We start from the raw sequence: 72,089 nt of genomic DNA on the forward strand, positions 1-72,089 counted from the left end.
TGTGCCGTTCCTTCAGTTCCCGCAGGAGCTGAGTTTCTCCGCCTAATTTTCTCCACAGCAGCAGCAGTGCTGTTCCCTCTGCTCCCACAGGAGCTGAGTTTCTCCAGCTAATTTTCTCCACAGCAGCAGCAGTGCCGTTCCCTCTGCTCCCACAGGAGCTCTGTTTCTCCGGCTAATTTTCTCCACAGCAGCAGCAGTGCTGTTCCCTCTGCTCACACGGAGCTCAGTTACTCTGGCTAAACTTTCTCCACTGCCGCAGCAGTGCCGTTCCCTCTACTCCCACAGGAGCTCAGTTTCTCTGGCTAATTTTCTCCACTGCCGCAGCAGTGCTGTTTCCTCTGCTCCCGCAGGAGCTCAGTTTTTCTGGCTAATTTCACCACTGCCGCAGCAGTGCTGTTTCCTCTGCTCCCGCAGGAGCTCAGTTTCTCTGACTAATTTTCTCCACAGCAGTGCTGTTTCCTCTGCTCCCGCAGGAGCTCAGTTTCTCTGACTAATTTTCTCCACTGCCGCAGCAGTGCTGTTTCCTCTGCTCCCGCAGGAGCTCAGTTTCTCTGGCTAATTTCACCACTGCCGCAGCAGTGCTGTTTCCTCTGCTCCCGCAGGAGCTCAGTTTCTCTGGCTAATTTTCTCCACTGCCGCAGCAGTGCTGTTTCCTCTGCTCCCGCAAGAGCTCAGTTTCTCTGACTAATTTTCTCCACTGCCACAGCAGTGCTGTTTCCTCTGCTCCCGCAGGAGCTCAGTTTCTCTGACTAATTTTCACCACTTCCACAGCAGTGCTGTTCCCTCTGCTCCCACAGGAGCTCAGTTTCTCTGGCTAATTTTCTCCCTTATCCATCTGGCGAGGCTCCCCTATTGGAAGCAATGAGTCTTAATCTCCCATCGGATGCCGTCAGAGCCTCTCAGTCACTATCCATCTTTTCTTTTCCGTCCGGTGAAGCTTCCCTTTCCGATTGCAGTGAGCATTGATCTCCCGTCGAATGCAGTGAAAGCTCTCCTGGCGGGTGTTTCCCCATCTCTTTCTCCGTACCGTCGGCCGATAGTACCCACTCATCTGATGCCAGGAATCTGCTCCTGGCAGAAGCTGGGTGGGCCCCCTCGGTCAGTCTTTCTTTTTAATTTCGACGCCCCATTTATCAATTTGGTAGGGCTCACTCATCTGACGCTGTGATTCTAATCTCCCGTCAGATGCGGCTTGAGCCCCCGATCGACGGTTTTCAAACTTCGCGCATGTTGAATCTCGTTGCGCGCTCTTTCTCCGGACGGTAAGGTTTTTTCGTTTGTTGCAGTGAGTCGGGCCCCCCTCAGACATTGCAAGAGCTTTCCCGATTGGTCATCTTAATTTGAGGAAGCTCCTCATTTATCGGCCATTAGGGTTAGTTTCTCGTCTGTTGCAGTGAGCCCGGCCCCCCTCAGACGTTGCAAGAACCTTCCCGATCGGTCTTTCCAATTTGAGGATGCTCCTCATTTATTGGTCGGTGGGGTTTGTATCTCGTTGTGCGCTCTTTCTCCGGACGGTAAGGTTTTTTCGTTTGTTGCAGTGAGCCGGGCCCCCCTCAGACATTGCAAGAGCTTTCCCGATTGGTCATCTTAATTTGAGGAAGCTCCTCATTTATCGGCCATTAGGGATGGTTTCCCTTCCTAATCGGTCCTTCTGATTTGAGGATGCTCCTCATTATCAGCTGGTACAGCTTGTTTCTCGTCTGTTGCAGTGAGCCTGGCCCCCCTCAGACGTTGCAAGAGCCTTTCCGATCGGTAATTTTATTCAAGACCGCTCCTAATTTAATCGGCCGGTAGGGTTTTTTCCCATCTGTTGCAGTGAGCCTGGCCCCCTCAGACGCCGTAAGAAGCCTTCCCAATCTACCCCGCTGATTTTGAGGATGCTCCTCATTTATCAGCTGGAAGAGCTCATTTTACATCTGTTGCAGTGAGCCAGGCCCCCCTCAGACTTGGTAGAGAGCCTTCCCGATCGGTACGCCAAATTCTAGGCTGCTCCTCCTCTATCGTTCAGTAGGGTCTTCTTTTTAATCTGTTGCAGTGAGCCTGACCCCCCTCAGATGCTGTAAGAAGCCTTCCCAATCTGCCCCCCTGATTTTGAGGATGCTCCTCATTTATCAGCCGGAAGAGCTCGTCTTACGTCTGTTGCAGTGAGCCAGGCCCCCCTCAGACTCGATAAAGAGCCTTCCCGATCGGTACGCCAAATTCTAGGCCGCTCCTCATTTATCGTCCGGTAGGGTTTTTCTCGTCTGTTGCAGTGAGCCCGGCCCCCCTCAGATGTTGTAAGAGCCTTCCCATCGGCCTCTCTGATTTTGAGGATGTTCCTCATTTATCAGCCGGAAGAGCTCGCTTCTCGTCTGTTGCAGTGAGCCGGACCCCCCTCAGACGTTGCAAAGGGCCCTCCCGATCGGTAATTTTACAAAAATTCTCCTCATCCATCGTCCGGTAGGGTTCTTTCCCGTCTGTTGCAGTGAGCCTGGCCCCCCTCAGACGCGGCAAGAGCTTTCCCGATCGATCTTCCAACGCCCAGTTTCCTTTAGCCAGTAGAACCCGTCCGCCCGAAGCAGCGAGGCAACACGGGCTCTCCTGGTCTAGCAGCCAGGCCTCTCAAATTATCAGCCCACCAATTTTTCTGCGTATTTGGGGGTTTTTCTGGTGGCTGTCCTCCACTCCTTGCATTTTGGGGGATACTCTGGGTTCGGGCAAAAATCCGAGCCCGGAGCCCTCCCCTGGACAGCACGCCAAATACGCATAATCTTTACTCTATTTAATTTGATGTAAGTGGGAACTCGTGAAGTGAAGTTTTATTAACTAATTTCGGGAGGAGCACTTAAGATAATTAAACAACGGAGCCGTCAGCTAATCAAACCTAATTAACAAGGGGAGCACGTCAGATAATTAAACCTAATTAAACACAGGTGGAGCATGGTAAGCTAATCAATCTGATCAACGATAGGAGGTGTACTTATACTACAGATTTACCTCCTCTCGTTGACCATTTTCATTTTGGCATCCCTCCACCACCCCATCTCCTCACTTCAATTTAATAAACCCTCATTAGATGCTATCACAATCCATAAAACATTACAGTCTAGTTATAGAGTATCTTTACCAAAGGGGGGGGATACTCTGGGTTCGGGCAAAAATCCGAGCCCGGAGCCCTCCCCTGGACAGCACGCCAAATACGCATAATCTTTACTCTATTTAATTTGATGTAAGTGGGAACTCGTGAAATACATATTAGTACCTTAAAGGTACATATAAGTAGCCTGACAAGCCAGACCCACATCAAGATGTTTGGTCTGGAAACTCTCCATTGACAGCTCAATCCGAGGGGTGGATAAACGGTTGTCTTTCAAACTCCCTCTGCACGCGATAGGATAGCGCTACACCAACCAGAGCAACGAAGGTGAAGCAGAGCTCGTTGACAGATTAAACATTCGCCGTATCCGGTCGGCTAAACTCTGAACACATCTTCCCTTCTTAAGAATGACTTCAGTGCCGTTCTTTGTCCTTTTCTCAGAGAAAAGCTTAACTCCAAGTCTTCCAGAGTCGCGGTCAAAGCTGATTCGAAAGACCGCCGTTCGCCAGTTTCTTTGTTTACTAGAAGCACGCAAACGCAACTCGGCCGTCATTATGTTAAGCCCCGCACACCGACTCTATACACGATGTGATTGGTCCGGCAAGAGTTAGGGGAATACAGCTCAGAAGTGTATTGAGAGTTCCTAGACGACACTCGCGGGCAAATTAAATTTGCTGCCGCTAGGGGGCGTCTAGATTTCTAGGCTAACATATTAGTACCTTTTCAGTTTTGTACCTTAGGGTACCGTCCCAGTGACAGCACTGTACCTTTTTTCTGACAGTGAATTATGTAACTTTTTTTTGTTCAAAATTAAGTCAATAGATAATCAACCCTTCTTCCAAAATTAAAATTGGTTCAAGGCAGGTCGGACCAATTCGGGCCATTTTTGAGCATTTGCCAACTGTTTTCGCAATGTTGGTGCTTGTCGTCTTTTTTTTGTTTGTTTGGGGGGGATTCGACATGTGAGAAAGAAAACTCTGATTGGCTGTTCAGCTTTGCAAACGAGTCATCAAAAGTGATAAAGGCAAGCAAGTAAGTCAAAGCCGGACAATTTTTGCCATCTTACCTGAGCAACACTGCGCACATATTTTCAGAACAACATGAGAAGATTGGAATAAAGAAAGTGATCAGCATGATTGATGTTCAGAACGGTAAGCAAGCGCTGCTTTGTTTATGGCTTGTATACCTGCAGTCTTACTTTGGCTTACCCTTTTTGAATGACGAATATAGACAAATATATCTGCTTAAATACACAGTTATCTTCTTTACACGCAGGCGCAGGACACGCGTGCTAGTTGACAGTCACCTGCAGTCCTTTTGGTGTGTTCAGGCGCTGCATTAATTAGGTCCGCCTGATGTACTCGTTACATCATAAGAAGAACGGCATCTACACTAATGTTAGTCTCTCTGTTTATCCTGAGGTTTACTGCAGTCGGCCGGATCCGGGCCATGTCCGGATCGGATGGTGGCCCTCCGTCTGGAAATGACCAGCGCATCCCTGAAGGATCTGCAGAGAACCTCTCAATTAAACTCCCCTGTTAATGCTGCATCGGCACAACATTCATTAAATTCGTCTCGCCATGACGACTCCAATCTTTCGAATAATCTTACGAAATATCTACTGATCTAATATGACTTTTGACCTGTAAAGTTGCCAGAATTATAATCATACACTGTTTGTTTCTTTGGCCAGAAGAGAACTGGCACCCCGGCTGAGTCTGGTTTCTCTCAAGGTTTTTTTCTCCATCCTGGCCCTGAAGGAGATTTGGTTCCTAGTCACTGTCGCCTTTGGCTTTTGGCTTGCTCAGTTGGGGACACTAAAATTCAACTATATTACTGATCTGCCCGCATTGACACTATATGACAATTGAAATGAGCTGGTAACATTGCCGTTATCTCCATCCATCCATCCATCCATCCATCATCTTCCGCTTATCCGGGGCCGGGTCGCGGGGGCAACAGTCTAAGCAGAGACGCCCAGACTTCCTTCTCTCTGGCCACTTCCTCCAGCTCCTCCGGGGGTACCCCGAGGCGTTCCCAGGCCAGCCTGGAGACATAATCCCTCCAGCGTGTCCTGGGTCTTCCCCGGGGCCTCCTCCCGGTGGGATGTGCCCAGAACACCTCCCTGGGAAGGCGTCCAGGAGGCATCCGAAATAGATGCCCGAGCCACCTCAGCTGGCTCCTCTCGATGTGAAGGAGCAACGGCTCTACTCTGAGCTCCTCCCGAGTGACCGAGCTTCTCACCCTATCTCTAAGGGAGCGCCCAGCCACCCTGCGGAGAAAGCTCATTTCAGCCGCCTGTATCCGGGATCTTGTCCTTTCGGTCATGACCCACAGCTCATGACCATAGCCGTTATCTCCAAAACGAAATTATGTTGCTTTATTTTCCTGTTAACACTGTGAAGCTGCTTTGAAACAATCGGTTTTGTAAAACACGCTCTATAAATAAATGTGACTGGACTTGACTTTTTTTTTCCCGACACAGGTGACACAAGGCGGCAGCACAGTTGGCTTTCATCCATACTAGTTCTTTGGCATCAGTTTGTGTCCCTGATTCATTATGGTAAACCCGTCATAAGTGTTTATATTTTAGACCTGATGGGATGGTTTTGTGGGAAATTGCACAGATACTACGTCCCTCGCTCGTGTGTGTCTCATCATATCTACAAAGAAATAAAAGTCGCTCCCTCTGGGAGAAACAAAACGCAAACAGACAAAAGGAAAAAAAAGAGAACGCTACAGAGCTCGTAATAAAACAAGAATCAACATTGGCTTGGCTTTTCAGATAGTGAGAATTAAGGGATTTGAAATGTTGAAAATGTGACAAATAAATGGTGTTTTGACTCAACAGGTGATTAAGGTGTTTTATTAAACAGATCAATTGCCATATGTAGCTCTCTAACAGAGTTCATTGTAAAGCATTTTCTTTTGTGAAGGCTCAGTTGTTTTAGCCCTGTGCTGGAATTTATTGTGTCTATTAATGGGTAAAGCTACCAAAACAATGTTATTCTGCTAAATGGATGCCGTTTTGTTTATTAACGCTAGATGGCAGAAAGTTACAGTGTATCTTTAGATATCACTTTTAAGACTGTAAAAATTTTTTTCAAATGTTTCAGGTATATGATGACATTTTAATGGTGCCTGGATATTTTGTAGTTCATAAGTGTCACCATTAACAAATGATTTAAATATATATATATATATATATATATATATATATATATATATATATATATATATATATATATATATATATATATATATATATATATATTTATACAAATTGAATTAAGCTACTTAAAGCCACAAAATGTAATTTTTCGTCGCTAGAGTTCTCTCATTTAAAAAAAGGCGTAGCTTGATGAAGCCTTGATTACGCAGAGCTTTTATTATTCCACAGTCGCTGCTTCCGCTTCTTCCGCTCATGTGTGTGGTAACGCAGCACTGTTTTATCATATTACACACATTTGAGTGTGTTGAAAGTTGTTATAATGTTACTTCACTTGTTGCTACTATGAGACACTTGTTCGCACTGCATTGAGCTAGAGCGATATTAGCATGGTAAAAAATGGTACTCACGGTAAATCCAGAAAAGCAGATTTTTACAATAAGACTAATGATTGTTCTCCAGCTCAACACAGTTAGTTTACTGTCGATAAATGATCCAAACAGTTGCTCACATGTCTAATAAAACACATCATATATTAAAGCGTCTTTGGTGTTTCCATGGTTTCTACAAAATAATCCGCAAGTCGAGGGTAACGGGTGTTTTGTCACTGATAAGCGATGCACCGCGTCCTGTTAAATTCACTTATTTCTCTGGATCTTAACATTCTTGGAAACATTTTGGATAATGGAAGTACACAAGTCAACAAAATCTATAACATTTTTTCTAGTGTTTTTTGGATATTTTAATCCAAATATCTTACATATTGTGCCTTTAAATCTACCTTTTTTTCTGAATGTTATAATAATAATAATATAATTTAAATAATGTGGCAATTTATATTCACATGATGTTCTTTAAAATTGGCTTTTCCATGAACAATGGCAATCAGAATAACAGTGCAACATAAAAAGAACGCAATAAACATACAAAATATCATACAATGAAACATAAAACTCCCTCATGTGGGACAGAAATAAAAATAAGGATTTAAATGGTATGTGTCATGTAGGGATGTCTGAGATTATGAATTGCATTGTGTCTGATATTTAGATATGGCAGTAGTCAGGGTGATGTTCTGTCCACATTCGGCAGAGCTCAGTGTGCTTGACCAATTAAATGTTTATGACTATTTAAAGGATTATCAGGAACTTCCCAAAAGGAAGCGACCTGACTAGTGCCACAGTGAAACTCAGTACGAGAGTGACTCATAGTGCATTTCTGACATTGTAAAATTATCTGGTTATTAACTTAGCACATACAACTGAACTTATGTAATGTGTTTACGTTCTACACACCCTACAAATGACCATTCGCATGCAACAAATGCAGAGAACGTTGTCGAATCAGCAGACATTAAGAGTTGTAGAAGTATAAATCAATGGTTAGTCAAGTACAGTCAAACCAAAAATGATTCAGACAGCAGATATAATTGTTTTACCAGTCGGTTCAGGACACCATAGTTAATTTATGTAAGCGAGGATAGCAAAATAAAGTAAACTGTGACATATAATACCCAAAAATTCTTTCTACCAGAAAAATGTATAAACAAATTGGGACCAAAATTACTCAGACACTTGACCTAACCATGTTTTACTTGCATATTTTTTTCTTTAATAGCTACCTAATGTGACCTTTTACACCACAGACTGAACAAAATAAAGCTTTGCTTGGTCATTGGTTTACCTAAATTGGTATTGTCTACAACAAAAACTTTTAATATGATTTACTTTTTTTGGTTTTGGTGAAACATTTTTTACACTAAAAAATTGAGTACATTATAAAGCAGTGAAATCAATTACATACAGTTATAATTTACATAAGTTTAAATATAACTGTACATTTTAGACGAAATTAACTGTTGGATTTTTAGTCAATTATTTGGTATTTTCAACTCAAAACATCAAATAAATTATATTTAAAGATTTTATTAAGTTAATAAAGTTAATGTTTACTGTGATATTTACTAAGCCACTGAATTATTTTTAGAGTGTAATTGTGTACTTAAATCTAACAGCTGATTGGATGATTGTAATCCATTACATACCTTTCAAAGTTATCTGCGGCACCGTCCACAGAGAGACACGTTTAGCTGTATACGCAAAAAATCCACCGTTTTAGGAAACCGGTATTTTTTTGAAACCGGGTCCCAGAGTGGATCATTATGAAACAGACAGTCAATCCGTATATTTTGTGAAACGGTGATGTCATCACCCCACGTCCTTTTTTTAAATTATGCCATTCACCATAGACAGTAAAAGAAATGGACAGAGCGATCCCATTGACGTCAACGGCGAAAAAATGAAGTCAACCTAGGGGCACTCACTTCCTAATGGCTGAGCGAACTGCGCAGGCTCAGACTGAGCTTGACGATGTAGATGTGACGTGAGCAACCTGTCTAACAGCTGTAGGTCTTCTAGTAGTTGTGGAAAGTGAAATCTGAATCACGTTGTTTAAATATTTTCTCCCGTTGCTTTTGGCTCACTATGGGCTTCTCCCCATTCTCCCCCCTTGACTTTATCAGACTTTATGTCTCCACGTCCCACTGACTGTCTCATAGACAGTAAAAGATTGCTTCTGAGCGTCTCCTCCTGTCTATACGGTAATTTCTCAACTGTGCGACAGAGTCGCGTTGGTTATGACGCAATCGTTAGTCTATTTTTACAAAAGCAGCTTCTACGGGGTGATAGTGTAAGATACAAGGTAACGGAGCCTTTTATGCATTGTCGTGTTTCTTTAGAAATAAACAATGGACAAATGGAGTCTTTAAATGCCTCAGATGTAAAGTTATTCACTGTCAAAGTGACTCAAAAATGAATGGGAGTCAATGGGATGCTAACAGCAGGTGATGGCTTGGTTAGCAATGGCCGCCCCTATGGGTGGAACACTTTCCGAGCGCTAGATTACCCCCTTGCCATTCACTCGCTAACTTCCCTCCGTCTCGTTCACTCGGATGTGCACCATTGCTTACGTTGCATGAGTGCCCACTACTGGCCGAACCTTTGCAATGGACTGAACTGGAACACCCCAAGCCCTTGATGACTTGAAAACCACTATGGAGGTTATTTCTTACTTATTTTTTTCCTTTACAAAATTGTTTAATGCAGCGTTTTATAAGTATATAGGTGTGTTTGGGTTGTTTTAAATGTAAAAAAAAATATTAGAAAAATCATAGTTGTTTGTGGTGGGGTAAATTAAACATGATATGTGGTGACGTCACAATCGTATTGCATTGTGGTATATGAAGCTGCCTTAAGGTCCTTTCACACCAGACGCGTAGCGAAAAAGCGTAACGAATAAGCGAATATTTAGCATGCGAAACATTCCAAAACATTCACGGCGACCGCTGAGAAAACGCAGGCGCTTCATCATTCAGTGAAGACAAGCTTTTCATTTTATTTAAAGGACCGAGAAGAAGGTTTTGGGTGCAGCCAGTCTTATAGAACAGAGAGTCTGAAGGGGAGGATGCTAATCTTGTACAGGAGCTAAAACTTTATCGTGGCCGGTTCAGCACTTACTTTCTAAAGACAATTTGAGGATTTCCTCCAGAGACGGCAGCGCATCTGACGAGACAAACCGCGCACTTCAGGGAATCAATCGATCCGAGCAGATGTTTCCAGTCGAGTCACAATGTAAACATTTCAGTGCCACAGATGTAGCCTACTGATGGCAACACGTTCACTTTCCATAATCCCGGACACAATGTTTAGAAAAAAATCACCTATTTATAAAAGGTTATAAGTTATTGCTGTCTGTAGCATGCAGTAGCCACCATATACCACAATGCAAACACAGCTGCAGCTGTACAGCTTACAGCTGTAATCTCACGAGAAAATGCCATGCCTGGCAAAGGTTAAAGTTGATTGAATAGCTTGTGACATCAACTGGACATTTCGTCACCTTTGTTTCCTTTTATGTGATTGGTTGAAGCCGTTTTTGTCGCCGCTAGAATAAAAAAAAAAATCGACTTTGAAACGAAAAAAATAAATCTCGTTTTTTCGCCTCAGCACATTCGCGTTCGGTGTGGAAGCGCTCATTACACAAACAGCTGATCGAAAAAAAAAACATCGCGCGAATTATTCGCACGTCAAAATCGCGTCCAGTTAGAAAGGGCCTTTAAGTGTATGAAGTAGATGGTTATCCCAGCCGCCATTTTGAAGTGTAAGTTTATATGGACAGAGCCTTGCTCCCTCGATTTTGACCAATGGAGCAAGGGTCTGTCCATATAAACGTCCCTCGTCGGAATGTCGGACTTCAAAGTGGCGGCAGGATTCCCCCGAGGGAAAGGGCTTAGGGAAGTTTGCAAGTGCGTGTCTAAAAGTGGAACGCAGCATAGAAGGGATAAAGCTACGGCCACTGGGCATGTGCACGTCAATATTGCGTCCTTTAGTTGAATGTTTGAGTAGGATGAATGAGTAGGTAGGGTTGGGGTAGGTATTAAAAAAAACAGTAGCAAATTAGTTTATTGTTATTTTATCATGAGATTTTGCTTCACTTCCAACCATTGCTGTCCACCTTCTAGCCACAACTCCTCTTCTCTGTTTTTAGTGTATTTCTGTGGCAGAATCACAGCGCCACACACTGGCCTGGCATGTATAGCCTACTACATCGTCTTTCAGTGGTTTCATGTGGACGTGGATCATTCTTGAGACAAGGGGGGGAAAAAGATCGGATAGGGAAAGCTCTGGCTTCGTGTGGAAGTGGTCTGACATTATCAAGATGAATATATTAAGTTCTTGTCATATTTTTTTTAACTATTTTCTGAACTATAACGAATAAGCTGTGATAATGTGAGTGTCTGAATAAATTTTGGTTTGACTGTATAGAACATCAAAAGATGAGGCCTTGTAAATGGTATGTCAGCAAAAGTATATCATTTGTTTTCAACATTAAAATAATCATTGAATCATCATATTAGAGTAATTTCTGAAGGATCATGTGAAGTTGAAGACTACAATGCTGAAAATTCAGCTTTCATCACAGGAAAAAATTACATTTTAATAAAAAAGTTATTTTAAATGGTAATATTTCACTGTTTTACTGTGTTTTTGTTTCAATTAATGCAGCGTCGGTGAGCATAAAATACCTTTAATAATCCGTATTGACCCCAAATGTTTGAATTATCCAATGAAAATAAGATGATATCTATACAATAATGGGCCCCACTTTATATTAGGTGGCCTTAACTACTATGTACTTACATCAAAAAGTAAGTACAATGTACTTATAGTGTTCATACTATATTGCAAAGCACTTTTGCTGATTTTGAGGTGGGATATGGGCAGAGTTAGGTACGGGTGTGGTGGTATGGGTCAGTTTAAGGTTAGGGTTAGGTGGAAGGGAAGTGCCAACTGTGTAATTACAAATGTAACTACAGAAATGTATTACAGATGTATTTACATGCAGGTAATTTTGAAAATGTAAGTACAATGTAAAAACATGTATGTACACAATAAGTGCATTGTATCAAATGATTAATTACAATGTTAGTACATAGTAGTTAAGGACACCTAATATAAAGTGGGTCCCAATAATGCTTTTTTGCTGCGTGATACCATAAATATTCTCAAAAAGGCAAAAAATATTGTCAATATTGACTCAACTGTGTCCCACATGCTGACAGGTAAACACACTATTACAAAAAAGGTACAGAAGGATGTGGGCTGAATGTGTGATTATTATGATAAAATTATTAAAAATAATTTGTAAGAAATACCCTCTGCTAGAAATGTACACTGAAACCAGCACTGCTATCTTGCAAGGCACATTCATTTTATATAAATACAATATTTTAAACATTTGTATTTACCAACTACATGGACACAAATGATGAAAAGACAGCAAAATTTTGCATATTTGTACTTTTACTTCTATTCCAGAATGCATATATGGGATATTTTTCCACAGACAGTGAAATAAATTAAGTGCATGTTTAGCCAGGGAGTGCTTGTGAATCGCTCATGCTTTGAGGAGAGCCACAGGGAACATTCTTGACAGTGATTAAAGCTCAGGGAAGCATGTGGTCCGCTATTGAACTGGATATGCAGATCCATTAGAGAACAGACAGTACATACTGACGTAACAGGACAGCTCAGGTTCCACTAAATCTGTGCACACTCAAGTGATCATCTTAGGTGAGCAGATTAAGCGTTAATCCCATGTTTGGTTTACATACTTGACGTTCTTCCAAGCATTTGGCAGTGTTCAAGAGTTAAGAAGAGATGTTTATGGGTTTAAGACACGATGACATGATATCTCGTGGAATGTGTCGTCTTGTTTAAGAATGAGAATCGGAACGGGTTTCCTTCTCGCCTGTTTCCTTCTTGAAGACATTGACATGCAATTACTCACACCTACTTCTACAGATGCTCACAATGGGGAATGTACTGTATCTATAGAGTAAGTTGTGGTTGATCTATTGAGTGTGTGACAGCGCCCCAGCACCTTGACCATATCCGAAGCCTTTCGGTCCAAAGCTTTTGGCATAGCAACCTGTGTGGAGCACAAGATGAGAAGTTTAATATGACACCATTATGGAGAAAACGTGGTGTTGGTCATGCAAATCTCACTACCATGATTCTAGGTGCTTCAATTATCATCTTTATGGACAATAAATGGCTTTCCTGAGGTAAACGTAACATTACGCAACACTTGTTTACATGCGGTTTTATATTAATAATCCACGTTTGAAACACTGACTGAGCGATTACATGAGACATTATACATTTCGGTAGGTTGTACTTATCACTCAACATACCGGTCGGATGTCGGATGGTTGTTTTTTTTGTGCTGAAACTAGTGCTGAAGAGAAAGAGATGATCAATTTAAATGCGTGCTGCAGTTTGGCCTGAACTGAGGCGGCTACAGCAACATTCAACATGCCAAAAGAGCATCTAATTATGTGATAAAAATGACTTTGGCTGTGTCCAAAATCGCTGCCTACACCCTTAAATAGGGCATTATTTGAAGGGACAGCAATTTGTAGTGTTGTCCAAACCCATAGTAGACGTTATTGAGTGCACTCACTCAATCTCACAATGCACCGACGAGTTTACAACTAAAGTCCCTTTAAGACAAGTCCTTTCACTCGGCGGCCATCTTTGAAACGCCTCTCGAGACAAGTGCAGCTCCTTTCTCTTTGATTGTGGAAACATTAGATTGTCTAAAACTGTTGAATGAAAATTGTTAAATGCAATCGGACCAACTTTCTCATCAATTTTGTTTCTAAATGCTTGAATCCTGACAATAACACTGCATTTTTCTCTGCTGAAAATACCTCGCTGTGAGCGCTTGAGACTCTTTCCTTGCTATGAAGCAGAATATCCGCAGAAGTGTTACTAGTATCTCACTTCACAGACAGTTTGTTCCTTTATTGATTCTATTTAAAAATGGTGATACAATGTATATTATTTGCTCTGGCCCTTGTTTTAAATGATTTTCTTCCGTTATTATGCTGCTTGTTTTCATCTGTTGACGTTGTACAAGCAGAATGCGCCGGTTGGTCGGTGTTGTATTTGTCCCGCCCCTCCTCCACTGTGATTGGACGGCTGGGTAAAAACTGACAGTGATGAGCGCTGAGTTTTCCTTAAAGTTGAACATTCTTCAACTCTCGGTGACCGGTAAAAAACAAGTTCTCAGTGATTTTGTGTGAAATAAACACCCAGTGCCACGATACACTCATGGCGTTCTAAAAACATGACGCTTCAGCCACATTAAAAAACGCTTTGGTGGACACACGGCCTAAGTGCGCGTCTCAGAACGCTGCCTGTTTCTATAGCAACCGGAGCTTCTGGGAGCTGCAGTGACACGATGACTTTACTAATCAACGATTGGCTCTTTGATTAAGAGGGCGGGGCTTATTTGCCATATTGCACTCTCTCCCATTCATAAGTAATCAGTGCGCTCCGTCTTCCTTTATATAAAGTCTTTGGTAGAACTGATGTACGCTCAACAGCTAGAGAATAGTGCTGGTACAGTGTAATATCACACCAAGCCTGCAGTCTCCCTCTCATTTACTGAAGCTTTCGCACCTCGAGCGCCCCCCCGGTGACCGGTCCCAGTATAGCCGCCCCTCTGTGTTTTCTAATGGACTCGAGGCAAACTAAATAATAAAATTACACGTCAAATATTTTTTCCCCAAAGTTAGTTTATGTCACTGAAGGCAGTTATCATCACGATGATTTCATTTCAGGTGTTTGTTTTAAAAATAAGTTTAGTTTGAGTTAGTTATTTGATGCTATAAAAACGGGGGGGGGGGGGGGGGGGGGGGGGACGCCTTGATTGACAGCTGAGACTGACGTCTTCTCTGAGTGAAGTTGCCACTGAGGCACTAACTGACTTTTTTCGAAATTTAATTTCTACATTTCCATAACTGTTTATTTCACACCAACATTATTAATTGTTCTGCATCTGCGAGAGTGTGGACGGGCTTTTGATATCGCAGCTGTACTTCCTGCTCTACTTCCTGCGCTCTACTGCGCAACTCCGGTCCCGAAATCGCTACTGCGCAGACTCGCTCCCAAGATGTCAGCGCCGTGCAGGCCGCCTGAAAGCTTCAAAACTGCCAAGCGGAAACGGATGATGTCGAGTCGTCCATATTTTTTTACGGTCTATGTATCACACAGGTATTCATTTTTAATTGATTATTAAATTGTTTAAGGTTTACACATGCATTACACATGGCAAGAACCCCTCAAAAGAGAAAGGATAACATTGGATACTCTGCCTTTGCAGTAGATTTCTCCATCCTTGTCAGCTAAAGTTGTGGATTCCAGTCCCTTTCCGCACTTTGCACATCGGAAACAACCCCTGTGCCACGCCTGCAGAGGAAGGAAGAAGACAGCCGCTCGATGAAGACCATGTCCAAAGCTTACACAACCATACATGGTGGCTTATTTCATTTTGGTGTACCACCACTGCATTTCCTCTCGTGGTTTCTGCTTTCGACTTACATTTCCTGCCCCTATGACTTTTTCGGCCGCGTAGACGGCCTTGCTACACCGTGGACAAACATCAGAGCTGCCAAACTTTTGAGCAAACTTGGATGTGTTGGGGTTATTGGTTGGCCGATGCTCTTGAGGCCTGCAATAAAGAGACACGAGACAAGTGTCAGATGATGAACACAGTTTGGCTTCATGCAAACTCATCATCCTTTCATCCTGTACCTGTAACAAATTCTTCCCTCGCGGGTCAAAATAAACCGGATACCTATATTTTATTTATTTTGGGGTCCAGAAAGCTTATTTAATTTTAATAATAGTTTTTTTCAGATTTTTCAAAGGAATTTTTTTTTTTTACCTCTAAATACAAAATAACCTTATTATATGCAAAAACGTGTTAAAACCCCTCAAAAGTCTCACATTGGAGGTCTCTGCTGAACCTGTTATGGAAAAAATAAATAAATATAATAACGCGATATTTCATGACTCTTGCCACAAGATGGCCTGAGCTTAAAGAGCAAATGAACTGTTCCCCTGGGTCCTAAAGTTAGTTCTTTAGTTTTTTTCTTTTTTATTTATTTAAAAAATTTCTTTACTTATTTATCTAAGTTTTATTTTTATTTTTTTATTATTTCAAAAGTTGCAGATATTTTGTGTTGTAAATGTGTTCAAATCTAACCACTTCACATCTGGATGTATTTATGATTGATTTACATTTTTTTTATTTTTATGAAAACAATTTTTATTTTTTAAGAAAACAAACATTGTCCCAGTTATACAACCCGTTCTTTTTAATGGGAATTCCTAGGTGTGTGTGTGTGTGTGTGTGTGTGTGTGTGTGTGTGTGTGTGTGTGTGTGTGTGTGTGTGTGTGTGTGTGTGTGTGTACGCATGTGAATGTGATCTGCATTGGGGATGTTTTATAGTCTCATGCCTTTATTTGTGTGTGTCTGTTCTGGATTGTGCCTCTCATTCCATTCATTCCTATGGGGGTCAGGATTTGTTACTGTTTTCATTACAATCACCACTTGTACACTCAGTTTAAAAAAAAGAACAGAAAAAAAGTAAATGAGTTTCGGTATGAAAAAACCCAGGAGAGGATGAGTAGTTGCACACAAAAAAATAATTCTGTGATCTCTATAACACATTCCAAATCTGTCGGGCCTTTCTCATGTGGAACACAAATGAAGAAGTTTTGAACAATGTTCATGCTGCTCTTTTCCACACAATGAAAGTGGATGGGGACCAAAAGCTTTTGAGCTCTAAAAAGGGCATAAAGCCATGAAGATATTATGAGTGTAATATTGTGTCTTTCCAGCTTGTGTGCTACATTCTAAATGATTGAATGAGCAACTTGGATGCTATAAATGTAATGCATTTATAGCAGAACATCCAAAACATATTGGTTGCTTTGCTTTATATGTCAGTCAGACAATCAGTCAGACACTTCCATATACTGTAAATTGAGCGGTTCTTGGCCAGAATAAGATAAAGTGTACATTCTGAATAAAATATGGAGTGATATTTAAGAATCAAAATGTGAAGCAAGTGCATTCTTACTCCTCGGCTTTAATGCCCAGCGATTCTCCTTTGTCCATGCTCAGAGTCCCTGCACCAGCGCCGTAGCCGTAGCCTTTGGGTCCATATTTTTTGCCGTAACAGGCCTTGCAGTAGATCTCATTCTCATGGACGGCCACTGTAGTGCTGTCGAGATTTTTCCTGCACACCACTGAGATGAGACGGATGAGTGAATTTGACAAGACACACAGATAAAAGTGTTCTACAGTGACCTTCAGCTTCAAGAACAACAGCAACTCTCTGAAGTGTGTCAAGCAGGAGGACATCATAATGTATGATCGTTAGAAAGATGTACTGCATATTATTTAGTTGAGAAACTATGATCATATGTTTTATATTAGAAAATTATTGTGCTTTCTTCTGAAATATTGATATAAAATAGATATTACTGTCCTGGTTTTGTGAATTTTTCAATCCTAAAGCCTGGTCTCGTAGGAAAACCACAGTAGGGCTCCCATGTTTGAGTTTACTATTAAAGAGGCTTTGGTTTTCTTTTTCTGCAGACGGTCTGTCTGGAATGCAGAGGCCTTTGCGGGCCCAATGTAGGGTGATATTATAGATCATAAAGTGGTTTATCAAGACAAACAGAAGAGGGCGCCAGAGAACAGCCTTTACTTCCCATAGTAGTCTGAAACTGTTAGAAAAAGACTCTTACCACCTGCCTGATTGGACATTGTCCATCATAAACATTATCCAGAATTAAAAGTAGTTTCTCCCAAATCATAGAAAAGTACAATATATGCTTTAAATGTAAATAATAATGAACTGTGAAGTAATTAATTTAGCTAGATATTAGTTTGATAGTTCATCCAAAAATACAAATTCTGTCATTAATTCCTCACCCAAAAAGTTGAATAAAGTCGCTATTATTATTAATTTTACACAAAAACTATTCTCGTGGCTTCATTAAATGATTGTAGAGCCGCTGTAGTGAGATGGGCTTTGTAACGCCGTCTTTAGTGCCTTTATGGGTCTTGAGAGAGGAAATGACATTGGTGTCAATGAAAGCCTTTCTGAGTCATCGGATTTCAACCAAAATGTCTTAGTTTGTGTTCAGAAGATGAATGGAGGTCTTGTCACTAACCCTTTAATTACTCTCCCTCATGTTGTTCCAGATCAAACATGAACTTCCACTCATCTTCGGAACACAAATTATTATTTTTTTGTGGATGAAATTGAGAGATTTCAGTTCCTATTTCAGTTCCTCCATTGACCCAACTACCACTTTCACGATCTTTATTTGTGTTCTGAACATGAACAGAAGTTTTACTGGTTTGGAATGATATGATGGTTTCTAGAAACAGCTGTGTTGAGTAATTATATGAGTATAAATATGAGTAATTAATGACTGAATTTTTATTTTTGGGTGATCTAACCCTTTTATTCTTCATTCTACCGTGCAAAGATTAAAAGCAACAAGACATTGGCCCTCATTTATCAAAAGTGCGTACACCAAATTTCCAACACCACGGTGACTTTGAGATTTATCAATATGGACGTTGGCATACGGCATGCTCAAATCCTACGCCAGCTCAGGTGGTATACTATGTGGACGTATGGCTCAAGTTGTGACACTGGGCATAGGGAAAAAAGAGGAGGACTTACTGCACAGGAAGCAGGATCGGTGGAAGCTCCGTCCCTCACACTGCACTTCCTCTGCAAAGTACACTGTTTTCTGGCAGCAGCCACATTTGTTTCCACCCCCAAGAGGCATCCTGAAACACACACACACAGACACACACACACACACACACACACACACACACACACACACACACACACACACACACACACACACACACACACACACAGTTAGCTCACAGCTTGTCCTGAAATCACCTACTTCCTCATGGTTCCCACAGTAAAAACAACACAGAGTTGTAAATGCGTTTGGCATTGAGACTATCAAACATCCTGACAGCAATCAATAGTGTGTTGTCAAAAAAATAAAAATAAATTATATATTATAATTTTATATGTGCAAGTCTCAGGACCAAAACTTGTACAGCCTGCCTGCCAATGGAGGTCAATGTATTTTCATGCGCGCACCTGCTCGCGCAGACAGCGCGTCATCAGCGCGTGTGGCCTGACAGCCACCGAGCGCCAAAAAAAAACAAAAGCCGCCTTTCATAGTTCCTCCTGAACCTAAACGAGTTCCTGCTGCGTTTATGACAGCGTGAACGCCGCATGAACTCGTAAACGCAATCATGAGATGGCAACCCGTTCTACCCGGAGCTGTTCACGTCCTCTCAGACTCTTATCATATTTTCGCGTTTGCGTCAACACGATCAACGCGAAAAAATGTATCTTCGGCAGTCAGGTGGCACAACCAACCAACTTAGAGCTCTGTAAATTGTTTAGGTTTATTACTATTTGTAATGTTATGGGCTTAGATTGACGCATGATGTATGCTAATTTAAAGGCCCCCTGAAATCAAAATGTAAGTTTTTTTTTTTTTTTTTTTATCTTTTAGGCAAGGCAAGTCTATTTGTATAGCACATTTCATACCCAATGGCAATTCAAAGTGCTTTACATAGAAATTAATTAAAATAGTGGTAACATATGCATGAGAAAAAATAATACCATGTGGATGAATAAAAAAATAAAAACAAGCATTGTTAAAACAGTTGTAAAGATAATAACAATACAAAACAAATATAATAATAATAATAATAATAATAATAATAATAATAATAATAATAATAATAATAATAATAATAATAAAAGATAAGAACAAAGCTAAACTAAAACAATTATAAAAAGAATAAAGAGATAAGATAGGGTGCGATCAGTCGGACGTACAGTGCCCAGAGCTCATTCAGTAAATGCACAGATAAACAGATGTGTTTTGAGTCTGGATTTGAATGTGGCTACTGTTGGAGCACATCTGATCTGTTCAGGAAGCCGGTTCCAGCTGCGGCTGGCATAATAGCCAAAGGCAGACTCTCCTTGCTTTGAGTGAACTCTTGGTATTTCTAACTGACTTGATCCTGCTGATCTGAGTGATCTGTTGGGTTTGTATTTAATCAGCATATCTGCGATGTATTGAGGTCCTAGGTCATTGAGTGATTTATAAACAAGTAATAGTTCTTTAAAATCGATCCTAAATGTAACTGGAAGCCAGTGTAAAGACCTGAGGACTGGTGTGATATGGTCATATTTTCTGGTTTTGCTCAGAATCCTGGCAAATCTGTCGCAAGTGTTGTTTAGCAACTCTCAATACCCTTCTGAGCTGTAAAAGCCAAACTCTGGTCGGACCAATCACGTCGTGTATAGAGTCGGCGGGCGGGGCCATAATGACGACGGCCGAGTTGCGTTTGCGTGCTTCTAGTAAACACAGAAACTGGTGAACGGCGTTCTTTCGAATCAGCTTTGACCACGACTCTGCAAGACTTGGAGTTAAGCTTTTCTCTGAGAAAAGAACAAAGAACGGCACTGAAGTCATTCTTAAGAAGGGAAGATGTGTTCGCCGACGAAGACGAGTTTAGCCGACCGGATACAGCGAATGTTTAATCTTTCAACTAGCTCCGCTTCACGTTGCTCTGGTTGTTTGAACGAGTTTGAAAGACAACCGTTTATCCGCCCCTCGGATTTAGCTGTCGATGGAGAGTTTCCAGACCAAACATCTTGATGTGGGTCTGGCTTGTCAGGCTAGGAAAAAAAATGTAATACAGTGAAATATTATTCTGATGTAAATCAGCTGTTCTCTATTTGAATATAAAGTGCAATTTATTCCTGTGATCAAAGCTGCATTTATCATCATTACTCCAGTCTTCAGTGTCACATGATCCTCATTCTCATATGACGATTGGATGCTCAAGAAACATATATGATTATTATCATTGTTGAAAATACTAGTATAGCTGCTAATGGTGCTGCTTCATTTTTGCGGAAACCACCATACCATTCAAACATTTGTGGTAAAATTTAAAAAGAGAGAAATTAATACTTTTGTTGATCAGACATGCATTAAATTGATCACAAGTGATATTTTTAATATTACAAAAGATAATAATTTATTTAATAAATGCAAATAAATGCTGTCTATTGAAATTTCTATTAATCAAAGAATCCTGAAAAATAAAATGTATCATGGTTTCCACAACGTTTTTAAGCAGCACAACATGTTTTCAACACAGATAATAATCATAAATGTTTCTTGATTATAAAATCCTCATATGAGAATGATTAGTGAAGGATCATGTGACACTGGAGACTGGAGTAATGATAATAAATTTAGATTTGATCACAGGAATAAATTACACTTTATATTCACATAGAAAAAAGCTGTTTTAATTTGTAATGATATTTCACAATATTACCTTTTTAACTGTATTTTTTATTAAATAAATGCAGCCTTGGTGAGCAGAAGATACTAAACATTCTGTATTATTCATATATGATACAGGCCTACTTTATTGTCAGTAAATAGCCTACATTAAGATGGCTTGAAAAACACAAATGAAGCATATATTGGTCGCAATTGTATGATTGTCGTCGTCACGTTTCAGCTCATAACGATTGTTTTCCTCCAGCTGCAGCTCCAGCGTGACTACGAATCCACTTTTGGACTTTCTGTGAGAGCGCCCTCCTCATATTTAGATACGAATAAAATGACAGGTTTGCATAGATAATTTTTTGTCTCTGAATTTAAATCTTGATGTATTCACATTGGTTGTAAATACACTTGCCCGTGACCTCAAGAAGCGCGCTATCAATCGAGGTTAGAGAAAGCTGTTTTTAGCGTCCCAGTTAACTTGCCCGCCCCGTAACGCCGTCAGCTCATTTAGGACGTTAAATGTAATCTGACTCCTGCAGCGTTAGTGCTGTGACACTCGCGCGGTGACTCACTCATTACATTGAAAAGACACTTTCAGTAATTGATTGTAGTGTCTGTTCTCCAACTCAGTCACAGTAATCCAGTAGCGGTGGCTTTGGGAGTGGCCTCACAGGGCAGCGAAGCATTCTGGGAATTGTAGTCTTTAATCCCCATGAGACAAAAATACATTTTCTGTCTTTTCTCAGTCTAGAAGGCACCAAATTCAAAAATAATTTCACATTTCTACTACATTGATGACCCAGTTTAAATACAGATTCATATTCCCAGCGCTGAAGTACCCCTTTAAAGCTCCACTGTGTGATATTTTCCCCCATCTAGCGGTGTAAAGGTATATGACCATCCAGTGAATAATGGTTTCTGTTCCTCTCAATTCTGATTTCGTTTTAACTCCTACGGTGGCCGATTTAGTCCAAGATTAACATGGCAATCCCCCTCTTCACATTCGACACGGTGCCATTGAGTGTTAAAACGTGAAAGGCGAAGCTTGAATTAATGGGTATGTCCCTCTTTGGCTAATGTACTTTCAAGATGGAGGGGCAACATGGCGACCGGCATTCGAACCCCTCACCCGTATGTATTTTCAATGGCATATTATAAACTTACGAGAATACTTTATTACTCGAAAGAAGTAAATATACATTAATGAGCACATATATTTTTGAAAGAACTAATTGTTTTTAACTAAGAATAAACTAAAAGAGTTACACAGTGTAGCTTTAAAGGTCCCATTCTTTGCGATTCCATCTTTCAAACTTTAGTTAGTGTGTAATGTTGCTGTTGGAGCATAAATAATACCTGCAAAATTATAAAGCTCGAAGTTCAATGCCAAGCGAGATATTTTATTTAACAGAAGTTCCCTTTAAAAGCCTGCAGCGAACGGCCGGTTTGGACTACACTCCTGCACTTCCTGCTTTAATGACGTCACTAAAACCGTCTGTTGACGAACCCTCCGCCCACAAGAACACGCAAATTCGGGGGCGTTGTCCTTTTGCTCTCGCAGGTCGAGAATAGGAAGCGTTGTTTTTGTAGAGTGTGTTTGTCGCCATGCCATTGAAACGCTGTTATTTTCATCCCGGAGTCAAATCACCTTTGTTTGGCCTTCCCACGGACGATGTACGTAGAGATCAATGAATCTATCTGCAGCACATTTTGCTGAGGACTGCTTCCTCAATCTCAATCAGTTTAATGCCGGATTCGCAGAAAGATTATTCTTAAAAGATGACACAGTTCCCTCTTTGTCTGGAGAAGGCGTTGGTTATGGACCACAACCGGTAAGTGTATTTTATTATTTAAGTCGGTCCGTTTAACAGTTTATGTAACTCATGACACAAAGTGCAACGCTGTTTAGCTTTGTTAACTAACATTAGATGGTAATTGAAACTAATCTGAAAAACTTAGTATATAAAAGTGTAGTAATTCATTCAGACACCATCGATTGTTGGTGTTTGTTATGATCAGTTTAAACTCCTGAATAGACAGCTTACCATTCTGAAACATCCAGCAAAAGTCATTTCTGAGCAGGTTGTAATCGATCCTCTTCGGTTCTGATTCCGACTCAAATTGATAAGGCAATATAGACATTTTTGCAATAACATTGCGCGTATGGTATCTACACGTTATGATAAGAGGCGGGACCTTTCAGGGCAACGTGCTAAGCTGCTGTCCAATCACAGCGCAGGAAGCGCTGGCCTAATCAGAACTCGTTACGTATTTTTGAAGGAGGGACTTCATAGTACAAGGAAATCATCAGGCCGTTTTTAGGACAAAGGAAACAGCGGTATACAGATAAGTAAACTGTGTGAAAAATACTGTTTTTTTTTTACACGCGAAACATGAACTCATGTTATATTGCACACTGTAAACATAATCAAAGCTTCGAAAACACGTGAAGAACGGGACCTTTAAGCAACGGTGCAAAATAACTGCTGATGTGGTAAATTTTGAACTGGTTCATTGAAACGAATTGTTCGAAAGAACCTTTTGCAGACATTAAATGGACTTCCAATCATTATTAGTGAGCGAGAGACAAATGAATGATAAACGGAAGAACTAAAAAGCTCTTTAAGAAGAGTCGAGTCCCCTCGACGATCGACTCTCGGTTCTCAATACTTTGGAATCGAGGAATCGGTTCTTTTTGGGATCGATTCCCAGCCCTAGAGATGGCATTTATGACGTCACTAGAAGGGAATTCTTACATTCAAATAAAGCCATATGTGAACGCATATCACTGATTATTATCCTACCTTTCATTCACCTAGGTTAATTGTGTTTATTGCCACCGCATTTCGCACCAAAAAACTCCATAAGTTTAAATGGTAAAATGGTTATGTTGCCTACAACGGTATGTTTTGAGCGCTGCTTGGTCTACGATAACAGAGGCTGATGTGATGGTTCTTTCTAATATGCATCAGAAAACTTTAACTCGATTTTTCCCAAATTGACTGCTAACTCAGTCAATGAGTTCAGTCGTTTTGTGTTCGATTCAAACAAATCACACATCATGAAAATGACAATAACTAGTTTTTGAAAATGTGCTCACTGCGACTCATTTTGCCAGCATGGGTCACATGTATGTATTTATAGTTATATAGGTCTTTAGCATAGAAAAAATAATAACCTTGCATAAAAGTGGTCAAACCACAAGAGAAATGACACGGCCAAAAAGGCATTGAGATTAGTAAAGTATGCATATTTGAAATCTGAAACAGGGCGGTTCTGCTATAAAAGCACATTGTGAACTTTCAAAAGCACATACTTGTGACTCCAGAGTACAGCTTGAACTTCACTGCTTGGCAAGATTATGTGCTGCTTTTTCAAAGCATTTTCTAACTCAAAATCATAAATATTCATTTACTTCACATCTGCACCCACAACTGCCCACATAGCCTACATCTTTCATACATCAAGTAACTATAGAAATATGTTTGACCGCACTGGACACTGAGGAGTGCATTTAGGGTATCTTCTAGTAAAAAAGCAGATTGGTATCGATTTAAGTGTAAATACGCAGCAGTCGTAACTTTTGTTCAGAGTCTGCATTGAGACACAAAACGATACTTGTGTCATGCTGCCATATACTGTACCTATAATTTTGACAATGAGTCATGTTCGTCTGATCTGTTCGTCTGAAATGTCTCATTGACTTTGTCCATAAAAGGCCTTGTTGGTTGTATTCGAGACATTCCTGCATAGTTCTGATGTCTCCAGTCTAAACACTAACTCCGGCCTCCGACTCCAAACATGTCATGGATGTGAGGAAATGACACACAGTCACAAATGCAGATAACGTTCTCTAGTAATGGTACACATGGTGAGACCAAATGCTCTCTTATGCCCATTCCCTTCCTATTGCAAACGCATGCTCCTCTGGTGGTGCATCAGAAGGTCATTGAGAGTTTGATCGATAGGCTCATAGCCAGACTCGAGGACATACACTATTATGATAACACTGGGAAATTGTTTATAGGCAGGAGGCCTCAGTTGAATCGCATTAAATCTTCTTCACACTTCCTGTGATATCAGAATTCTCAGAGTTTTCCAGATGCCTACAATTTTATCCACTGTGCCACAGTTTAATTTCCATATGGGCAAAGCCAAGGTCATTATGTCTCCAAGCACGGCCACAAACCCAACAACCCAGACAGTCTAAACTCACTTTTCTTCCACAAACAGTAACCAAAGGAACAGAAGTATTTTACAAAAACACAACTATTGTAAGAATAGAGTCATAAGCGGAGGGTGAACTAATTCCAGGGTAAGGCTAAGGAGATGCACTTCCCCTTTAAAAACACATTAAAATAGATTTCCTTAAAATAGTTTCACTTATGTGTCACCGCAAAACCTACACATCCCAGCAAAAACGCTGCTGATAAGTTATTTGTTATTAAAGCGTCCATGTTCACAAACAAATTTTAACAGAGAAGCAAGCATGCTGTATTTGGGATTTGGCATGGTAGAAAGCATTTAAAGAGCGCTTCTTTTATAATAATCTCATCAAAAGTTCATCGCAATGAAGCTGACAGCACAATTCATCTCTTAATATTAGGCATCAAGTGAACATTTTGTCAAAGTTGACATGTTAGAAGCAGGAAAAATGGGCAAGCGTCAGGATTTGAGCGATTTGACAAGGGCCAAATTGTGATGGTTAGACGACTGGGTCAGAGCATCTCCAAAACTGCAGCTCTTGTGGGCTGTTCCCGGTCTGCAGTGGTCAGTCTCTATCAAAAGTGCTCCAAGGAAGGAACAGTGGAGAACCGGCCACAGGGTCATGGGCGGCCAAGGCTCATTGATGCACGTGAGGACGAAGGCTGGCCTGTGTTTTCCGATCAAACAGACGAGCTCCTGTAGCTCAAATTGCTCAAGACGATCCTAAACCAGCAGATATGGGCAGCTTTTTCCTCTAAAAACAATCAGAAGCAACTGCAGGCTGTGGTTAGAGTAAGAAAATGAAATGCTAGTCTAAAGTCCTCGGCCACAGGAAGCTAAGTCTTACCCAGCCTTATACATGCTCTGTCTATGACTAGGGCTGGAGGTCACCTGCTGTTTGTAACCAATTAAAAAATCTAAATCAGGTTAAATGTTGTTGTTCCCATGCATAAACCCTCACATTGTCTTCCAGTCATTTTAACCCAAAGAGGATTTTCCTTCTTCCAAAAACGCTAGTTAATGTTATCACATTGGACTAAAACTTGCTTACTTTGCTCACACAGGGCATAACAAGTTCCCCTCATGTTATAAATAATAATTTCTCACCTTGTTACACTCAAAAATGACTGCCCTAATTGGTTATCGTGTTGGATTCAATGTTTTTATTATCTACTTGGTTTCTTTCAGTTTGCACATGTTTTGTATTTCTTTTTTAAACTTTTTCAAGTTGCATAAGCTCAAATCAGTGAGGCCTACGATCAATGCGGTTACCAAATGATAACCTGTGCTAACTGAAAGAAAAAGTTTGACAAAAATATTGAATACCATATTTGGTGATACAATTGTATAATTTTCACGCAGTTTAAAAGAACCAAGTTTACCAAGAGCACCAAATTAGGTAGAGGTTTCAACAGCACAAGGGTTTTAGATGAAAGCTCAGTTAAAAGTCTAGGTCTTTTTTTTTGTGACTCTTCACAACATTCCTTCTCGGAAAGAATGATTTTTCGAGTACAGTTTTTCTAGAAAGCAAGACTAGACAAGTCACATTACTGATTCCAGATAAGAAAAGTTTGTTTGTAACTGTGAAAGAGAAGAATTTGACTTTTATAAAGTTGTTGCTTCAATGCCAAGAATTGTGTCAGCGCAACACAACCCAACACTCTTAATGTGTTGGAAAGAATTTAAAGAATTCCAGGAAACCAAAACCTCAAAAAGCCTCATGAGCTGCACACAAGTTTGCAGAGCAATTGCGCAAAAGAAGCGGAAAAAGCATGTAGGGGGGCAAAATGAGACACTGTGAAGAGCTTCTTACCTGAAGTGATCCTTGGTAGGTATGTGGATATGGACAGTAAGTCTACACTTAAAATCCAACAGACTGTGGGAATGAGAACAGCTTCTGTCCTAACACATGCAGCGGTGGAGGGTCTGTGTCAAACTTCAGCGCAGAAGCTCAGGGTGGGGCAGTGAGGGAAGTGAGTCTGAACTATGAGCTGTGGTGAGATGTTAAAGGAACAGCACTACCTCATGACCCTGCTTTGTGTTTGCTCTCTGACGCCCCCTCTGTGGCTCACAGATTATTCATCCAGACATATTCATCCATCCTGAACACGACCTCTTGCACACTGGTGCTCTGAGACTGGATGAAAATTTTTCATATGATGTCAAAAAAAAATATTTTATTTATGCATTTATTTTTTAATATACGTTTATTGTGGTTGCTCTTTCTGTCACAACTAGGTTGTAGAAAGCACAGGAAGAAGATCAGGTTCAGAAGTCTTTAATAATCCACACTAAAGATAATCCAATCTATGGGGGCAAAGCGAACTAAACACAACCGTAACATAGACGAGACCAGACAACTACAGAAAACAGTAACACAACAACATAAGAGACAGACAAGGTATCACACACAGCTGAGCAGAATGACATATCAAATTAACATCCAGGAAAACAAACTGAGCTAGGGGAGACAAACAAGTCCATGTGAGGAGTGTGTGTTTGTGTGTGACACTTTCATACCTCAGAAGACCTGAGACATTAAAGGGGACCTATTATTCTACTTTTTACAAGATTTCATATAGGGGAGAGTGGGGTAAAGTTTTTACAGTTTTTACTTCACGAGTTTGTGTGCCCATATAATCTTAGTGAAAGTGGTGAACAGATTTGGCTTGCTGTCTGCTATAGAGGGGCTCGGAGAGGATATTCTACCCGAGCTCCGATTGCCCCCCAATAACAGGCAAATTGAATGAATAAAATAATGAATGAATGAGTCATTTATATAGCGCTTTCATATGTACTACTGTACACCCAAAGCGCTTTACACTCGTGTCAGGGATCTCTCCTCAACCAACACCAATGTGGTGTACAAAAGGAGGAGCAGGGGAGGAGGAGGGATGCTTCAGGAACTAAAAAGGGGAAGAGGTAAGCTGCTGGTTTTATACCTTGGTATTAATTGAAAGATTAGATGGGCGTACTCCTCCCGAAATTACGTTTATTAACTTCACATTTGCTCTCCTCTAAGCGAGCTAAAATGATATATTAGTAAAATTGACACATTTCCCATTAATTCAGGATGTTTTCTAGCAATGGAAATTATCAGAATGTATTCAGGATGAAAGTCAGTGAAACTATAATAGTAAAAAAACAAAAAAAAAACAAAGTGGTCTTGTGTCTCACTTTACCCCAGCTTAGGGATAAATCGAGACAGACCAGAGAAGTAAAGGGGGTAAAGTGAACTAGCCTAGAAATCTAGATGCACCCTAGCGGCAGCAAATCTAATTTGCCGCGAGTGTCGTCTAGCAACTCTCAATACACTTCTGAGCTGTAAACGCCAAACTCTGGTCGGGCCAATCACATGGTGTATAGAGTCGATGGGCGGGGTTTAACATAATGGCTGAGTTGTGTTTGCGTGCTTCTAGTAAACACAGAAACTGGCGAACGGCGGTCTTTCGAATCAGCTCTGACCGCGACTCTGGTAGACTTGGAGTTAAGCTTTTCTCTGAGAAAAGAACAAAGAACGGCACTGAAGTCATTCTTAAAGGTCCTGTTCTTCACGATTTCATCTTTCAAACTTTAGTTAGTGTGTAATGTTGCTGTTAGAGCATAAATAATACCTGTAAAATTATAAAGCTCAAAGTTCAATGCCAAGCAAGATATTTTATTTAACAGAAGTTCCCTTTCAAAGCCTACAGCGAGCAGCCGGTTTGGACTAAACCGCTGAACTTCCTTCAGGAATGACGTCACTAGAACCGTTTGTTGACTAACCCTCCGCCCACAAGAACACGCAAAATATGGGGCGTGGTCTCGTCACTCTCCCACGTGGAGAAGAGCGCGCATTCAGCGCTTGCATCGCCTCTTTATGGTAAGAGGCGGGACTTTTCCGGGCAAAGTGCGCTAAGCTGCTGTCCAATCACAACACGGGAAGCGCTGGCCCAATCAGAACTTGTTACGTATTCCTGAAGGAGGGACTTCATAGTAAAAGGAAATCATCAGGCCGTTTTAGGACAAAGAAAACAGCGCTGTACAGATAAGTAAATTGTGTGAAAAATACTGTTTTTTTTACACGCGAAACATGAACTCATGTTATATTGCACACTGTAAACATAATCAAAGCTTCGAAAACACGCGAAGAACGGGACCTTTAAGAAGGGAAGATGTGTTATGAGTTTTGCCGACTGGATACGGCGAATTTTTAATCTATCAACGAGCTCTGCTTCACCTTCGTTGCTCTGGTTGGTTGTAGCTCGGCTCCAGTAGCTCAATCCAATTGCGTGCACGGCGGGCAGAGGGAGTTTGAAAGACAACCGTTTATCCGCCCCTCGGATTGAGCTGTCAATGATGAGTTTCCAGACCAAACATCTTGATGTGGGTCTGGCTTGTCAGGCTAAAAGTGAACCACTTATTTTATCCACTCTGAAACTACCATAACAACACATTTTTGTAACAGTTTGAATCCTGAGAGCTAGCTTGACAACCACACAACAGAATCATCGGGATTGGTCAATTAAGCAAAAAAATAAATAAAAATTAAACACTTGAAAGTAACTCTGAACAATAACAAAATCTACAACTAGCTACATCCTACTCTACATTCCAGCCCTGAAGGTTACAGAGAGAGATGAGGAGTTGCTCTCTCCATGTAGTTCCTCCAGGTCTTTTAGGTTGAGGCAGCCTCTTCACCACATCACTTATAGGAACATGTGCCCCAGGTTGTCTTCCTGGTGTATAGCCTTGGAATTATGGCTTTTCTACAATGGTTATGACATTAAAAATTAAACATATGTAATGTAATATTACATTAAAATATGTTTAAGACAAAACTTAACTTGTGCCTTATGTATTTTTGTGAAAAAACATGCTGACCACAACACTGTGAAGTCCACCCCTAGGGGAAATTGGAGGGGCTTAGAAACATAATGGTTATATGACCACAAATGTTAGTTAATGTGTTCATGAGCTCAAGGCTAGATTATTGTAATGCTCTACTGGGTGGTTGCCCTGCTCGCTTAATAAACAAACTCCAGCTGGTCCAAAACGCAGCAGCTCGAGATCTTACTAGAACCAGGAAGTACAATCGTATTAGTCCAGTTCTGTCCACACTGCACTGGCTCCCTATTAAACATCGCATACATTTTAAAATCTTGCTTATTACTTACAAAGCACTAAATGGTTTAGCTCCCCAGTACTTACGCGAGCTCTAAACACATTATACTCCATCACGTCTATTGCAGTCTCAAAACTCTGGCCAGTTGATAATACCTAGAATATCAAATTCAACTGCAGGCGGTCGATCCTTTTCCTATTTAGCACCTAAACTCTGGAACTTAACATTGTTAAGTTAACTATCTTCCTAACATTGTTCGGGAAGCCGACACACTTTGTCAGTTTAAATCTATACTAAAAACACATCTCTTTACTATGGCAAACACATAAAACATTATCAATTTATATTATTCAAATTAGTTAAATGATTGTTAGGCTGCATTAACTAGGTCAGCCGGAAACGGGAACACTTCCCGTAACACTGTGAAGCTGATTTGAAACAATTAGACTTGTGAAAAGTGTTATATAAATAAAGGTGATTTGATTTCATCAACTTTAAAGACAAAATGTTAATCTGCTGCCTAATATATCCCACTTACTAACAGGTGCTTTGATGAAGAGATAATCAGTGTTATTCACTTCACAAAAGTATATATTTGAGTTTATATTTGTATATAGGTCTTTTGGAAAGTGTGTGTGTGTGTGTGTGTGTGTGTGTGTGTGTGTGTGTGTGTGTGTGTGTGTGTGTGTGTGTGTGTGTGTGTGTGTGTGTGTGTGTGTGTGTGTGTGTGTGAGTGTGAGTGTGCAGTCAACATTTCTGCTGAGTGACCTTGCTGACAACTTACAGTCCATTATGTTATGGTCCATTTAAAACAACAGATGGAGTCCAGCTGCTGAAAGCAAACGAATCTGCTTTGACCTTCAGATTTTGATGCTTGGGTGGGTCTGGAAATGCCAAGACCACGTGGACAATGTACTACTGCTCCTCTTCAGAGTAATTAAATATCCCACCAGGCACTGCTTGCACACACCCTGCTGTCAGGGTATCTCTCTCAGTATCAGGATAATTACAATGTTAGAGTGGTCTACTGTAGTGAGTGGGACTCTGGTGCTGCTTTTGAAGGGGCTATTAGCTCCAGTGAAAGTAATGTACGTTTACAGATACTCAAAAGGAACTTTGTAACAGTCTTTTAATAACACATTCTGTAGCTTGCAGCAGACACCTGTGACACTGTAATTATGACCATAACGAATAACTTCCACCATGCGTGACATACCCACAACTTAAAATGTCAGCACAATGCAGATACTTTTTCTATAAATAAGGTACAGGTATTTTAAACATGTACTGTTACCATACTATATTTGGTAAAGGTGACAAGTACTGTTCAAATCAGAGCAAAAAATACTTTTCCAACATACAAGCAAAAATGTAAGCACAAAAGTCCAAAATTCCCTCCAACTGTGAAGGGCAAAATGGCTGGCTGACAATGATTTTTTTTTTTTTTTTTTTAAGATTCTTAGATCTGTAGGTAATGGATTTATGTTTCTATGGAGGTCATTTTTGAGTGTTACATGAACACTTAATAAAAAAAACATAAAAATTAGATTACATGAATTGCATCCTTTATATTATGCTTGAAACATCCTAGATGCAAAGAGGATGTGATTCCATTCAGTCAATCTTTTAAGACTCACTGGCTCCATCTTGTGACATCAAATGAGTTTGAGAAACGGACACAGAAGCTGTCACACTGTTTCTGTTTATCTTTATTGCCTCCGTATAAGATATACAAGCTAAACACATAAACCTTATATCAATTTGTGATTTAACCAATTGTCAAATTACCTATAAATGGGTTACTGGCCTATAAATGATCTCTCATCATAAAATGAATATCTTCACAGAATTGCCAAAACAGAGCGTCAAAAACTTTAGGAATTGTATTTACAGGTATTTGGGTACTGGGCAATTTATACTTTGGCTATATACCAATGGATCCTGCAACATTCAACATAAATTTGCTGGTATGTTCTGAAGAGATATAGGGCCACATCTCACAAAAAATAGCATGTTTAAGTGTCCTAAGACATTACATTAAATTTACACTTAAGTATTTTATTTTAAAGAATATTATTTATGTTGTTTTGTGAAGTCGGATTGCTTTGTGTGAATTATTGTTAAACATTTAAATGATTATGCAGAACTGTGCCTGCAAATATGCAAACATCTATTCATTACGGACTACACAGAAGAAGTGACCGCACTCCAAAAACTTAGGCAGCTGACGTATTGCCTCACTACATTTAAAAGCATTATCTTTGTAAGAAGCATTTGTGCACAAAGTTACTTCACAAATCTGATTTTGTGTGGACTTCTTTTGTTGATTTGTCGGTCAGTAAACACTATGGCAGGAAATGTTTATATATATATATATATATACACAGGTCCTTTTAAAAAAAAAAATAATTCGGCCGGGTCGGCTTTGACTGGGACTCGCTTTCTTTATTCAGTCTTTCAAAAGAAAATAAATAAACCCACACTCAGTGGCGTAACTCTTTTCCCCTCGATATGGATCGCTCATTTGTAAGTTCAGTCTCTTTGTACAACTCAGTTCTCTCCAGTGTGTGCACGCGAAGTCCCAGTCCAACTCTCTCTCCCGGCATCTGTGCTTGACCTACTTACCTGCCGCTCCGCTCTGAGCTCTCTCTCCCGCTGCAGACCTCGCAGAACCGCGCCCCCTCCGCCACATACCCCCACCGCCCGACTCAGGCCGGGGAGCCATACGGGAGAGGAAGTCGGCCGCAGCCATCTGAGCACCCGGCCTGTGGATCACCTTGAACTTAAAAGGCTGTAAAGCTAGATACCAACGGGTGATCCGCACGTTGGTATCCTTCATGCGGTGGAGCCACTGCAAGGGGGCGTGATCTGAACAGAGGGTGAACTCCCATCCCAGGAGATAATAGCGAAGGGTGAGGACGGCTCACCTGATGGCCAAACACTCCTTCTCTATGGTGCTGTACATTGTCTCTCTCTTAGAGAGCTTTCAACTGATGTACAGCACTAGCCGTTCCTTATCCTTCACCTCCTGGGACAGGACAGTGCCCAACCCCCTGTCCGAGGTGTCACTCTGCAGAGAAAAAGGGAGAGAAAGTTAGGAGCCTGTAGGAGCGGCCCACCACACAGAGCCGCCTTTAACTGAGTGAAAGCCTGCTGGCACTGCTCCGTCCACTGAACTGTATCTGGTCCTTCCATTTTAGTTAGATCAGTCAGTGGGCTGGCGAGGTCCGAATAATTAGGTACAAACCTCCTATAATAGCCCGCCAGCCCCAGGAACTGTCTAACCTCCTTTTTGGTCTTGGGTCTTGGGCAGTTTACCAACTGACATTCACGACAAGACACACACCACCGGCATACATTCTCGTGAATGCCCGGCCAAAAGAAGCGGGCCATGAGGCGGTTTAGTGTCGCTGTTTGCCCTAAATCCCCGGCCATCGGATTGTAATGAGCCGCCTGGAAAAGCATTTCCCGACGGCTTTTCGGAACTAACAACTGGGGTGTAGTCTGCTTTGTCTGGGCATCTTGGGTCACCCGATACAACCTGTCTTTTAACAGGGTAAAATAAGGAAAGGTAAGTGGTTGATCAGGACGGAGGAGATGGCCGTCGAAGGCAAAGACCTGATTAAATGCATTTTTGAGCGTTTCGTCCCCGAAAACACTGCCATTTCCGGAGCGCTCTGTTCCCCCGGATCAGTGCCCAGTGGTCTCGGCTCGACCTCCCCCGCCTGCGCGACCGCCAGGCATCCACACACAAACATCCCAATAATTTATTAAAATCTGGCCAATTGGTCCCCAAAATCAGTGGATGCCGGAGGTGCTGGTTAACAGCCACCTCAACTCTATGTTTTTGACCCCAGAATAGAATATCCACATGCACAAACGGGTATTCCACCACCTCCCCGTGCACACACCTCACCTTAACCATGCGGCACTTATCCCATGCCCCGGGCTGAATCAGGCTTTGGTGTATGGAGGTCTGGTTACAACCTGAATCCACCAAAGCTTAATAAGTACCACCCTTGATACTCACAGGTATTTGGTACGGGCCAGGCTGATCGGGGGCGGCGTGCGGCGCGTCGGGCACTCGGACCAGCGTCCCCACCTCCATCACCGGACACTGATCGATAAAGTGTCCGGGGTCCCCGCAGCGCCAGCATGCAGGCCCAGGTTTCCCTGTGGCTCTAGTGGCTGGCAGTAAGGCCGTGTATTGGCGCGGAGAGAGCGTGGGCCGGGAAGCCGGCAGACCGGGATCCTGAGCTCCCCCCCCTCTTCTCGCTGACTGCTGGTACCCGCTGGATGGTTCAGTCGAAGCTCCTGACCTCCACCGTGGAGCCGGCCGGGGCGTCAGCGCACTGCGCGACCTAGGCATAGGGACAGGCTTAGAGATATAAGAGGAGGGGGAAGAAGGAGAGGGAGGGAGAGAGAGAGAGAGAGAGAGAGAGAGAGAGAGAGAGAGAGAGAGAGAGAGAGAGAGAGAGAGAGAGAGGCCGATGGCAGGGGCTCGCCGACCCCTCGGCACACCACCATTTCGACCTCCGCCAGCTGGATGGCCTGGTCTAGCGACGTCGGGCGGTGGCACTGGACCCATTGAGCCGTTTTCTTCGGCAACCTTGCCACGAATTGCTCCAGTGCCACATGATCGATGATTCCCTCGACGTCACTCCCATCGGCCATCAACCACTTGTGACAGGAGTCCCAAAGCTGGTGCGCGAAAACGAGGGGTCGAACGAACTCATCCAGGGTCAGGGTCAGAAACCGCTGCCGATGTTGTTATGGGGTCCGGCCGACCCGTTGGAGGATGGCACGCTTCAGGTCGTCGTAGACCAGGAGATTCTGGACTGGCAGTTGTTGGGCGGCTACCTGTGCCTCTACAGACAATAGAGGCAGTAGCCGCATTGGCCAGTCCGCTTTGGGCCATTCCTGATACCCGGCAAAGGTCTGTCTCTGGGGAATGGCCCGAACAGCTCGCGGTCTTCATGCCGGGCCGTGAGGAGAGCTTCGAACCGTTTCTGCTGTTCCTCCCTCACGGCCAACAGGTCATGGTGGTGCTCTTAGTGAAGACCGGCGAGCGATTGTACGATGTCGGCAAGTGGTGTCTTCGGCGGAGTTTGCATGGCGGCGGCTCTCTTCTCCCTTCCTGGGTTTGGGCACCAGTGTAGTAATGTTCGTTACGGTCAGGAAGGAAGAAGACAGGGGTCGGCTTTGACTGGGACTCGCTTTCTTTATTCATTCTTTCAAAAGAAAATACATAAACCCACGCTCAGCGGCATAACTCTTTTCCCCTCGATATGGATCGCTCATTTGTAAGTTCTAAGTCTCTTTGTACAACTCAGTTCTCTCCAGTGTGTGCATGCGAAGTCCCAGTCCAACTCTCTCTCCCAACTCTCTCCCGGCCGCGGCTTAAATGCACTCTCTCCACGCCATTCACTGCAATCCGAAACAGCTGTTCATCATCTGTGCTTGACCTACTTACCTGCCGCTGCGCTCTGAGCTCTCTCTCCCGCTGCAGACCTCGCAGAACCACGCACCTTCCGCCACAATTAGCATATTGTGATAAAAGTTCATTATTTTCCATAATGTAATGATAAAAATTAAACTTTCGTATATTTTAGTTTCGTTGCACACCAACTGAAATATTTCAGTTTTTTATTGTTTCAATACTGATGATTTTGGCATACAGCTCATAAAAACCCAAAATTCCTGTCTCTAAAAATGTGCATATCATGAAAAGGTTCTCAAAACGAGCTATTAACCTAATCATCTGAATCAACTAATTAACTCTAAACACCTGCAAAAGATTCCTGAGAGCTTTGACAAATTGCCAGCCTGGTTCATTACTCAAAACCGCAATCATGGGCAAGACTGTCGACCTGACTGCTGTCCAGAAGGCCATCATTGACACCCTCAAGCGAGATGGTAAGACACAGAAAGCAGAAAGAAATTTCTGAAGGAATAGGTTGTTCCCAGAGTGCTGTATCAAGGTACCTCAGTGGGAAGTCTGTGGGAAGGAAAAAGTGTGGCAAAAACACTCCACAACGAGAAGAGGTGACCGGAACCTGAGGAAGATTGTGGAGAAGGACCGATTCCAGACCTTGGGGGACCTGCGGAAGCTGTGGACTGAGTCTGGATTAGAAACATCCAGAGCCACCGTTCACAGGCATGTGCAGGAAATGGGCTACAGGTGCCGCATTCACCAGGTCAAGCCACTTTTGGGCTACAGAGAAGCAGCACTGGACTGTTGCTCAGTGGTCCAAAGTACTTTTTTCAGATGAAAGCAAATTTTGCATGTTATTCGAAAATCAAGGTGCCAGAGTCTGGAGGAAGACTGGGAAGAAGGAAATGCCAAAATGCCTGAAGTCCAGTGTCAAGTACCCACAGTCAGTGATGGTCTGGGGTGCCATGTCAGCTGCTGGTGTTTGTCCACTCTATTTTATCAAGGGCAGGGTCAATGCAGCTAGCTATCAGGAGATTTTGGAGCACTTCATGCTTCCATCTGCTGAAAAGATTTATGGAGATGAAGATTTGGTTTTTCAGCACGACCTGGCACCTGCTCACAGTGCCAAAACAACTGGTAAATGGTTTACTGACCATGGTATTACTGATACGCTATCAGTTGCCATGGTTACTTCTACAATGAGACAGATAGAGCTGTTTGAGATTTGTTTGAATTTCTGCGATACAGTAGCCTGACAATCCAGACCCACATCAAGATGTTTGGTCTGGAAACTCACCGTTAGCAGGGCTCAATCCGAGGGGCGAATAAACGGTTGTCTTTCAAACTCCCTCTGCACGCAATTGGGTAGCGCTACAACCAGAGCAACGAAGGCAACGAACAACGATGAACCCTTTTTAAGAATGACTTCAGTGCTGTTATTTGTTCTTTTGTCAAAGAAATGCTTAACTTCAAGTCTTTCAGAGACGCAGTCAAAGCTGATCCGAAAGCCGTTCGTCAGCTTCTGTGTTTACTAGTAGCACGCAAGAGCAACTCTGCCGTCATCATGTTAAGCCCCGCCCACCGACTCTATACACAATGTGATTGGACTGACCAGAGTTTGGTTTTTACAGCTCAGAAGGTATTGAGAGTTGCTAGACGACATTTGCGGCAGATTAGATTTGCTGCCGCTAGGGTGCGTCTAGATTTCTAGGCAAGCGATGCAGCACAGTTTGAGGCGATGTAGAGGCGAAAGTGGCTCCATTGGGAAAGACTAAATAACACTGACTGGCAGGTCATACGAGTCTAAGTTTTTGATGTCAAGCAGTTTCTCTAAATAATGCTGTTTGGTGGTGTTATTTAGTCTCTCCCGATAGAGCACCGTTCCTTTTGCTTCCTCCTTCTCAATTTCTTATCGCAAGAAACTGTCTTATCGCTAAAATGCAAGCAAATCTCAAGCTGCTTTTTCCATCTCACTGTTAAAGTAGCCATGGCAACGGATAGCGTATCCTGCTAAGATGTGACGTAACTCCTCATTCCCTATAGTTACAGGACAGCATTGAGTGTCAAATTTAGTCTGGAGCTGCTGGTGACTAACAAAAAACGTGATTGTATATACTATTGTATACAATATGTTCATTTCCTTGTTGTTTGTTCGTTATCTTTGCTTTATTTTTCGCAAAGTATTATTACGGTAAAGCGACATCCACTCTTAGATTGTGGGTTTTGTGCATTTTGGAGGATGACCAATGAAAGGAGGGGTGTCTGTTTGGGTTGATTAAAATTATCAACAGTGTTCAACTAAAAATTGCTGACTGCACCTTTAATGCCACAGACATTTGAAGGAAACTCTATCGCCCCCCTTGTGGTTTTTACTGCCACAGCAGGTTTGTATAAGACGGGGACATTGTGTTTGTAATGTGTTGGACAAGTATTTATAACTGAATCTAGCTATTTGAATGCAAAAAACATCTGAGTGAGTCTCTACAAAGTGCTAGCTTAGCCGTATACATTTGTTATATGTAAGCATAAAGATGTTTTAATTAGTGAGAGTGCGTTCTGTATTTTGGTGGAGAGATTTATTAGTGTGCGAGTTTATTCCGAGTGCGCGCAGGACGACATGATGTGCATTACCGCAGATGTGACCTGCTTTCTCCTCAACCTGGCCTGCTCATCCACCGTTGCATAATAAATAGAGTGCAATTGTAATCCTGAGCATTAAAATCATTATTGATTCCTGTTGATGAGTATTGCACATGGTTGTGGCATATGTGAAAAAAAAATCTTTCAATTTATTTGAATTGCATTTTCAAAATATGAGTCAGTGTTTGTGTGAAATCCCCTTATGACAAAAATCCCATTTCATTTCCTTCAGTGGATCCTCGCCTTAATTGCATATCATTTGCATAATGCTGCCGAAACAATTGAAAGCTCTCAACAAAGATCCGTATAATCATCTCATACCAACTTTGCTTTGTATTGCCTCCTTAATCTGTCTGTCTCTCTCGTGTTATCTCCTCATTTGTGTCCGCTCAGAAAAGGCCCCCTGCACACAGATGGTCGTGTTCGCCTCGTCATTAGCGGGCTGTAAAGCGGAGCGGGGGCGCCTTACAAAGGCCCGGGGTGACACTGGCACAGGCGCACCATTGTGGCGGCGTCTGCCGGGCTTCCCCTAATAGTGCTGGCACAAAGCGTGCCTGGGGGCTACAAGTAGTTTGGCTTCGGCCGACTTTAGCCCCAACACACACACACACTGCGCCCCACCCACATTTCACTCTCATATGGGAATGTGCAATCTGTGCACAAGCCACTCTATAGGCCTTATGGTGCTACGCAACAGATATGTCAGCGTGTTCATTTGTGTTAGTGCGAGCGCGTCCTTCATTTGAAGAGCTTCTGCTTTCACACACACTCCAGAGGAGAGTGGAAACACACACAGGTTGAACAGCTCTGCAGTGAAAGGACTGTCTTCACAATGTGAGTAGCTGCTTATTGATTATTTATCAAATCTGCAGAGACAGTCGGATGAGTTTGTAGTTTGATAGCTTACTCTGAATATACCAGTTGCATTGCAACTGTTGTCTCTTTTTTATATTATCATGTATTTCCTTACAGCCGTTTCAGCTTGATCTGAAATTAGTCAGCTTAGCTACTGTATTTCTTTCATAGTACGTTCTCTTTTTATCCATTAGATATTTGTGATGGTTGAATGTGTGCTGTGCGTGATTACCGTGATTTTTTGGACATGGTACACTCGAAACAGAAAAAAAAAAAAAAAAGAAATCATGGTACCATATTCTTTGATGTTCACTACCATTAAAGAAACAAAACCAGTAAAAATACTAAGTGAATTATACAATTTCAAATAACTGTTTTATTTTGAACATTTAAGGGGGGGGGGGGGGGGGGGCACTGTTTCAGTCAATCTCATGTCAATCTTGAGTACCTATAGAGTAGCATTGCATCCTTCATATCTCCGAAAAGTCTTTAGTTTTATTATATTTATAAAATAAATATGGGCTGTACCGAGTCTTTCCGAAAAAACTGAGCGGCTGGAGGCGTATCGAGTGGGCGGAGCTAAAGAATTACAAGCGCGCAGCTACTGCACGAGACGAGAGCGTCTGAAAGCTGACATCCTCAAGCGTGGAGATGAAAACGTTACCCTAAATAAACCATGGCTATCAGATTCAGCTAATAGATATATGATCCAGAATCAGATCCAGAGGCTGAAATAAATTGAACAGGAGAAACAGCAACAGCAGGACGTCCGTCTCTGTGGTATGGACTGTATTTAGTGGACCGTCAACATTTGTGTGTGTTTACTCGCAGTTTATGAGGACATGATTCGGTTTATGGACTATTGTATGCGACTAAACCTTAGCAGTAGCAAGCAAAACGGTTTTGCACGTCAGACTAGTGTAACGTTATACATAGAACAACAATGGAGTAACCGTTAGCGCATTTGAATGACGAAGCACGCTTGGTTTATGTTTGGGTGGCTTTACACTAAACAAACTAACACCTATAGTGGTCAGCTAAACAAATGTATTTAAACACACACCATAGATCGCATGCTACATTGATAAATTAACTAACGTTATACACGATCGTGTTGTTTACAGATGTTTACTTAGGCGACGATAGCCAACAGCACATTTGAAGCAGTTTTACTCCCCGCCTGCTTCCAAAGCAGGACCTTGAACCTTTATTGTTGGGACTGCTCCGTCAAAAACACACTTCTTTGGTAAGTTAACTGTTGATTTTGTGAAGTCCTGACAGCAGAGACAGAGGAGATCCACTTTTGCGACCGAAGCGTAACTTATGTTGTGACGCTTCCCTTCATTTCTGCGTTCAAATCGGTTCAAATGCAGCGCTGCCTTCCCGGAATGCTGTGCTGAAGCGTTGAAGTCGCTCGACGTCACCCATAGGAATAAAGTGGAGCGCGGCGCGACATAAGTGTTCACGGACGACTGGATCTGCACCTGAGAGAGTATTTATGCGCGTGCATTTCCTCTCTCGCTCTAGTCACGCGCGCGCGCACCCTCCCGGGAGAAGAGCCCGTACGGCCCATACAAGACCCTTCCGTTCTATTAACATCAAGCCGAGCCATACTCGAAAAAAACTCTCTGAAACTTGTGAGAAACCGGAAGGAGTATTTTTAACACAGAAATACTCCATCAAACATCCAACGTTAGTTTTTGAAACTTGGTCTATGTTTAGGATGGGAATCCAAGTCTTTAACAGTGTAAAAAGCTCAGTATGGATGAAACAGCATTTTCATGCCCCCTTTAAAAATGTGCTGCTTCATGTTTTTGTGGAAATTTTAGTAAAACTTTAGAATAACAGTCAGTCATGAATAGGTAGGTATAATAGATCACATTTTTCCAGGATTATTAAAGTAAAAAAGGGCATTCATTTGAAATAAAATGTTGTTTTTAATTAATTACTGTATTTTTGATCAGTTTAACGAGACCTTGCTGAAATAAAAGTAAATTAAATATATGTAATTTAAATCTTACTCAGCACAAACTTTTGAATGGAATAGTGTAGGTATCACGTGTAGGTATCCTCATGAGTCATGTCAGTCATCAAAAGCGGTGGTTGATTGCCCCCTTTTACAAGATGTAAAATAAGTCTCTGATGTCTCCAAAAAAAAAAAAAAAAAAAAAAATATATATATATATATATATATATATATATATATATATATATATATATATATATATATATATATATATATATATATATATATATATATATATATATATATATATGTGTGTGTGTGAAGTTTTAGCTCAAAATAACCCACAGATCATTTTTATAGCTTGTTAAAATTGACGTTTTTTGACTGTGACTAAAAACAAGCCATTTTTGTGTATGTCCCTTTATATGCAAATGAGCTGCTGCTCATGGGGCGGAGCTTCAAAAACTCCAGTTAGCTTGCAGACACACAATGAAACTGTTCAGCCTTTAATGATCAAACCGGAGTTTGACAATGATGGAGAGACTCAAGAAGAAGTGACAGCATGTAGAATGAGACAGGACGTTCCTGAATGGTTAGTTGATGAATTTATGAAGCTGATGTGGAGTTAACTATCTTCAAGACATTGATAAACATATTCTGTCATGATTATCTCTCCCCCTTTGTTGCGTGTTCCCGGGGGCAGGACTTATGTAAATTTCAGGGTTAATGATGTCAGTAATCTGGGAGAAAGCTCATGTATTCCCTACCAGACGTTTGTTGTAGTTCTTAAAAAGTGATTTCTTTAAAAGAAATATCTCCCTTTGCTCTGAACTTTGAGCGTCGACAAATTTGCAGATGTTGTTTATGCTCAAACAGCAATATTACACACTAATTAAAGTCAAAAAAGTGAAATCATAATCAACCACCCCGTTAATCAACGCACACGGGTTGCCAGATTGAGGACACACAACAGGAACGAGCCCAATTGACAATGGAAAGTGACGAGCCTTACACTGTAAGTTGATCATTAGCTAATTTATCCGTTTTCAGTGTTGTTATTGCTGAAGGCAATGGTTTTTTAGGCCAGGTAGAGGTTTAGGTTTAAAGGTCTGTGATCTCTTCATTCACTGGCTTCCATGTCTGAAACACTATTGGGTGAATTAGCAGTGGGCGGGATCACACAGAGCGAAACAAAAACAGACAGTCCGACAAGGAACATACATTTCAAACTAAAATAACTGGCTGTAGCATTCATTTTCAAGTATGTGAACTTAGCATCTAGGCAAACATTTTTTTATGTTTTAGTACAGTCAACCTTTAAAAGGTGAAAATACATTCAATGCCCGGATGAAACCAATCCTCTAATGCTGTAATGGACTATTTAGTATCAGAGATGAGTTTCAGTCGATTGCAATGTGAGAGGACACTTTTCCCACAAGGAGAAATTAACTTTCTCCACGCTCTTCTCTGTTTAAAGGCACCCAATACTTCTGCTGTTGGTTGTATTGCTGCCGTTTAAATGTGTAGCTGATTTTCATCTGTCGCCTTGTGTTCTCCTGCTGTGCGTGTTCATTGTATGAAATTCATTATGGATTCATCACTGATGCCCACATGACGCCTCCCATGCCAGGAGGTGCCAGATTTGTAAGAGCTTCATGCCATGCGGTGAATTAATCACTGCCATTGCTTTTGATCAGCTTTGTTCCACTTTAATGGATTGCCTATTCTGAAAAAGGAAGCTGATTATGTTTAGCTAATGTCATATCTGTAAACTATTGATGAGTCAAAATGGGTTTACCACCAAAGATTAGAGTTGTTTATAGTTTTTTTTTCATGCTTAATAGGTTAGTCAAGCATACGATATTATTCACATATCAAATAAAATAGATAGAAGAACCTTAAGTATAAGTGTTTATTGCTTCATAATATTTTGTTTACTTAAAGCTAGGGTAACCAAACATTCTGTTTTCCCAGGACATAGACATTTTAGTTATAGATATTTTGTAATATAACAATTTTCTATCCATACAGAGGGGCCATACTTTAAAGGTATTGAAATGAATGGTTTTCGGTAATCAAAATATGGACACCCTACTTAAAGCTGCAGTCCATAGGTTTTGCCTCTTTGTCGCCATCTCTGTTTGAAACCTGCGATTCAGGTGTTTGCGGAGTTATCGTCTGTAGGTGAGTTGTGGAGACTCTACTTCACAATCACAGATTATACCTCTTGAAGAATAACCTAAATATAGTTCCCTTTTGGGGAACTCGAGCTGCGTCGAAACGCTGTGAGAACGCCTCTGCGTTAATGCGTCGTGAAGCGCGTGTAGAACCAATCCATCGGGAGATCGATCGTCGCCGAGGTAATGACGTCGCCGACGTGATGACGTCATCGACTGGAGACTATAAAACGTCCGCGAACACAAACAGGAACTAGCTTCTGTGCCTTCAGTAAGCGATCTGTGTGAACCTGTCTGTCTATTTGGTGTTTTTGTCTGTCCATTAGAGAGAATTTTCCACCTTTGTTAAATATATCTGATATATATTTTATAACATAAAGAGAAAAAGGAGATTATGGCGAGTGAACAGCATTTCACAGTGTGTTCATCCCTGCCCTCAAAAAATATATATATTGCGTGTGGGAAACACACTCATTGTGTATGGCTGTTTGGGAGCGCAGCACGCTCAGGCAGCCCTTGAGGGGGCTGCTTGCGAGCATTTTTTGAGCGGCTTCCGTTAAGAATGCTGCGCTCCCGCCGGGCACTCTTCGAGGAGGGTGCTTCGGCTCATGTTCCCCGCGGCTCAGTCCCGCTGCTGCCGAGGCAGAGCGGTGGCTTCAGTCGTGGGGTTCACACATGGACTTTACAGAGAGGTTTGAGACGGGCCCAGCCTTATCTCAGCCCTCACCTGTATCGTCCAGTGCCTCGTCTCGGGGTTTGGAAGCCCGCTCTGCGGTCTCTTCCTCCCCGGGCGGGGCACCGGTGCTCCAACTATCCAGCTCTGAGGAGGTGGACGTTGAGAGCATCGCGACTGAAGACTCGCCACTTCAGTCACCCGCTAGTGAGTTGAGGTCCTCACGAGAGCTGTGGCCAGGTTAAATATAAAAATAAAAAACGACTGACTGGCGGAAATATCTGAATCCCATAGAAATCAGAGAAAACGAAATTAGATGAGCGATTCCTGCCCTCTCGTGCAGAGCATCAACGTCCTGCCGTTCTTCCCCGACCTGCACACCGAGGTGTCTAGGTCATGGAGGAAACCGGTATCATATAGAGTGTTCAGCCCACATACATCTGCATATAGTAATATATTAGGGCTGTGCCCACAGGGGGCCGCGCTGCTAACCCCGCCGCAATGTCGGGGTGCAGAGGGTCTCCGCAGGCCACCTGAGGGTGGTCCGCCCCCTCCTCGGAGGGCATGCGAGCAGTCAGGTCAGGTGTTCCCTGCCGGTTCACCGTTTCAGGGCACTGCACTCGCTGCTCAAATTACACCAGAGGCTAGCCTCGAGAGGCTGGTTCCCTTAGTTTCCCCTCCGTGGGAAGACGGTGCTTACCTCAGCATACGGTACCCGTCTTCCTTCGGTACCCTCAAGGGGCCGCGCTGCCAACTCCGCCGCAATGTCGGGGCGCAGAGGGTCTCCGCGGGCCACCTGAGGGTGGTCCGCCCCCTCCTCGGAGGGCAGGGAAAACAAAAGGAAAACGCTGAGGGTAGTCCCCTCCGAAGGGAAACGGTGTTTACCTCTGCCTACGGTACCCGTTGTCCTGCAGCGCCCTCTGGGGGCCGCGCTGCCAACCCCGCCGCAATGCCGGGGCGCAGACGGTCCCCGCGGGCCACTCGAGGGTGGTCCGCTCCCCCTTCGGGGGGCTCCCGAGCAGTCAAGTCAGTCGTTCCCTGCTGGTCCGCCGCTTCAGGGCACTGTGCTTGCTGTTCAAAGTACACCAGAGGCCAGCCTCGAGAGGCTGGTTCCCTTAGTAGATTTTCTAGACGAATGGAAACGTCTATCAAATATATCTCGTTGGGTCCTGCAGATAATCGAAAGAGGGTTACGCCATTCAATTTAAAAGGCGGCCACCTCCTTTCAGCGGTGTCCTACCTACAGAGGTGGGCCCGGAGCAGGCTCTGGTGATGGCACAGGAAGTAGAGACACTCCTGCGAAAGGGGGCTATAGAGAGGGTTCCTCCTCCCGGCAGGGAGTCTGGGTTTTACAGCCGTCACTTCATCGTGCCAAAGAAGGATGGGGGTTTACGCCAGTTATTAGATCTCCATCTATTAAATCGCTCAGTGCCAAAGAGATGCGTATTTTCATGTCTCCATCCTTCAACATCACAGGAAGTTCCTGAGGTTTGCCTTCGGGGGAGAGGCATACCAATATCGGGTACTTCCCTTCGGTCTAGCACTGTCACCCCGCACATTCAGCTGGCGCCGCTGCGTCTGCAGGGCATCCGCATACTGAATTATATCGGATGGCGGTTCAGCATCGAGATGCCGTTCTCGCACAGATGTCGAAATTGGGGTGGAGGCTGAACGCCAAGAAGAGTGTGCTTTCTCCGGCTCAGAGAACCACTTTTCTAGGTGTGAGCTGGGACTCGGTAATTATGCGGGCGCAATTATCGCCAACACGCATAACATCGATGCTGGCAGCAGTCAAAGAATAGAAGCTAGACCGGGCCGTCACTGTGAAACAGTTCCAGAAACTGTTAGGTCTCATGGCAGCAGCGTCCAACGTAATACCTTTTGGCCTACTGAACATGAGGCCGCTACAGTGGTGGCTCAAAACAAAGGGATTCTCCCCGAGGGGAAATCCGCTCCGCACGATCAAAGTCACGCGGCGATGCCTTCGTGCTCTGGTCATGTGGAAAAACCCGGGGTTTCTATCCCTGGGTCCCGTATTGGGGGCTCATGTTCGTCGCGTAACGCTAACGACAGATGCCTCTCTTACGGGCTGGGGTGCGACCATGAGTGGCCGTTCATCCCAGGGTCTATGGCAGGAACATCAGCGGCACTGGCACATAAATCGGCTAGAGATGCTCGCAGTGTTTCTTGCATTGAAACGGTTTCTGCCCGACCTCAGGGGCCATCATGTGTTAGTCAGGACAGACAACACATCGGTGGTCGCCTATATAAATCACCAGGGGGGCCTGAGTCCCGTCCATTGGACAAATTGGCACGTCAGATCCTCCTGTGGGCCCAGGGGAAATTGCTGTCCATCAGAGCAGTATATATCCCAGGGGTTCTAAATCAGGAAGCGGACATCCTGTCGAGGCAGGGGCCGAGGCCCAGGGAGTGGAGACTCCACCCCGAGGTGGTGGAGCTCCTATGGAAGGAATATGGGAAAGCAGCCTATTTGCTTCGGCTGAGAATTCTCACTGTCCTCAGTGGTTCTCTCTGTACCATCCAGCCCCGCTGGGGTTGGATGCCATGGTACAGGAGTGGCCGAGGCTGCCCCTGTACGCCTTTCCCCCGATTGTCTTTCTTCCAGGAGTTCTGGAGAGGGTACGCCAGGACGGGGCCCAGGTACTTCTAGTGGCTCCGTACTGGCCGACCAGAATTTGGTTCTCGGACCTGATATCTCTCCTGGAAGGCTCTCCGATGGAGATTCCGACCAGGAGGGAACCACTCACTCAGGCGGGCGGGAGATTCCTGCACCCACGCCCAGAGTTGTGGAAACTGTGGGCCTGGCCTCTGAGGGGGCCAGTCTCATAGTGGAGGGTCTCTAGGCCGAGGTCGTTGAGACCATCCTTCACTCCAGAGCTCCGTCCACGAGGAAGCTGTACGCTTTGAAATGGAAACTTTTCTCAGCATGGTGCAGAGAACGCCAGTGGGACCCAGTTCACTGCCCGGTTGGTACAGTGCTGGTGTTTCTGCAGGCAAGGTTCTCGGCAGGGTTAACACCCTCCACAATAAAGGTGTACGTGGCGGCCTTGGGTGCCTTCCACGTCCCTTTGGGTGGAGTGTCTTTGGGAAGACACCCTCTTATTACACGTTTCCTCCGTGGTACCTTAAGGTTGAGGCCGGTTATGCACTCTAGGGTCCCGGCATGGGACTTGGCCATTGTTTTGCGGGGCTTATCTGAGCCTCCGTTTGAACCCTTAGAGGAGGTTTCAGAGAAGTTCCTCACCCTACAGACTATCTTCCTTTAGGCCATTTCATCTCTAAGGAGAATAGGAGATATTCAGTCCCTGTCGGTAGGGCCCTCATGCCTAGAGTTTGCGCCTGGTATGGTAAAGGCTTTTCTGCATCCCAGACAAGGTTATATCCCCAAGGTTCCTATGAGCCCATTACTCTACAAGCCTTCTGTCCTCCTCCTTTCATGACGTCAGACCAAGAAAAATTAAATCTGCTGTGCCCGGTCAGGGCGTTAGACGCAAATATCCACAGAGCTGCCCTGTGGAGAAAGACTGATCAACTTTTTGTCTGTTTCGGAGCCCAGGAAAAGGGGGCTCCAGTGTCTAAGCAGAGAATGAGCAAGTGGGTGGTCGAGGCCATCTCACTTGCTTATGAGGCGGTCGGGCAGCCGTCTCCACTGGCTGTCCGGGCGCACTCTACCAGGGGTATGGCTGCTTCTAAAGCACTTTTGTCGGGGGCTTCCCTCCAAGATATCTGTAATGCGGCAGGCTGGTCTTCGCCACTAACTTTCGTCAGATTCTACGACTTAGATTTGGCATCTACTGTTGGGGCGCAGGTACTCTCGTAATTGTGTACGCTTCGGCTTCACACATACGGGCACTTGGTCCCATGGCGATGTGGGTATAAGCGTTCTCACAGCGTCTCAACGCAGCTCGAATTCCCCGAAAGGGAACGTCTCGGTTACGTATGTAACCCTAGTTCCCTGAGGGAACGAGACGCTGCGTCGCCCTGCCATACTCCCGGCGTGCCCGTGATCACTTACTTCAGGCTTCATCAGAAGCTAGTTCCTGTTTGTGTTCGCGGACGTTTTATAGTCTCCAGTCGATGGCGTCATCACGTCGGCGACGATCGATCTCCCGATGGATTGGTTCTACACGCGCTTCACGACGCATTAACGCAGAGGCGTTCTCACAGCGTTTCGACGCAGCGTCTCGTTCCCTCAGGGAACTAGGGTTACATACGTAACCGAGACGTTTTCGTCGGAAAATGTCGTCTGAACAAGTAAAATATCTGCCACTTTTGGGAACAAAACATTACAATAAATCACAATACCAACAGTGATTAAATCTAATGACCGCACATACCGTATAACATCAAAACTCTGCAATTTATTATTAAGGTTATACTTTGTTCTCAAATGGTTAATGTCTCTCGCTCGTTCAATCGCGGTTTTTCCTCATCCGCGCTGCCCGAACTCCTCAGCACCGCGATCCACCTCAGCAGCGAGGGCTCTTCGACAGCGCGTCCCTCCTTCCTCCCGGGCTTCGGCACCAATGTAATAAAGTTCGTAGATGGGAAGGAAGGAGGCGGGATCCGGCGAACATTCAACAACTTTTATTAAATAAACAAACAAAACGAAAGTAAACCGCGGGCAGCCCCTCACGGACGACTGCCCGCACACACATAACAAAACATAAATAAAACTCAATGTAAAGTCCAGGCCTGGTCCTCTCTCATCCTTGACTGGTGTCGCTCGTCTTTAAATGCCTCCGATCTCCCTCATGAGAGGACTCGAGACCGGTGTGGCTCGCAGGTGGCGCTCCTTCGCAATCACGTCCCCGGTCTCACTCGCTCCTCCCATGCCTCTTGCTCGTTCACCTCGCCACAGCCATCAAAATGATCAATTATTCCAGCTGCTGTGAGAAACGGCTATAAATGATCTGCTGAAGAATATGATAACTTGCACTATTGCTAATAGTTATCTGACACAAGAACGGAAATGTATTACATTTCAACAAAACTATAATACATTTTATTTTGATGTTCTTCTGACATATGCATCTTAAGATGATGACACTTGCCATTTTCAGCACTTTCACAGATAATTTAAAATCTATTTTTATCATTCTGTCACATTAACGGATGTGCAGTTCCACTATTTTTGTGTAGGAGGCAACAGAGAGACCAAAACAAATCCTAATTGTGTTATTTTATTATTTCTGCCCTGTTTAAATGAGCATATCATGATATTTTTCTCTATATATTATCTAATGCACCCCAAGTTCTTGCAGTCCTGTGTTTATTTTCTACATAAGATGTTATTCTCTCACTGACTCCCAGGAATGGCACTGTAAATTACAGTCCGACAGCTGCCAGAGAGATAGATGTTGTTTACTGGTTTTGCTCAACTCCATACGGACCACAAACGTGTATCTGTATATGTTTGCTCATTTAAATAGATGTACAGCATGCGGTAACAGCTCCCATTGCTCTGTTGTGTGTCTGAGTACATCATATTGTTTGTTGATGCATTTTATATTCTGATGACCAAACACTTTGTTCATCTCCAAAGAGCCATTCGGTCAATTTGAGCCATTTTATCAGGATCAGTTACTCATCTGCTGAGTCACCCTAGCGCTTTCTGGGATAAATTGGTCTCGGGTGATATTGCCTGTAAAATAATCCTGCATCCTGAGTGAGGGCAGTGACAAAGGTTAAATTCGGCTAGTGACATTCCCAGTCTATTCAAAACAAAGGAATCTGTCAGCATTTCATTTGTTCTTTAGACTTATATGTTTTACTGCATAAGGATATTACTCATGCTGGTCTGACTCATCAGTGACAAGTGAATCACCCTCGCTAACAATGAGGAACGCATTAACAACAACTGTGCAGTTATTTTTCTGTAGGTGTTTGTGTTTAGCTAAATATGTACTATATTGCCAAAAGTTTTGGGACGCCTGCCTCACAAGCACATGAATATTAATGACGTCCCATTCTTAATCTGTAGGTTTTAATATGGAGCTAATATTGCAGCTATAACAGCTTCAGCTCTTCTGGGAAGGCTTTCTACAAGGTTTAGGAGTGTGTTTATGGGAATTTTTGACCATTCTTCTAGAGACCATTCTTCTAAACTGCATTTGTGAGGTCATGCAAGACGAGAAGGCCTGGCTCTCAGTCTCCGCTCTAATTCATCCCAAAGGTGATCCACACCAAACTCGCTCATCCATGTCTTTATGGACCTTGCTTTGTGCACTGATGTCCAGTCATGGTGGAACAGGAAAAGGCCACCCCCAAACTGTTCCCACAATGTTGGAAGCATGAAATTGTTCAAAATGGAACTAAAGGGCCAATCCCTGAAAAACAACTCACACCATAATCCCCCCTCCAGCAAACTTTACACTCAGTACAATGTAGTCAGACAAGTCCCGTTCTCCTGGTAATCGCCAAACCCAGACCTGTCCATCGGTATGCCAGACAGAGAAGCGTGATTGGTCACTCCAGAGAACATGTCTCCCCTGCTCTAGAGTCCAGTGACGGCGTGTTTTGCACAACTTTATCTGACACTTTGTATTGCACTTGGTGATGTAAGGCTTGGATGAGCTCCTCGGCCAAGGAAACCCATTTCATGAAGCTCTCCACACACTGTTCTTGAGCTAATCTTGTTAATGTTTGTCAGTTTTGTTCAAGGCAATTAAAGCAACAGTTTTTCTATATTTAACATGATAATAAACAGCTCCTGACTTTCCATTTGTTGACATGACATGGCTAGATTCAGATTGTAATTATCACATGTTAAGTTGTGTCCAGTCACCATATTTATAATAAAACCATAATATTTACAAACCCGATTCCAAAAAAGTTGGGACACTGTTCAAATTGTGAATAAAAACAGAATACAATGATATGGAAATTTCAAATATCAATGTTTTATTCAGAATACAACATAGATGACATATTAAATGTTTAAAGTGAGAAAATGTATAATTTTGAGGGGAAAATAAGTTAATTGTAAATTTAATGGCATCAAAACATCTCAAAAAAGTTGGGACACGGCCGTGTTCACCACTGTGTGGCATCCCCTCTCCTTTGTATAACAGTCTGCAAACGTCTGGGGACTGAGGAGACAAGCTGCTCAAGTTTAGGAATAGGAATGTTGTCCCATTCTTGTCTAATACAGGCTTCTAGTTGCTCAACTGTCTTAGGTCTTCTTTGTCGCATCTTCCTCTTTATGATGCGGTAAATGTTTTCTATAAGTGAAAGATCTGGACTGCAGGCTGGCCATTTCAGTACCCGGATCCTTCTTCTGCGCAGCCATGATGCTGTAACTGATGCAGTATGTGGTCTGGCATTGTCATGTTGGAAAACGCAAGGTCTTCCCTGAAAGAGACGACATCTGGATGGGAGCAAATGCTGTTCTAGAACTTGGATATATCTTTCAGCGTTGATGGTGCCTTTCCAGATGTGTAAGCGGCCCATGCCACACACACTCATGATACCCCATACCATCAGAGATGCAGCTTCTGAACTGAGCACTGATAACAGCTTGGGTTGTTCTTGTCCTCTTTAATCCGGATGACATGGGGTCCCAGTTTTCCAAATTGAACTTCAAATTTTGATTCGTCTGACCACAGAACAGTTTTTCACTTTGCCACCGTCCATTTTAAATGAGCCATGGCTCAGAGAAAACGCCTGCGCTTCTGGATCATGTTTAAATATGGCTTCTTTTTTGACCTATAGAGTTTTAGCCGGCAACAGCGAACGGCACGGTGGATTGTGTTTTCTGGAAGTATTCCTGAGCCCATGTTGTGATTTCCATTACAGTAGCATTCCTGTATGTGATGCAGTGCCGTCTAACGGCCCGAAGATCACGGGCATCCAGTATGGTTTTCCGGCCTTGACCCTTACACACGGAGATCGTTCCAGATTCTCTGAATCTTTGGATGATATTATGCTCTGTAGATGATGATAACTTCAAACTCTTGACTCTGAGAACCTCCTTTCTGATATTGCTCCACAATTTTTCGCCGCAGCATTGGGGGAATTGGTGATCCTCTGCCCATCTTGACTTCTGAGAGACACTGCCACTCTGAGAGGCTCTTTTTATACCAAATAATGTTGCCAATTGACCTAAAAAGTTGCAAATTGGTCCTCCAGCTGTTCCTTATGTGTACATGTAACTTCTCCGGCCTCTTATTGATACCCGTCCCAACTTTTTTGTAATGTGCAGCTCTCATGAAATCCAAAATGAGTCAATATTTGGCATGACATTTCAAAATGTCTTACTTTCGACATTTATATTTTAACATGAAATGTTATCTATATTCTATTGTGAATACAATATAAGTTGAGATGAGATTTGTAAATTATTTATTATTTAAAATTTGTATTGAATATTGTATTGAAACTTTTTGGAATTTTGTAAAAATGTGATATTAATCATATCATGTAATATAATATAAGTTATTGTTACTACTGCAAATCTTTATTTAATTATGTGATCTTCAATGCTTTCAGAATTTTTACTTTTTTAAGTGATTTTGTTTCTATATTTTTTCAGATATATTTCTATATTAATATATTTTAATGGCAGCATATTTATTGATTAAAAAAAAATTATTCAAAATTGTCATCAAAATAAACAGAAAATAGTTTTGAGCAAGTATCAAGTTAGACATGATTAAAAACATTATTTTAGCGAAGGAATTTGCTGGTTTGTGCTGGTTTGTGGGGTAAAAGGCCCCCATCGACACCCCATACATTTTTAAGAGTTTTAAATAAAATAAAAACAACTTTTATGATTTATTTTCACACAAAATGTGTTGCTCCATAAATGTTCAATATAACCAACTATATTTTTCGTTATATCATACATTATAGAAGTAGTGAAAGGCACATTTTTCTTAAGGTGTGCCTTAAGAAACCCTATATATAATATATAGAGCAGTGCACAACACAATGACATTTAAACAGCACAACAAAGACAATCTGCAACACAACAAGACTGGCACACCATGACAGAAATGGTCCTATTCTTGCACACAAAAGGGGCCTTATGTATATATTCATCTGCTTGCCTACTTATTGAAGCTTAGAGCTCCCCTTTAATAAATGGGCGCTTCATCTTTTTGTTAAAGCTGTTACAGTTGAATGAGCTGAGGGGTTTTTCTTGAATTTTGATAGCCAATATATTTTTATGAACCCTTGAAGTTTTAATGGGGCAATACATTATCATTATATTGCGCAGTCAGCCCATTCACTGTGCCGTTTCTATAAAGGTGCGTTACGGCTTACATGCAAGCTTTACACTAGTGGCAATCGACTGACAAAATTTTGAACCGTTTGTATCATACATTTTTATGGACGCTTGAACTTTGCACGTTTATCACTGTTGAATTAATTTCTCGTGGCCACATACATTATGCTTTAAAGCTAAAATGTGGGCTTTGCACTAAAGGTAATGGTCTAACAATATTATACATTTTAAACAGCATTGTACCATGCTTTTTAAATAACACTTTAAGGGTGCGTTCACACTTGTCATGTTTGGTTCGATTAAAACGAACCCTGGTGCGGTTGCTCGGTTAGTGCGGTTCATTTGAACATATGTGAACGCTGCCACCCGAACTCTGGTGCGCACCAAACAAGCGGACCGAGACCGCTAAAAAGATGGGTCTCGGTCCGCTTCCAAACGAACTCTGGTGCGGTTTGATTGATATATGAACACAACACGGACCAAAGACATGTAAACGAACCAAAAACCGGACGTATAATGTCACAAGATGCCACGCATAATGCAGCTGATTTGACGACGCGGAAAGATCGGTGTACGTTATCCAAAATGAGTAACTTTAACGTTAGAGGGCAAACATGGAGCAACGAGGAAGAGCCTCATCAATATTTGGTCAGACGAGCATGTTTCGAAAATGCTAGAAAAAACACACAAAAAGCATACCTGGCTCTTCTCATCAGAGTTTCTGTGTTGCCCATTATTAGCAGGTACAGATGACAGAACGGCCGTCTCTTTTCTGCACAACGGAGGAAATCCTGCTGCTGTTTTGAATGTTTTGAACATTTTATGAGCTCTTCATGAGTTCTCAGCGGGTAAAAATAATGCCACAGGTACACGCATAAAATGACCACGTTTAATCCAGCACACAGCGTTGTTTTGAACATTTCATGAGCTCTTCATGAGTTCTCTGGTAAAAAATAATGCCATATGTGTTACACGCATAAAATGATCGCGTTTAATCCAGCACACTGCGTTGTTTTGAATGTTGTAAACATTTCATGAGCTCTTCATGAGTTCTCTGGTAAAAAATAATGCCATATGTACACGCATAAAATGCCCGCGCGTGTAATCCGCACACAGCATTGTTTTGCATGTTCGGTAAGCGAGCTCCTACGTCATATAAACCGACCAATCAGGTTGTGAGCGTCTCCCTGTGCCTTTGGTTCGGTAACTTTAGGTTCGCTGTTAAAAATGCCCGTGTGAACGCTAAGCGGACCAGGACTATTATGTTTGTTTTTGTTTTTTGGTCCGGACCAAACTAACCAAACGAACCGAACTACAAGTGTGAACGCACCCTAAATTAGCATCGCTATGTTTGGCTAATGGTTTAAAAAAAAAATTTACTACATTAAAATGTCAAACATTTGGATTTCGTTAGACCATTACCTCTTCCATTACCATTAGGCCAAAGTTGTGCTGTGGCTTTTCCAGTGTGTTGTGGCTTGATTCCGTGGTGTTGTTAACTATTTTTGGTTGTGTTGTGCACTACTGGGCCACCTTACTAAAGGTTTTGGACATGAATTTCATTTTTGGGAGTAGACCTACTGTTTCTTTAAAAGTCAAATCCAGTAGAAATAGTTTCTCTGCTAACCACTGAATATAAGCAGGACAATAACCACAGCACCATTAAGCACTGTTGTGATTTTATCTTTGCGTAAACTTTAGCCTACTTAAGTTAGCCTGTTGATAATGTATCCACATCTCGCAGTCAGCAATGAAGGCCCACCACTCTGTAAACCTTCATCACCCACTGCTTTAATTAGTGTTTCCTGCACCCTATTCAGCGCACATCTCAATGAAACGGGGAAGAAGCCCATTTACAAGCACAGCTGTGTCTCTAGAAAGCCTTCCTGCAGTCCTCATTAAAACATCCCCTCTGTCGCTAACAGCTAGTTAGCATTGACTGGTTTTTACACCCAGTCCCAATCAAACTTGCCTAAATTACTGTTATCAAAAACTTGTCTTATTTTAGCACCTTTTATTTGATTCTGATATAGACTTACAGTGATTGAAGTGGGTATTTTAAGCTTTTGGGTTGTCAGTTGTAGGCTACGCACCCCAGGGGCTAATTCTTCCTTATTTGTTAGACCAGTGTCAAAACTAATGAGGCAATATGTTGCTCAATGTACTCGCAAGATGAAGTTATTGAATATTAAATCCTGCAGCTTCTAGGGGGATTTTGATTCTGGGAGCTATTGCTCAATGTTTTCCCAACACAATGCTAACTAATTTACTTTACACTCTTCATGACCATGTTCAAATTTCAGACTATGTAAATGAATAAAGAAATTAATTCATTAAAATAAACCAAACTTTTATATATTATATATATTTTAATCTTTTTACCACTTTTGATCAGTCCCGTTTTTCAATTTGTTGTTTTCAAGCTGCTAGCATTACATTTTTCACATGGATGGTAAAAATTGGACGGATTCTGAAGAGCAGTTTTGAAGCATAAACTTGCCCGTTGCAATCTTTGCAGCGCGTAACTCGCGGTTAACAATAATAAAAAGAGGCGGGACGTGGGTGGAGCTAAGGTGACGCAATGACTAACAGACGGGGGATAAATGGCTATCCACCTGTCACTCAAAGTGACCACACCCTTAATTATGCAGAACTTTAAGGCTTTATAATGTAAACACACGAGTTATAAACAAATTCACTCCCCTCACAGTTGTCATGAAGGGCAAAATTTGCCGTATAGACCAAAACCACAATTTGTACCAGGCTGTAAACCAGTTATTTTCTGCTGTAAAGTTGGCCATTTTAACATGGGGCTCAATGAGATTCTGCTCCTTCTGGAGCCTGCCTCTAGTGGCCAGTCGATTAATTGCCGTTTAAGTCACTTCCTTATTGGCTTCAACAGAAACTGGGGGAGGATGCCGCTTGGGTAAAACTCACTTACTTCACTTTGGACTAGAAGATGTATTTTGCTTTTTTCAGTAATGTGCATGTCTTTTTTGGTGCTTTAATATAGGAAAATATCATAAAATCAATTGCACGTTTTCTGTCCCAACACCAAATTCATTGACATTTGTTCCTTCTTAAAGTGAACTTTTACCAGTATGGTGAGTAGATTCATTGAGTAGACAAAGGGTGGCTAACTCCAGTCCAGGAGAGCCACAGTCCTGCAGAGTTCTCCTTCAACCCTAATCAAACACACCTGAACAAGTGAATAAAGGTCTGAAAGGTTACTTGAAAGCTACAGGCAGGTGAGTTTTATCAGGGATGGAGCTGAGCTGCAGGACTGAGGCTCTCCAGGCTTGGAGTAGACCATCAGTTGTTGTGGCCTAATGGTTAGAGAGTCCAACTGGTAACCCGAAGGTTGATTCTCAATACCGGCAGGAAATGACTTCGAGGTGCCCTTGAGCAAGATACTTAAATCCCAATCGCTCCCCAGATGCCACAGCGAAATGGCTGCCCATTGCTCTGGGTGTCAAGTCAACTTTATTTACATACGCTTTTACAATGACGGTTGTTTCAAAGCAGCTTCACAGTGTTAAACAGGACAATATTGCAACAAAATTTGATTTGGCTGTACAGTCGTTCTGGAGAAAACGGTGATGGTATCAGCTCAATTCAATTTATCATTTACAGCGACAATGTGGGCAGATCAGTGATATAGTTGATACAGTTAATTTAGTAATTCATTTTATTTGGATATTTAGTTAAAAACTTAGATCTTAGTTATTAAGAACTTAAATTTTAGTGTTCCCCAACTGAGCAAGCCAAGCCAAAGGAAAGAGTGGCAAGGAACCCAAACTCCATCAGGGCAATAATGGAGAAAACTAAACCTTGGGAGGAACCAGGCTCAGTCGGGGTGCCAGTTCTCCTCTGGCCGATTAACACACCGTGTATGATTATTATTCTGTCAAACTTACAGGTCAGAAATCATATTAGATCGGAATATTCGAAAGTTCAAGGTATCACGCAAGAGACGGGTTTATTGAGGATGATGAGTCAGAATATTCGAAGGATCAGAGTCATCACGCCGGAGACGGGTTTATTGAGGAGGATGTGTCGAGTAAACAATTATTAAATATAAATATTTAAATGATCTGAGTTATTGCGCTGGAGACAGGTTTATTGAGGATGACGTGTCGGTGAGGCAAATTCAGAGGAGACACTAATTGACACAGCTCAGCAGAATCCTAACCCTAATGTGCTGGTCCTGTCCACCATCTGATCCGGACACGGCCTGGATCCGGCTCACTGCAGTAAACCTCGGGATAAAAAAAGAGACTGACATTAGCGTAGATGCAACTCTTCTTATGATGTAATGTTTTATTGAGTATGCCATAGTAAAGAGATGTGTTTTTTGTCTTGATTTAAACTGACAGAGTGTGTCTGCTTTCTGAACAATGTTAGGAAGACTGTTTCAGTGTTTAGGTGTTAAATAGGAAATGGATCGAATGCCTGAAGTTGAATTTGATATTCTAGGTATTATCAACTGGCCAGAGTTTTGAGACCGCAACAGACGTGATGGAGTATAATGTGTTAAGAGCTCGCGTAAGTACTGGGGAGCTAAATCATTTAGTTCTTTGTAAGTAATAAGCAGGATTTTAAAATGTATGTGATGTTTAATAGGGAGCCAGTGCAGTGTGGACAGAACTAATATGACCATACTTCCTGGTTCTAGTAAGAACTCGAGCTGCTGCGTTTTGGACCAGCTGGAGTTTGTTTATTAAGCGAGCAGGGCAACCACCCAGTAGAGCATTACAATAATCTAGCCTTGAGCTCATGAACGCATGTACTAACTGTTTAGCATTTGGCATTGAAAGCATGTACCGTAATTTAGATATATTTTTTAAGATGGTAGAATGCAGTTCTCCTTCTCCACGATTGATTGGTATCAAAGAGCACACCCAGGTTCCTGACTGACGACGAGGGCTTGATGGTGTGTGTCCAAACTTTGCAGTGTGTTCACTACTCACTACTCCACTGTGTGGTACGACTCGGTTGGGATTATAGACTGATCATTATAGTTACACCGCCTTTACTGTCTTGACATCCTCATAAATGTGACAAACTAATGCACAACTCTTGATTCTCGGCATGTGGATGTTTTTCACTGCAAAACAAAGATGTTTGATTGGTCAGAGATCATCTTCACTACCAGCGTCATTGGATTTGTGACACGAGACACCAAACCCCCTAGAAACAGAGATCTGCAGTGTTTACGCATCACATTTTAGTATCGGTACGGCTTGCTTGGAACCTCAACCTTTTTTACTGCACAAGAGGAGTGATCAATGGGTTTAATTCAAATGACTCTGTATGCAATTGGATAGTCCTTCAACCAATCAGACCACAAGAGGCGTGATCATTGGGCAACGACACATCGCTTCTCTATCCGTCGTGATAAACCCGCCAATAGCGTGCCAGGTAAATAAGCCGGTCTGTGATTGGTTCCTGCAAAAGTGTAACGGAAGCAGTAGAAATTAATGTACAGGTTTACAGACTGAGTTTCAGGGCGAAATCAAATCACCTGCAGATCAGGCGGTCTAACGAGAATGGGTTACCGTACTTGGCCGTCACATGTCACCTTTTCTTTCATCTTGACTAAAATGTATCATCACATAGTCTCTTTTGGCCGTTGCACACCAAACCAACATCAAAGAACTAGTGCCACAGAACGCTGGGTGAAGGTATCGGCTCACGTCGCTGCGTCTGGGCAAAAAATGTGTCCTTGAACACACCATTAAATCTACAGCCGACAGACAACTAGCATGTACGACCATCGACTTGGTGTGTCCCAGCCCTTTTGGGATCATATTGTACAAACTGCCATTGCGTAAGTCTAAAAACCGTGCAGTGTACAAAGGCTTGCTCTTGAAATGTGACAAATTAATTACAAGTACAAACATTTGTTGTGGTTTAAGATGGCATATAGCAAGTCAACTTCCCAAAAGTATTTAATGTCAACTTGAAAAAAGCTGTTTATACTCACAGACAAGCATCTTTAACCTCAAAACCCACACTACAGATGGACTACGCCTGGATTATTTACAACCTTATCATTCTGCCACTGCTTTTATAGCCCTCACACACACAAACACACACACACACAGAGTGTCAGTTGTATTTGCAGCATCAGGAGTCTTTATCAGAGTGTTCCCCCGCATCCCGAATTTGTTCTTCATGTCCGTAAACTTCATCCTCCTAATAGCCCAGGTAGCTACTGCTGAAGGAGAGAGAGCTAATATTTCACGCTGAGCAGGAACCCAGCCAACCCAGCCATTTACTGGCAGATAGAGAGAAAGCAAAAGAGGGAGCGATATAAGGGAGAGGGGGAGGATCTGGACTGCAGGCGGACTGCGGCAGGAGGGCTGTGACGTGATCGAGAGAGAGAGAGAAAGATAGAGAGAGAGATGTATGGCATGATACAACCCTCGGGCTGAGTCTGAAGCAGAAAGCCAGCAGAGATGCTCGGATTGCAAACAGGAAACGCTGTGTGTCATAAGTGGATGTCGTTTTTCATCAGTCGGCTGTGTTTGGAGGAATAATGAGTGTGTTATTCTGAGTCAGGGCTGAGATGAGTCAGCGTGACACTTGTTAGTGACCCAGCATGTGCGACAGGAGAGTGCGCGTGTTTACAACCGGAGAGCCACGCTTCCATTATAAGCAGTATAACGACTTCAGATGAGCTTAGTCTGGTTGAACCGGTTCATTTAAACTGTATGATGTTGGGCTGTACAGCGTTTTTGAACATTGTCATTGTGTGTCATATCAGAAATATGATGTCTGAGTCAGGTCAGCTTTCAATAACTTTTGTGAATGAGTAAGACTTCCTCGCATAAACAGAATTGGGAGCTGTCGATTGGCGGAGGGCTTCGCTGCCCTGCGAGAAAACTTCCTGTTTCCTCCAAATGGACTTTGTGTTTCACTGGAAAAGCACGCCAAAGGATGCAAGTGTAATCCAGGAAAAAACACATCCTATTGTTTCTTAGGATCGCACACGGATCCGCAGCCCGCGCTTCTCAACGCCATTCCTAAGAAACGAGAACTTGTAGTGAAACAGTAAGGTAAGACACATTACTTATTGATATATTACTTTATTAGTTATTAAATGTGTCAGTATGAGAAGGATTGCTACTGTGGCATCGGAAAAGGTTATCGTTTATTGAGGAAGATGTGGGGGTTTTTTTTCAGGACAGAGGAAATGTTTAAAATTTGAATGAGGAGATGTGTAATGTTTTTCATTCCAGTGACAGGTCTGTGAAATCGGTGGATGGAGGCAGGGTTGTCATCATCTGTACTGCCCTTGACTGTAGAGATATATTGCAATACTTGTTTGGCTTCAGGACCTGCATTTTATATTGAACATCAACAGCAGGCTACTAAACTTATTGAGATGTAGTCGCTTTCATATCAGTAAATCAACAGGCTTGCCTTTATAGTTGGAGTGTTTGGATTCTTAAATGTCTCTTGAATTTCAATGGATTTCGCGGTCAGAAGCAGCCGGTAATAGATAGTACGGTCGCCACAAACCCCAGCTAATGTTAATTTAGTCTGGGACTGGGTTATATTTTATTTTACCTTGAGTAGTTTTGTCTCTGCTAATTTGGCATTTGTCTGATCTGTCTAATTTGCTTCTAAGTGACAGATACGTTTGTGCCAGAATACTGAAGAGTTTACTATATTATATGTGACCCTGGACCACAAAACCAGTCATAAGGGTAAATTTGTTTGATTATTTTTTTAAGATCATCTTTCCGTTGATGTATGATTTGTTAGGATAGGACAATATTTGGCTGAGATATAACTATTAAACAAATCTTAGGGTGCAAAAACACAAGTGTTACTATTACTAGGATATTGGCTGTTTTTTATTACTTAAGCACATATTAATGTCGTATTCTGCAAGATCTTATTATACACCCCTTAATCTTACCAATACCTAAATTTAAATGCTAAAAAAACGACCTTACTAACTATTAATAAGCAGTAAATTAGGAGTTTAAAAGCCATATTTAGTAGTGCATATGTGTGCCCCATACATGGTAAAAAAATTATTTAAAAAATAAGTTAATTGAAATTAAAAATTTGAGTTAATACAATGAACATTTTTGAGAATCAACAATATTTATTCAAATATTATTCAAATATTTTCTTTAAAGAAACATATTGGTTAATTAGTGGTTTTAATTTGTGATGATGCAGTGAAATGTCAAATTGTGCTATTTTCATTATTTATTGCAGTTTTTTGTACAAAAATATTTTTTGAGTTTCTGTTTATTAAACTAATTTCATTAATTGTATCAACAAAAAAAAAAATATTTCAATAAACTCAACATTTTAAGGCAACCAGGTTACTTACTTTTTTAAGTTAAACCAACAACATTTTTTACTGTGTACTAATTTAAATCAAAAATGCTTTTCTTAATTGGTATTTTTGTTTTGTTTCTAGTCCAAAGATCTAAAATGTCTTAAAACAAGAAGCATTTACTTTACAAGTAAAAATTATTATCTTGTTTTGAGGGGAAATACATTTTTTGACTAGAGTTTTTGCTTAAAATAAGCAAAATAATCCGCCAATGGGGTAAGTAAAATAATCAAATAATTCAAACAGAAAACAAGATTATGTTGCTTACCCCACTGGCAGATTATTTTGCTTTAATCTGCCAAATCTAATCTAGTTATTTCCCCCCAAAATAAGACTTTTGCCTGTCTAGTAAAGGCTTCCCAATGTAAGAATTTTCAGATATTTGGACTAGAAATAAGACAAAAATGCTAAGTAAGAAAAAATAAATTGCAGTGCAGAATGTGTTAAAGGGACCTAAAGTATTTTAGTGAGATGATTAAATCAACTCTTCACAGAAGAGAAAAGTACCAGATCACCCATTTCCAATTACAGACTAATATAGTGAGATGCTGTAATAACATCTGTTAGTTATAAACCATTGATTGTTTGAAGTATAAATATTTGTATCCATCATTTTTTAATTAATACACTCTGTCACGCATGCTGTTTCTATTAAGCATTTGACATTGTGGCAACATCAAATATACAGTGAAATGAATTGATGAATGACAGGTTCAAATGCTGCTCTGATGTGGCGTAAGAGCTTTAGACCCGCTGAGGAGAACACGCGAGAAAGACTCGACCCTTTTTAACCTTTTATCAGATTGTATCACACACACACACACACACTGAGAATACAATGACAGTGGTCACCGGTGGAGGCGGTCAGCGCTCATTCAGTCTCTTCAGATGTGCTGAGCTGAAGTTAATTGAGTTTAAGGGAGAGGGACTCTGACTGGGTGTCCATTGTGTTTGGCTTCATGAGTCACACTGTCACTCAACAAGTGAAAACACAGCGGTTTGTGATTAACCATCGGATTGTCTGCCGGGTTACTCACACTTTATCTACAGTAGCAGGCCAAGCAATACGAGGTTTTATAGAAACAGGTGGAGCGTTCAGCACGTCTGTTGGGAACAATGGAAGTTAAAAGCTTTCAAGTGGCAGCTGACTAATGAGTAACAATCCCATCTAATTTGATGTAGAAATATTTATCTTCAAAATAAAAATAACTTTTTTTATTGTTTCTTATTTGGGTGAATAATGGCTAAAAGAAAAATTAAACAAACAAAAATAATGCATATGGTAACACTTTAGCATATTACTAGGATATTGGATGTTTATTAGTACTCATAAAGCACATATTAATGCCTTATTCTGTATGACCTTATTCTACATCCCTTATCCTACCAATACTTAAAAGTAAAAACTACCTTACTAACTATTAAAGGTGCACTATGTAACTTTTCCGTCCGCTAGAGGGCGCCTATTCAAATCAAAGGAGTAGTTTGATGATGCCAAGTGTTAGCACAGCATCTTGGGACATGTGGTCTTCACCTCACAGCCAGTGGGAATATCGGGATAGGACTCGGGCAGAAATCATGTTCATGGATGTGATTATTAACGTTACTGTAGTGAAGCAGAGCAGGGCCGAGATTTGAGGAGCTGAGCAAGGCCGCTGGAGCGATTGTTACGCAAACACACTCCTCGCGAGCAGCGGGACTTTTATTATGACGGGACACAGTCGCCGGCGCCATTTCCGCTTTTCCGGTCATGAGTATGAGGTAACGCAGCTCAGTTTATCATATCAGACACATCTGAGTGTGTTTAAAATGATGTTATGATGTTACTCTGTGCGTTTGCTCAGCGGCTGCTGTGACGCTTGTTCATACTGCTAAGAGTAAAGCGCTTCTGCAGAATAAAACCGGAAACCAAGAGCAACGCAGATATGACACAATTGACAGGCGACTCCCTCAGACATCCCGGCTCATTGGTTAAAAAGGCATTTTTTTCACGATTTACAAATAGTTGGAAACATTTGGGATATTGTAAGTACTCAACTGACCACAATAACACTGGCCTAGTGGTTTTGGGATATTTTACTGTTTTTTTGTTTTGTTTTTGTTTTTACATAGTGCAGTCCTTTAATAAGCAGTAATTAGGAGTGTATTGAGGCAAAATGTCAATAGTTAATGGTTAGATAATAGTGAGAATTGGACCCTAAACTAAAGTTTGACCAAACATACATATCATATTAACTATAGTTTCTGCCAAAACATCAGTTGGTTTAAATTACTGTAGTAAAAAGTAACTGTAAAATGTTGTTTTGGCAACACTATTTTATAGTGTCCTTATTGCACCTGTTACATGTACAGTAGTTAGTACACTGATAACGACACTGTTATTGTTGGTTTAACTTTTAAACAAAAAGTAAGTAACCTGCTTGCCTTAATTTTGAGTTTATTATAATAATAAATAAATAAATAAATAATAGTTAACACAATAGAGACTGGTTTGATCATAAGAAAATCTAAATGTTCATGTTATCTTAACCACATATAAGCTAATTAGACAAAAGAAAAAAAAGTCGTGACAACTTATTTTTTTTAAGAAATCATGAAAATATTTTTTACAGTGATACATTCAGAATAATTACATTCAACTAACTCTAAACCAAACCCTAAACCTACAGTTTGGCAGTTCAGTAATATTACTCAAACTTACAAGTAATAACTGTAATATGTATAACTGCACTGTAAAAAAGACATTTTGCAAGTATTTTGGTGGAAGTTTCTGTACATTTTTTTAGTACACCACAATAATATCTACTGAATTTTTCATTATATTTACCACAATAGCTGCCTAACTAGCACTTACATTTGCAACAAAGCCACAATATTAATTCTGTGCTGTGTGTTCATGCCAACCAGAAGGAACAAGGACCCACTTCAAATGCAATTTACATTTGATAGTAGGGTTTGTGGACTCACAGTGCTTTCAGATAAGTACCGAAGACTCAGTGCTTGGTGGTCACACTTATATTGTAATTTATTGAACATAATGGCATAAAATAAGTTTGGCCATTTGTGACCCTGGACCACAAATCCAGTCATAAGTGTACATTTTCTGAATAAAACAGGTCTGAATAAATAAGCTTTCCATGTATGGTTTGTTTGGATAGGACAATATTTGACAGAGATATTATTTAAAAATTTTAAACAATAAAATAAAATAAAAAATCTCCTTTAAAGTCATTTGCAACACATATTGCTACTAATAATCTTTTTTTTTAAATATATATTTACGGTATAGTGCATTTACAAAATATCTTCATGGAACATTATCTTTACCTAATATCCTAATTATTTTTCAGCAAAAAAGAAACATTTATAATTTTGACCCATACCGTGTTTTGGCCTATGCCACAAATAAGCCTGTGCCAATTATGAATGGTTTTGTGGTCCAGGGTCAGATTTATTGAAAAATAGAGCTCCGGTCTGTGCCGCTTCTGATGCCAACCAGTAGGTGGCAGGCTTTACACAGATTCAGACTGAGCTAAAACCTGTCAGTCTCTCCTTTTCTAGACCAGACATATATCAGACACATATCAGAATGGACCAGACTGCAGATTTACTTTCTCATGTGGTCTCTAGAGTAAATAAGGGTCTGCTGTTAGATTTAGCAGGTTAAGGTCGGCCTTGAATGCTGTTTGGCTGACAGGATCCGTGTCAGTCCAATGTGTTGACTTGCGATAAGGAGGTTGACATGATGTCAGCACAGACCGAGATAAACGGCATGTGAAAAATCCAGTGGTTTTCACCTTTATGAGCGGGGTTGCTTACTAACAAACCTGATTTTTAGTGTTGGTATAGAAATACCTTGTGTTTAGCTATGCTTCTGTCTGACTTCCCTCTGGATGGAAATTACCATGGCATTACAGACCAGCGTGGGGTCCCATCTGCTGCCGCTGGACGCTAATGATTATTAATAGGGCATCTGAAGAGCCCCAGACCTCTCCTGGCATTTATAGGATTATTAAAAAACAAAGAAAAGAAAGGATATGGATGGGCTAAATGTCTGTCTGCCGGTCACACATGACCCGTGGCTCATTCTTCCTCTTTCGGAATTGAAATATTATATAAGAGGAGATGAAAATAGATAAACAAAGACAGACAGAGACGGACATTATATTAGCCTCTGATCTGACCCGCGACTGTGTAATGTCTGTAGATTGGATAACATTTCCTTCGGAGCAGCCGGACTGATTTGGTAAGACAGAGATTTATCAGAAGGTCATGAGCCGAAGACATCGTACATGTAGAAGGTTCTCTATCCCATCACTTTGTCTATTTTGGGCTGTTTGTGTGGGATGTCACAGAGAGGAAGTCATTCAGGAGAAATAGTAATACCTTATTTTCCTTTCCAGCGTGGTACTGAGATAGAGTCTGAAGATAAAGCCATTTGAAGGCCTGAACAAATGGTGCTTCTTAGTGGTAATTAAACTGCAGCTCTTCTCTGTGATAACAGGTTTTTACAGTTCAACTGCTGGTTTTAGAGGAAATGATTCAGGATCCTTCGTGAAACCAATAATTCATGGAAATAGCAAAATGTGTGGGTGAATCCGAGCTGTAGGTACAACGGCGTTCAATATAGAACAAGGGCTCTTCACAAAAGAGGGTCTACATATGAAAAAATGTCCTAAATGTTTGCATAATACTTCATGTTTAACAGGTTATTTAGTTTTTGTGTGTGTGTGTGTGTGTGTGTGTGATAAAGTACAGTAGGATTACGAGCTGTTAAAATTGATTATTTACAACTAAATTCAGAGATGTTGTAAGTTTCTTCCACCACACAACTCCTATTCTCTTAAATACTTCTCATGTCTCAGTTTACTTTTAAATATTTCTCATGTCTCAGTTTACTCTACAGTTTACTCAGCGTCTTCTCTTATTTCTCCTAAGGAATTTTAGGAGAAACATCTGAAACTGTTGATACTGAAATGAGAGATATACGAGAATCAAAACTAAGTATCATGAGCTTAGGAAAAGCAAACCACTGAGCAATGATTTTCTTCTTATGACCAAGAAAACATTTCAAATTTTTGTTTAGTTTTCATGGAAATCGGCAAATGGGTGAAGCAGTGCCAAGTCAAGGCCAACAAGAAGCCATAACTTTTGTGAGGGAAGGAGACTCATAAGAACTCATAATGCGGCTAAGAACCCACCTCTTTTTTTGTAAAGAGCTTCTGACTGGGAGTTGAGAGTGGCTCCTTGTCTTCCCACAGGAGTGACCCCTCTTTGTCTAGATATGGTCCTGTTATCTAAGAGCAGGAAACCCTCATAATTGCTGAACTCAGTGTGCGCTGGGAAACAAGTCTAGTGTTAATTTCGTCAGATGAGACGAGACGAAATATGTCCGTCAACGGAGCCTTTTTTTCCATGACTAAGACAAGACGATGACTAGCCTGCACCAATGTCCAAAAACACTGACGACTACATTTAAAAAAAAAGGACGAGACTAAAATGTTTTGCATAAAATAAAAACTAAGATAAAACCTCTCTTCATTTTCGTCAACAATCGTCTCTACTTTTTTATCACGCTGTTATGCCTTCAAAATATTCCGAAGGAGTTCGCTCTGTTGCTCAAGTTCAGGTCTCGTCTCAGTCTTCTGTCGCTGCCATCCTGTGGCTGAAACACGAAACTACATGGAGCAAGAAAACAGTTGCCAACTGTGAGTTTTAATACGAAATTCAAACAATAAATAGCGTTTTGGCGCACTTAATGTGGCATAACAGTCAAAGTCAGAGCGGTTGATAGCAGAGTTGCGACATGCGTTCATCTCCCAGCGGCGCGCGCGGTCACGTGGCTCATGAAGTTCTCCACACAAGCCAGCGCTGTTGAATAGACAACAGCTTCACTAGTACATGAACATTTTGAGTAGATATTTTGGTAGTATAAACTGTTTGTGCAATAATTATGGTCCATTAATGAGCTCTTAAAATATTTTTTCTAATAGCCTATATTACTTATATTAGCTAGGCTACTATTAATGTTCTGATTGAGGTTAAAATAGAGAATTCCAATGCAAAGAGGCAAATTCATTCAATCATTTTGTGACTGGAAATTTCCTGAAATGTGAAATTTTAAAACATTAATACCTTGCATCCTAATATTAAAATTTTATTATATTTATATAAGCACACACAAGTGAATATTAATGAATGTGAGCAAATATAATTTAACCCAAGAAAAAGTTTAAAATAGTGCTTAAAAAGGCAAACTTATTTTCCCTTATAATATACAGTAGGCTATACATGTATGAATTGATACTGATCGAAATTGATAAGTTTAACAAAGATGCAGTTTGCATTCAACAAAAATCATTCATCAAGTGTATTTTGTCTGGTAATTATGACATTTAACCAATATTTGAGATGTGTGACACAGTATTTGACGGATTATATTAGAAATAATCTCAGCTATAATTTATGTATAAAAAAAAGACTAAAATGTTTTAACTAAAACTTGATTAAGAAATATTGAGTTTTCTTTTGACTAAAACTAAAATGACGAGACTGTCATGACGAGACTGTGACATGCGGCAGTCCTGTGGGCGAAAATGCCTTGTTGTTGCTCGAGGTCAGAGGAGAATGGGCCGACTGATTCAAGCTGATAGAAGAGCAACTTTGACTGAAATAACCACTCGTTACAACCGAGGTATGCAGCAAAGCATTTGTGAAGCCACAACACGCACAACCTTGAGGCGGATGGGCTACAACAGCAGAAGACCCCACCGGGCACCACTCATCTCCACTACAAATAGGAAAAAGAGGCTACAATTTGCACAAGCTCACCAAAATTGGACAGTTGAAGACTGGAAAAATGTTGCCTGGTCTGATGAGTCTTGATTTCTGTTGAGACATTCAGATGGTAGAGTCAGAATTTGGCGTAAACGGAATGAGAACATGGATCCATCATGCCTTGTTACCACTGTGCAGGCTGGTGGTGGTGGTGTAATGGTGTGGGGGATGTTTTCTTGGCACACTTTAGGCCCCTTAGTGCCAACTGGGCATCGTTTAAATGCTACGGCCTACCTGAGCATTGTTTCTGACCATGTCCATCCCTTTATGACCACCATGTACCCATCCTCTGATGGCTACTTCCAGCAGGATAGTGCACCATGTCACAAAGCTCGAATAATTTCAAATTGGTTTCTTGAACATGACAATGAGTTCACTGTACTAAAATGGCCCCCACAGTCACCAGATCTCAACCCAATAGAGCAGCTTTGGGATGTGGTGGAACGGGAGCTTCGTGCCCTGGATGTGCATCCCACAAATCTCCATCAACTGCAAGATGCTATCCTATCAATATGGGCCAACATTTCTGAAGAATGCCTAGAAGAACTTAGAAGTAGATCTTAGACCACGGTATGTGTGTATGGGAAGCTTTTCAATTTGAGTAGGCCAAATCCAGGCGGAAATCCCAAAAAATGGTCCCGGAGTTTAAGCAGATAAACAACAATGACAAATGACAGAAACATTCAACAAAATCACCAAAACTAATTCAAATAAAAAAATGAAAACAGAAAATGTAAAAATGACTAAAATAACACTGCTGTTGTTTTCACTTATGCAAAAAAGTTGCATAATGCACTAATCTCCACTTCTCGGTCGATTCGACTGGATGTCCATGGGTGTGGATACAAAAATGCAGAAGTGCAAGTTTTAACAAAAGGCCCGGAGCTGTCAAAGGTTTGCTGACAGATAAACGGGTAGATCTTGCTCAGTTATCTTGCTTTCTCTCTCCATTTGCCAGTAGTTTTTCATTGTTTTAAAGCTGGAAGGAAATGAAAACTCACCTATCTATTTTGTAAATGCATGTTATTGATCTCCATCTTATATAATGGGGGGTCATTAATGTGTTTACATCTTTAGAATAGTTTTTTTTTTAACCTCAAAACAAGTCAACATTTTTATTTATTTATTTTTTGATAATCCATTACACTGGGATCATGGTGTACACCGATCAGGCATAACATTATGACCTAATATTGTGTTGGTCCCAAGTCCTGTTAGTTGTGAGTTGGAGCCTCCATGGATCGGACTTGTTTGTTCAGCACATCCCACAGACGCTCGATTGGATTGAGATCTGGGGAATTTTGAGGTCAAGTCAACACCTTAAACTCGTTGTTGTGCTCCTCAAATCATTCCTGAACCATTTTAGCTTTGTGTCAATTTTCCATGAAAGGGTGTTCATGGTCTCAGTAATGCTTAGGTAGGTGGTGCGTGTCAAAGTTACATCCACATGGATGGAGGACCCAAGGTTTCCCAGCAGAACATTGCCCAAAGCATCACACTGCCTCCGCCGGCTCACCTTCTTCCCATAGTGCATCCTGGGGCCATGTGTTCCCCAGGTAAGAGACACACACACACCCGGCCATCCACGTGACATAAAAGAAAACGTGATTCATCAGACCAGGCCACCTTCTTCCATTGCTCAATGATCCAGTTCTGATGCTCACGTGCCACTGTTGGTGCTTTCGGCGGGGTCAGGGGTCAGCATGGGCACCCTGACTGATCTATGCCGCCCCATACGCAACGAACTGCGATGCTCTGTGTATTCTGACACCTTTCTATCAGAACCAGCATTAACTTCTGGAGCAGTTTGAGCTCCAGTAGCTCGTCTGTTTGATCGGACCACACGGGCCAGCCTTCACTCCCCACGTGCATCAATGAGCCTTGGCCGCCCATGACCCTGTGGTCGGTTCTCCACTGTTCCTTCCTTGGAGAACTTTTGATAGAGACTGACCACTGCAGACCGGGAACAGCCCACAAGAGCTGCAGTTTTGGAGATGCTCTGGCCCAGTCATCTAGCCATCACATTTTGGCCCTTGTCAAAATCCCTTGCCTTAAGCTTGCCCATTTTTCCTGCTTCTAACACATCAACTTTAAGGACAAAATGTTCACTTGATGCCTAATATATCCCACCCACTAACAGGAGCCGTAATGAAGAAATATTCAGTGTTATTCACTTCACCTGTCAGAGGTCATAATGTAATGCCTGTCGGTATATGTCACAATAAAGAAGAAAAGATCTGTTGCTTTTTTCATCACTTGTTTTGAGCACATTCAGATAATCTACCAGACCAGAAATAAAACTGTTTTTACAAGGTAGTGGATTGACAGTATACATGCTTTTGAGGAAGAGTTAGTTATTAGATTTGCCAAAGTTTATGAGATTTGTGATTGTTTGAGACATTAGCATCAACTAAATTGTGTACCATGCCCCAAAACAGCACGTCAAACAAGAACACACTGTAATTATTAGTCTCTTTTTATGTCAGTCAGACATACTCTTCATGCCGCTCATAGCCAGAAGAAACTGCAAACTGTTCCAGACTTCACACTGATAGTCAAAAGCTTGGCTATGCAAGAAAGACTAATGATGCCCATCAAAAAGTGTCTATTCACAGATGTCAGTTAATCATATTTACTGTGTTTTATTATACTACAAACAATGCTTGCACAGAACTGCCTCCACCCGTTATTAATCTTCATTTTTTAGGTCTCTGTTAACCTGAACAAAGCTTGATTGTGCTGACCCACATTTCTGCCTGTGAATCAGAGTTAATAATTCACCTGTCATCTGGCTGAGTTTTGAGGAAGCATGCCACATTAAAGTGTACACTACATTTCTATTATATACAAACAGTCAACCATCTTAGTCTAGTTAGTAAACTGTTTTATCTAAATTATAGAAAGATTATAAAATAAATTCTTACACATTTTAATAACATCTCACTTATAATGATTTAGTTAATAATTAGGGCATCACTAAAACCATGGTGATTTTTTAAGGGTTTTCTAGACACTATTGCAACCAATGACTGCTTTAAAGGCCCTGTTAACGCTTTAATCATCAGAAACAAACTTCTTGTTCTGAGTTTTGTGCATCATGTGACTGCAGAACTCACATGGTAGACACACTGTCTCCTCTACTCTCTGTTCGCCTCTCTTTATTCGAGCACAAGCTCGTGACACATTGAGGAACATTGGGTTTGTTTGCTGTGGGCCACAGTTAATGCTCAGGTAAAGATGACAATTTATGATATTGCTTCTGTTCAGCTGTTTAGGTGATTGTTTAAATGCGATGTGCTTGTAAAAACATGAATCAAGGGTATATTCAAGGGTTAAACCATGCTAAGGGTATATTTTTCTCTAATATTTGCTTCTTCTGTAAGACTGGCTTGTCTTGTCAAACTCACTTAATATTGGAGCAAATGCTGACTTGTTAGAGTTAATGTTAAATTATTGCGTTTGTTTCTGTCTGCTTATATTTTTTCACGGTGAAATTTGAATGCTTGTTCTCCCCAAAAAGCTATTGATTATTAAATTGTTAAAACTTG

The 72,089-nt window shown here is 41.6% G+C and overlaps 2 protein-coding genes across 8 annotated transcripts in view; one reads left to right on the plus strand and one right to left on the minus strand.

The window, feature by feature from the left end:
* Positions 1-12,010: 12,010 nt before the first annotated feature.
* On the minus strand, positions 12,011-27,224 carry csrp1a (cysteine and glycine-rich protein 1a). Its single transcript, XM_067446889.1, has 6 exons — positions 27,057-27,224; positions 18,364-18,473; positions 16,741-16,909; positions 15,194-15,323; positions 14,968-15,061; positions 12,011-12,734 (listed from the first exon to the last, which is right to left on the minus strand). The coding sequence occupies exons 2-6, from the start codon at positions 18,470-18,472 to the stop codon at positions 12,658-12,660; spliced, it is 579 nt and encodes a 192-aa protein (XP_067302990.1). The 5' UTR covers position 18,473; positions 27,057-27,224; the 3' UTR covers positions 12,011-12,657.
* A 32,549-nt stretch (positions 27,225-59,773) lies between these two features.
* Positions 59,774-72,089, plus strand: part of nav1a (neuron navigator 1a) — a 216,824-nt gene continuing 204,508 nt past the window's right edge. For 3 of the 7 annotated variants that reach the window (XM_067446893.1, XM_067446894.1, XM_067446895.1), the window contains exon 1: positions 59,774-60,403. The gene's annotated coding sequence lies outside the window, so the exon portion shown is untranslated. Of the gene's footprint in view, positions 60,404-71,722; positions 71,773-72,089 lie in introns of those variants that run through there. The other 4 variants (XM_067446896.1, XM_067446897.1, XM_067446890.1 and 1 more) reach the window with 3 other exon arrangements.

The sequence above is a fragment of the Pseudorasbora parva genome, chromosome 6 (assembly GCF_024679245.1).
Source record: "Pseudorasbora parva isolate DD20220531a chromosome 6, ASM2467924v1, whole genome shotgun sequence".
Lineage (NCBI taxonomy): Eukaryota > Metazoa > Chordata > Actinopteri > Cypriniformes > Gobionidae > Pseudorasbora > Pseudorasbora parva.

What these genes read in the sequence shown, in the direction of transcription:
- csrp1a (XM_067446889.1), bottom strand. Translation starts at nt 18,472, where the DNA reads ATGCCTCTTGGGGGTGGAAACAAATGTGGCTGCTGCCAGAAAACAGTG. An exon ending in CTGGGCATTAAAGCCGAGGA is followed by an intron (nt 15,324 to 16,740) that starts GTAAGAATGCAC and finishes TCTTTATTGCAG; the next exon opens with GCCTCAAGAGCATCGGCCAA. An exon ending in TGGAGAAATCTACTGCAAAG is followed by an intron (nt 12,735 to 14,967) that starts GCAGAGTATCCA and finishes TGCTCCACACAG; the next exon opens with GTTGCTATGCCAAAAGCTTT.